General features: G+C 37.1%; 8 protein-coding genes and 1 non-coding gene across 9 annotated transcripts; 5 read left to right on the forward strand and 4 right to left on the reverse strand.

Annotated features, from left to right (window-relative positions):
• Positions 1-1508: 1508 nt before the first annotated feature.
• tmem70 (transmembrane protein 70) lies at positions 1509-3081 on the reverse strand. Its single transcript, XM_057334516.1, has 3 exons — positions 2833-3081; positions 2615-2714; positions 1509-2466 (listed from the first exon to the last, which is right to left on the reverse strand). The coding sequence occupies exons 1-3, from the start codon at positions 3046-3048 to the stop codon at positions 2021-2023; spliced, it is 762 nt and encodes a 253-aa protein (XP_057190499.1). The 5' UTR covers positions 3049-3081; the 3' UTR covers positions 1509-2020.
• Positions 3082-3324: 243 nt separating this feature from the next.
• Positions 3325-7879, forward strand: elocb (elongin C paralog b). The gene is made up of 4 exons (XM_057333391.1): positions 3325-3434; positions 3714-3742; positions 5728-5871; positions 7277-7879. Exons 2-4 carry the CDS (start codon positions 3739-3741, stop codon positions 7465-7467), a joined length of 339 nt encoding a protein of 112 aa, XP_057189374.1. The 5' UTR covers positions 3325-3434; positions 3714-3738; the 3' UTR covers positions 7468-7879.
• A 120-nt stretch (positions 7880-7999) lies between these two features.
• Positions 8000-11480, forward strand: ube2wa (ubiquitin conjugating enzyme E2 Wa). Its single transcript, XM_057333390.1, has 6 exons — positions 8000-8859; positions 9421-9512; positions 9729-9831; positions 10121-10276; positions 10358-10433; positions 10573-11480. Exons 1-6 carry the CDS (start codon positions 8845-8847, stop codon positions 10584-10586), a joined length of 456 nt encoding a protein of 151 aa, XP_057189373.1. The 5' UTR covers positions 8000-8844; the 3' UTR covers positions 10587-11480.
• A 3401-nt stretch (positions 11481-14881) lies between these two features.
• On the reverse strand, positions 14882-16981 carry rdh10b (retinol dehydrogenase 10b). The gene is made up of 6 exons (XM_057333388.1): positions 16477-16981; positions 16141-16376; positions 15923-16021; positions 15692-15837; positions 15459-15590; positions 14882-15361 (listed from the first exon to the last, which is right to left on the reverse strand). Exons 1-6 carry the CDS (start codon positions 16748-16750, stop codon positions 15238-15240), a joined length of 1011 nt encoding a protein of 336 aa, XP_057189371.1. The 5' UTR covers positions 16751-16981; the 3' UTR covers positions 14882-15237.
• A 214-nt stretch (positions 16982-17195) lies between these two features.
• rpl7 (ribosomal protein L7) lies at positions 17196-20222 on the forward strand. The gene is made up of 7 exons (XM_057333389.1): positions 17196-17235; positions 17769-17871; positions 17994-18160; positions 18359-18496; positions 18723-18832; positions 18921-19137; positions 20168-20222. Exons 1-6 carry the CDS (start codon positions 17222-17224, stop codon positions 19127-19129), a joined length of 741 nt encoding a protein of 246 aa, XP_057189372.1. The 5' UTR covers positions 17196-17221; the 3' UTR covers positions 19130-19137; positions 20168-20222.
• LOC130555181 (small nucleolar SNORD12/SNORD106) lies at positions 18200-18289 on the forward strand. Its single transcript, XR_008963094.1, has one exon. It is a non-coding gene; the product is annotated as a small nucleolar SNORD12/SNORD106 (small nucleolar RNA).
• A 111-nt stretch (positions 20223-20333) lies between the features above and the next one.
• On the reverse strand, positions 20334-38122 carry kcnb2a (potassium voltage-gated channel subfamily B member 2a). The gene is made up of 3 exons (XM_057333385.1): positions 37832-38122; positions 35251-35917; positions 20334-24020 (listed from the first exon to the last, which is right to left on the reverse strand). Exons 2-3 carry the CDS (start codon positions 35824-35826, stop codon positions 22110-22112), a joined length of 2487 nt encoding a protein of 828 aa, XP_057189368.1. The 5' UTR covers positions 35827-35917; positions 37832-38122; the 3' UTR covers positions 20334-22109.
• A 7759-nt stretch (positions 38123-45881) lies between these two features.
• trpa1a (transient receptor potential cation channel, subfamily A, member 1a) lies at positions 45882-55451 on the forward strand. The gene is made up of 27 exons (XM_057334755.1): positions 45882-45971; positions 46618-46768; positions 47005-47180; positions 47291-47398; positions 48018-48126; positions 48221-48366; positions 48440-48576; positions 48664-48712; positions 49273-49372; positions 49468-49568; positions 49670-49839; positions 49959-50123; positions 50555-50669; positions 50962-51128; positions 51210-51300; positions 51887-51946; positions 52035-52133; positions 52222-52292; positions 52560-52713; positions 52816-52905; positions 53008-53177; positions 53294-53423; positions 54167-54349; positions 54437-54505; positions 54588-54692; positions 54780-54889; positions 55013-55451. The coding sequence occupies exons 1-27, from the start codon at positions 45882-45884 to the stop codon at positions 55200-55202; spliced, it is 3306 nt and encodes a 1101-aa protein (XP_057190738.1). The 3' UTR covers positions 55203-55451.
• Positions 55452-55569: 118 nt separating this feature from the next.
• dnajb6a (DnaJ heat shock protein family (Hsp40) member B6a) lies at positions 55570-60990 on the reverse strand. Its single transcript, XM_057334756.1, has 10 exons — positions 60856-60990; positions 59896-59985; positions 59626-59735; positions 59076-59132; positions 58828-58938; positions 58560-58703; positions 57813-58014; positions 57629-57699; positions 55937-56068; positions 55570-55856 (listed from the first exon to the last, which is right to left on the reverse strand). Exons 2-10 carry the CDS (start codon positions 59958-59960, stop codon positions 55789-55791), a joined length of 960 nt encoding a protein of 319 aa, XP_057190739.1. The 5' UTR covers positions 59961-59985; positions 60856-60990; the 3' UTR covers positions 55570-55788.
• Positions 60991-70265: the final 9275 nt, after the last annotated feature.

The raw sequence follows: 70265 nt of genomic DNA on the forward strand, positions 1-70265 counted from the left end.
TGGAATAGATGGAGATCTGAGATATTGAGTCGCAGCACACACGAGAGGATCCATACATTGTATTGTGCTTTTTAACAACATAAGCCAAATTTCTGAAAAATATATCTGTAATATCCTCCTCTATGATGCATTTAATAAAAGCACATATTGACTTACCATCATAGCTGTACCAAAGGTTTACACTTTCTGAGGAGCAAAACAATTGTCTTTCAGCTGAAGTTGTAACAATGTGACAAAATAAAACTGTGATGTACAGAGGCTTCATAATTGTTATCCTTTTATGAAACACACCAGTGGAATAATGTTCTGCCTGGAAACTGTAAGACGCACAAATAACCATTTACTAACAACAGCTTTTTTAACATCAATTTTAATGATCGATTACAACAATGTACTGCATTGTATGTGGTAAAGCTTCTCTTCTCTTTTGGATTGAAAGCTGCCACAGGTTTTTCCTCTGCAAATATTTACATGAATGAAGAACAATTGAAAAACAGAAGTTTAGACATAAGATAAGATCATGAATAAAGGAGGGAATTCAATAGGCAAGTGCATTTAAAGAACATTATTTGAACGTTTGTTAGGGTTTAATTTCAGCATACACACTAAATAACAAAACATAAATTGAAGTTAAAGCTTGTCTTACAGCTCTCCCAACTGGCATTCTCACCACCACAACTGTTTTGAAACATCCTCGTGCACATCTGACATTCTCCCTGGAAAGTAAAAGAAAATGTCTTGGCTTGCAATGGATCACATTTACATTTTGCAGATGGCAAATTTATTTGTGTGAGCTTATAAAGCTCATCTTAGGATCAAAAACCTTTTCATACACATTGAAACTAAATAAGTGACTCTGAAACATGTCAGTGTTCTTATCAATAGTTACAAGCACATCATTACAATAAAAGGGTAAAAAATGTAGTATCTCTTTTGATGATGTAATATAACTTGGCATCCTCACAAGTAACATCTGGCTGTGTCCCAACCACAGCTGACCTTTGCAATGAACAGCAGCATGCTATCCAATACAAAGAGAATAATGTATAATGTAAATATATTTAATTAAACAAGTATTACTTAATATCTTTTGCCGGTATCTAATGCATTGTGCCTTAAGGTTTGGGAGCCATTGTTGTTCGGTTACAGACGTTGTTCAAAATATTTTTGTGTTCTGCAGAAGAGGATAATTTTTGGGTGATCTATCCCTGTAATAGAGCCTTTGAACAGACTAATTCTGTATTTCTATAATTCTGTATACCAGTAAATAATCTTATAAAATGACAAATGCTACAATACAAATAAAAAACACTGTTATGTTACTGCATAAAACTAGTGCAAAATATTTGTCTGAAATAACTTTACCAGAAACTATCTATTCAGATTCTTCTTATTATTATATGGATCATACAACAAAATTTCTGGTGCGCTTTTTGTCAACATAAGGATTTAAGTAATAAGTACAATCTAGAGAAAGAAGACTATAGAACAACCACAAGTACAATAATACAAATATAAAGTGGCTAAAGTATACTGTACAGTAGAAATTTGCACATAGATTGGTCTATTTAGGTATATGTAGATATTGCACTTAGTTGTACCTTATAAGTTATTGCACATAAAGACATTGTGTTTTTTATCAGAAAACACTACTGTTTATTATTGTACAACTTCTCGTTTGAAACTTCTTACAGGTCTTTCCCTTGTAAAAAAAACTGAAATTAGACCCGAAACTGCTGGAAAACAGAAGAAAGAATTATGCAGAAAATTCAGCGGGTAGGCTATACACAGAGGGTAAATATGTATATGAATTTATTTACACTTACAAATACACTTACACCATACAGTTTTCAGCATCACAAATGATCTGTATGGCATACCGTGCCTGCCAAAATTCAATATCTTACAAGAGTCCACTGAAATTATTTGAATAGCTTTGAGATTTTCTAGTACCTTTATCAGACAACTTCGCCGTCCAACAAGTATGAACAGAAATCAGCAGTCACAAATCTGACACAAGCTAACTCTCATTTGGTTTGTTTAAGTCATCTAAGTCAAATAAGAAGGGCCGATCATACCCCATGAGGTGGTTGTAGTCATGAGGCATAGCAAAAAGCATTGGGTTAACCAGCATGGAGCATTTCTTGGCATAAAAACTAGTGAACATCCGGCTCACATCAGGAATTTCAACATCACTCTGGTGGAATACAGTCCGTTTCTCCACTAGAAATGCATTGTATGTGATGGCCGTGTACATGTCTGTGTCCTTGTTGTGGTACAGGCGTACTACATAGCCTTTGGTGATCAGATGGAGGAGAACAGGAGTCAGAAATGTGAAGACACCTATAAACCCACAAAAAGCCACTTGCAGTGCTAAACTGTTTACACCAATTCCTGTTTTCAAGAGGAGGTATGGCATCACGCAGAGACTGAACATACTGCTGGAATACGAGAAAAACTTCACACCTAGAAGAAAAGAAGAAATTGATTTAAATTAAAGGTTATTCTTTTGGACTAATGCAAAAAGTTTTAAATAATATCTGATATGGCTATGCCTATGTGTTACATGACATTTGTTTAAAAATACCATATCAAATATATTTGAGTTATCTACCAATTACAGCCTTGCCCAGGTTGCCTGTGTAGATCAATTGTCCATCTTCAGAATGTACTGGTGTGGATGCATACCATCTAACTGCGCAATATGGTTGAATCTATAAGCAAAATAAATCATTAATAGTCGCTTTTTAAAGTAAGAGCATCCTCTATTCCAGTTGCATAGTAGTGTTATTATATTATTTAAGAATATCTAAAGAAAAAGTAGCGTCAAACCTTTTTTGTGGATGCTTTTAAAAACGACCTTTGCATCCCATGCAGTGAATGACACTTGCTCTTCAAAGCTAACGTTACTGCATGCGCGTGGAAATCTTTTTTCGTATTTTCATTACAGTTTGACGTCGGGCGAAAACAGACTTGGATGCTTCTAACGACCTGTTGTTGATTTTTTGATAGACGACGAAGTGCATGTAAAACTCCAACCTGATACATTTTTACTTCAGCCTGACACTCAGTTGAAGACCATGAAACCCGGAAACAATTTGGTCCTGTCTCCACGTGAGGGATGTCGCGAAAAATGTGTAATCTTATGGTTGCCTATAAAAAAATTCGTATTTGCAAGAAACACACATTTTACACACAGTGCTTAAAATAAACTGGAATGCGTTAATTTAACACTTTAATAAAATGTTGACACAATTCCGAGATAATTTACGGGGAACGCTGACTTTTAATTTGTAAGATATGTTACGGAAGAGGATTCGCTGATGAACGATTGTTTCCTGTAGTCGATACTGACAACAGAACAGCAGTTGCTCTCATCTCGTCAGAGACTAAACTGGATAAGAAAAGCCCAAAACACAAAAGACTAGCTCAAGGTGAGTAATAATAGTGTTTGGTTCATTTTGTATATGTGTTTTTGTTCGCAAGAATAGTGTCAGGTGAAACATTTATGGAAGACCGATCTGACGAGAGTGCTTGAGTTAAATAATAGCAGGTAATTTAACGTTAAATCATTTATTTTCATTTTTTGGTAACGTTACTGCATGAGCATTACATAGCTGTTTTCCTCCTGTGTCAAAAGCGAACATAATTTGTCGTTACTAATGTTACATTTTTTTGTGTGTTCACTACTATTTTTTTCTCTTAAATTACAGTGAGAAGCAGGAGAAAGCAGTAAAAATGGGTAAGATTTTTGTGTACCTTGTCATCTAGCAATACTTAACGCACATGAATATGCAGAGTTAAAATAATCTATATTAAATACTAACATTTACAAAATCTATGTTTTGTTAGATGCTGCAGATTATTTGGTCTGTCAAAATGATTTTTTTTGTAATAACATAGTGCTTGTTGAAGTGTGACAGTAATACACAGGTCTTAAAGTTTTCCGGTGTTGTGCCGAATTTGGACACCCCGCCAGATTACGACTCCCCTCATTTATTTTGCTGGGGATTGGCTAATCATAACCCCTCCCCCACACCTAATCCTAACACCTAATGTTAGTGGGGAATGGGGAGTCATAATTTGGCAGGGAGTCTGTTTTCGGCACAATACCGGTGTTGTACCGAAATTCGACTCCCCGTGAGATTATGACTCCCCTACTTCTGATCACTTAGGATGAAAGTGAAAGTGAAGTGAAGTGAAAGTGACCTATTAGTCAGATATGGTGACCCATACCCGAAATGTGACCTCTGCATTTAACCCATCCAGAGAGTAGTGAACACACGCACAGCAAGTGGTGAACACACGTACACCCGGAGCAGTGGGCAGCTATCACTGCAGCGCCCGGGGAGCAAGTAGGGGTAAGGTGCCTTGCTCAAGGCCCTGGGAATCGAACCGGCAACCTTCTGGTCACGAGTCCGACTCTCTAACCATTAGGCCACGACTGCCCCAGTCTGTTTTGTGATTGGTCCCTATCTCTAAATCCCGCCCCCACGCCTAATCCTAACCCTAACCTTCGTAGGGGAAAACAGGGGAGTCGTAATTTCACGGGGAGTCGGATTTTGATACAACACCAGCACCGTGCCGGATCTCCGGCTTGCGGCGTTTGACTGCGGAAAAAAAGATTACATTTAAAAAAGCTTTTTGATATCAGTTTGAGTTCATAAGTTTGCTCACCAATGGTATGAGAGGAACACAGCTATCACTCTTCTGCGCGTTACACACACACGCGCACTGCGATCGAGATATCAAGGATCGATTTCTAAAGCGTCTAAATCATTTTCAAACTTTTTCACAGCTTATTGCACCTAACTCACAGACCATAAACATGGTCGTTTTTGTCTGAAGTGAGCGTAAAAAGTTGAGAAAGAAATCGGATGTCAATACATTAGTGACAGCAGCCTAATATTCCTGCTATTCTGTGTGGTTGATATGAATCAAACAAATGAAAACAGAAGCACTCACTGCTGACTCCGTAATTTTTGTAGCTTTAATAGGAATTTATATTGTTTTCGTTTCACAGTTTGTAGTGCAAAATTTGCCAGTAGGAGTTTAAAAATGGATAATAAATCTGCCTCCACTAATTATTATAAAAAATAAACAAGCTCAAAAAGGTGATCACTTTTGCTTTTTTGAGGGCTCATTTATGCTAACCTGCTTTGACCAACTGTGATCTCATTACTATGTGTTGTGGATGTGACTTGTGCCATATCATCACCATTAATACCTATGGAATTAATGATTAAATTACTATTAGAGCACAAAATAGTTCAGTAGAGTACAAAATTAATCATAGATCTAGTCACTTTATTTTGCTTTCAAAATGCCACCCTCAATAGGACAAAAAATGTGAGTAGGATTTTTATTATGATGAATTCGGTTGAATTTGGTAAGCTATGTTTTTAATATATCATAACTGCAGAAAACTGGTTTGGTTTGTTATAATTATGCCCCCAATTATTTCGAGTCATTCTGTGATCCATACACACATGGCATAGCATCAAAGTTTAAGAAACGTCTGTCTGAGAAGCTCAAAAACGGCATGTTACTAGTTAGTTTCAAGGGAAATAATGTTCAAATAATGTTCTTTTTTGTTTGACAAACCCTGCTTATGTGTCTACTCTCGCAGCCCTGCAAAAAAAAGTTCAGGCTCAGGATTTTTTTTGCTTTAACCCCTGAATACAGTTTCTAAGTGTATAATTAAATGAATGAGAAATGCTTTTCTAGACAGTGAAGAAAAGACATACGGTGGCTGTGAAGGGCCAGATGCCATGTATGTGAAACTGATCTCCTCTGATGGCCATGAGTTTATCGTGAAGAGAGAACATGCTTTGACATCAGGAACAATCAAAGCTATGCTTAGTGGTCCTGGTGAGTATCTGTTACAGAAATTCTGAATAGAAGAAATCACATTTATAAATGCAATGTATTATGCCGTTTTTCCTGTGTTGCGGCTGAAGATACTAAAATAATACTGTAGATTTCTTTATCCAAATCTGGCATTTAGATGTTTTATGCCTGGCTCAGATTACAGGATTCTCTGACAGATTTTACCCTCCTGAGAATCTTTGAAAAAAATTATGTCCATGGCCTCGATCGGGTTGGATGTTCGGTCCAGAGTATTGCGTAATGTGAGGCATTCACAGATCAAATCCTACACTCCCGTTCTGCTCTGAGAAAAATCGGGACGGCCCCAATCATATCAAACAGGTTTTATATGTTGGATTTTCAATCGGGATGATGAAGTCGGTGCTTTCACAACAGCCAATATGAGACAAGACTTCAAGATGATGGAAGTGACTGACAGAACTTTAAAAATGTCAACCGCGACAGTTGCTGCAGTGCGCTGGATAGCGGAGATGAGCTTCAAAGATACATGAGCCAAAGGCATTTGAGTTTGAGCTCTGTCAGAGCTCAGTGACAAACCTGCAGCACAGAAGGTTCAGTTAAGCCTAAAAAAATGTTAAAATTCTTTAAATTTCAACAAAAAATTTACTGAAATTGTTAATATTTTGAATATAACGGTTATTTGAATTTCAGTTTCATTTTTTAAAATTCCTTCAAAATATTGTGATGCGTATCGTGAACCCAGCATCGAGATATGTATCGAATCGTGATCTGAGTGTATCATTACATCCCTACTTCTAGGTGAGAGGATCACGTGGTACGTGCATCCACTGGTACGATAATCTTAATATTCTCCTGTAGTGTGTGATGCACCAAGAGTGTTAAATCTTTTAAGTACGAGCATGTTTAAAGTCGGCTTGAAACGGAAGTAGCAATTCACTTTTTTCCATGTCGTGACATATACGAGCGAAAACCAACTTCTGAAATGAGGAAAAAAAATGTGAACGGGACTTGATTTCATTCATCGAGTACTTATTGCATCGTTGAGAGTTGGATCGTTGCCAACAAAGTGGAGTCAGACTTGTAAGCCAGTTTGCAATCAGTCAGTTGAAGCCCCGCCCTCGCTCCATTCCTCCTGACCAGAAGTGAAGAAAGGTCGTTTTGAGGGGGGGGAGGAGATTAATGGTTTTGATTAAAGATTACGTGCAAATGAATTTGATATATTTTGAATATATACTGCTGAATTTAATTTCATGCTGACTTTAAGATTTAAAAAAAGACAATCTGTCAAGATTCTCCTTATGTGTGTGCTGCTACCAGATTTCTTAATCGGTCAGGATTTTTAAAATCCTGTAGTCTGAGCCCAGATTTAGTGTATTGATTAACTTGTTTTTGGATTTATTAAAGCAAAGTGATCTCTTTCTTTCAGGCCAGTTTGCAGAGAATGAAACAAATGAAGTCAACTTTCGAGAGATACCATCACATGTCCTTTCTAAAGTGTGCATGTATTTTACTTACAAAGTTCGCTATACTAATAGTTCAACAGAAATCCCAGAATTTCCTATTGCCCCAGAGATTGCACTGGAGCTTCTGATGGCTGCAAACTTCTTAGATTGTTGAAAATACAAACAATTACAGTATTTAACTGCAGAATAAATATTAAGAGAAAACAAAATACTATTGTTTTATTGTTTTAAATGTAGGTTCCGCAACAGGAACATTGAACTTAATAACAGGGTTAAGTGCATTACCCACCCTTAGTATCATTTATTATGTTATATTTGCGTATAAATTAAAAAAGATTACATCTGTTTTTTTGTTTGTGTGTTTGTTTATACGTTCAGATTTTTTTGAGCTTTAACCCAGTATTAAATTTTACATTATTTCTAATTAACAAAATATAGGTGCCTGAAAAAATATTCTCCTGTTAACTATTTTCAAGAGTTAATCAAATCAAATTGATATTTAATTTTATTGTTGATCTTTTTGTGTTAACCTTAAATTTAAATAAAGGTTGTTATAATAACAGACAGACGAATTGTCATTGTTCTTTACTGGTTAATTTTGCTTGTGATTTTTTCCTTATTTGTAATTCAATCTGGATAAAAGTTTCTAATAAATTAAGATTTCAGATGCAAAACCCTCTAAATCCAATTCACGAGTTTTCGTTCAAATGACCATTTTTCATCAGGCTCCTACACTTACTTTCAGCAATAGCAGATATTTCAGACCATTCATAGTGTGGTATTTAGCGGGTTTTGAAGCAAAATCATTTGAGTAACGTGTGGAGAGCATTTGACGTTGGTATTTTTTGGAGGGTTATTTCATCTGAATGCAAATGGATTTTAGAGTAGATAAGTGCACTGAAACGTTTTTATAACGGACACATTCTGGGTATACCTGAGAATTATATTACATCGTGTAAAAATTTGCATAATAAGTCCACTTTAACATAAACTCTTAAAAACCAGTCCCCAAATGATAATATCCAACAAAATATAAAATATTTCACATTTTACTGAGCTCTGGTAAGATGCATTGTTTAGCATCTTTTAAGGCTTTTTGAAAGAATCACATTTACTCATAAAGCACATCTCGGGTTTTATAATAAATTGCATGTTTTACTTTATAAATGTACTATATTAGTTTTATATTTGTAAATAAATGATAGTACATGTGATTTGCAGTAGGTTTTTGTTTATATTTTCCCTGAAGTTAACATAGTTTCAGTTTTGGTGGACTACAAAATGCAAATGTGTGCATTGAAAAAAAGATGACTACTAATTTGCAAGTTTTTAACATGTTTTAGCCAAAAGACAAAGCACATTAAAAAAAAGAATTCTCCTGTTTGTCCAAAGGACAGGATAAGTCTGGTCACCTATTGCGGCTGCCCTTAAATGAAGTGTAAACTGTGCGAATGTTGTTGCATTGCGGCTCGCGCAGGGAAGCGGATCAGACGTCACTCGACCAATCGCCTCTCAGCAGAGGCTTTCCGTCATGGCGTCTATGCAGGTGAATATCTCTTAAAACAAAAGCAACTCGTTTAACATCACACTATAGATCAATTTAACATCGATTTATTATGACATCTTCCGGTTTATACCGTGTCTTTGTTTCGATCTGAACACAAAGCGTTAGTTGTTTTATCCGTACGCACATTTGTTTACTCTGCAAGCTAACGTTCAGTCAGTCTGAAAGCCCGACAACTCTGTCCTGTCATCACATACTGCTGTGACAAATAAAGACACGGTATTATTATTATTATTATAAACCTGATCTGTCACTGGAACCACAGGACATTTATCAATGCTGCTCGCTAGTTTCAGTAACGTTATCATTGTAATACATTTGTTTGCCAAGCTCGTTGTTAGCAGTCTGCTATGTGTCTACTTAACGTTACTAGTTTTATACTGCAGTAAGTTACTATTTAAAAACGAGACTTCAGTTTAAGTAATAGGTCAGATTTGTATCGTCATTTCTGATCATAATAAATAACTGGAATGTAGACATTTACTTGACATTGAAGTTTTGTGTTTTACCTTCAGTTACGTTTGAACTTTTTTCACTTCACAGAAAAGATTACAAAAAGAACTGTTGGCGTTGCAAAGTGACCCTCCACCTGGAATGACGCTGAATGAAAACAGCGTGCAGAACACAATCACAGAGTAAGCTGTCAGATGTGTACATGTGTTTCACTACAGCATCCTTTGACAGAGCAGAACAGTCACTTCAGTAGAGACGGGATTAGCTTCATTTTGACATGCTTGGCTGTCTGCATTCCGCAAACCTGTTTGCCTTTTGTATATATTGAATGGTAACAATTTTATTTATCTGTGTAAGCAATGAGTCAGTGATTGTTATCTACTCTTGTTCTTGTTCAGGTGGCTTATAGATATGGAAGGTGCTCCAGGTACTCTTTATGAGGGGGAGAAGTTTCAGCTGCTCTTCAAATTCAGTAGTAGATATCCTTTTGACTCACCTCAGGTAATTTTTAAGATACGTTTGTGATTTCTTTATCTGTTTCTATCAAACCTGTTTTTGATTCAACGCATGATGTATTGACCGTGTTTACTTTTCATGTCAGCATCACAGTTGAAACTGCAATACAGCAAAGCAATTAGATTAAATATGTAATTAAAAAAACATTGTAAAATAAATAATATTTTAGTTACTTGCCAAATCCATTATTAAAATGCTGCGTGCCATCTGCAGAGGTGCATTGTCTCATGTGTTCTGTTCTGCTAGTGATTTCTGTGAATTTACCTGTTTACAGGTAATGTTCACTGGAGAGAATATACCCATCCATCCACATGTCTATAGCAATGGTCACATCTGTTTATCTATATTAACGGAAGATTGGTCACCAGCTTTATCCGTGCAGTCGGTTTGTTTAAGCATTATTAGCATGCTGTCAAGCTGCAAAGAAAAGGTAAAAACTTTTTTACCTATTAGGTTAATGTAATTTGTTTTTATAGTGATGTAATTAACTTTTTTTGTTGTTGTTTTTCAGCGGCGTCCTCCAGATAATTCATTTTATGTAAAGACATGTAATAAAAATCCAAAGAAAACAAAGTGGTGGTATCATGGTGAGTCTTATTAAATTTTATTTTCAGTTTCACATGAGTTGTCTGATGCTTTTTGCAGTAATAGTTATTAGCAATCATAACCTACACAAATATTTTTTGCCCCTCTGATATGCTTATTTGTTTTGATTGTTCTATACAGATGATACATGCTAGTATCCAAGTGCATCATTGTGTTACAGTATATGAACAGACTTTTGGATCATGGATTAGAATTGAACCAGCAGACTGTGGCTATTTGTGTGTGGATTGGGCATGCTGACTGGAAAAGATGCATAAAAACTGCAGGAATGTAACCCACCCAGCAAGCATATTTTGATGGATGAAAGATGTGGAGCTCTTTATTTTTTTTTCTTCAAATTTTGTAATGTTTGATTCATGTTGTATTATTTCTTTATAAGCCTTTAAGGGTTTTCATTGTTTGTGCAATAATAACTTGAGCTTGGGTTTAAAATAAAAGGAAGGACGGTGCAAATCAGACATCTAACTGCTGTAATGGATCCATCAGCAAAAGCAGAGACACAAGTCGACCTTTGTCTTGCCTGGTAATGCACTGTGAACTTTAAACAGGGCAACATTTTTAATTAATATTGTAACATAAAACCATAGTTTCTTTTATGAAATAAGCCATTTTTAGTTGAATATTGTTGTTGGGTGTGGTGTACAGTACAGTATAGGACTATTTTGATAAATGCACAATTTACTGATATGTACAGATTTGATGCGGGGTGATATTATATGATTGTAAATGTAATTTAGAATTACATAAAAATGCTTTATGGGATAAGATTTAAGCACTGGTTTTATAGACAGACAACTTTTGCGTAGTTAAAACAAAGATAAATTTTAGACATTATCACTTGACCTTTTATGTAAAGCTCTATCTAGCTATATTAAAATTGACCGTTTGATTTAATGGTTATATGTGTTGTGCTGGGAGTGTTTCTTTTAAAAAGACAACTTTTCCCTGCATCTAGTTTAAAAACCATTATGTTCGTGTTCATGATTTTGATAACTTTATTTAACTTTATTTAAAAGAAATGTCCCTATTAAAGTAATATATTTTGAGATGCTGTCATGTGTTTTAATTATTTTGCTTGAATTATGTGTACAGAGTGACTTCAAACCATTTCATGTAAATAATAATGTTATATTCCAAAATATGCACATTTTAAGGGTCTGCACAATGTGTTAGGTTAACCCTGGTATTATGGTGGTATGACCCAACCACAGACTTTAATAGTGAAGTGTTTCTGCAGACGACACACCATTACTGCTAGTTTGTGATTATCTTATGATCTGTCCACTAGAGGGAGGTACAGTAATGTCATTTAAGTGCATATATTACATACAGGCAGTGTTTGGATTAAATCATGTTTTATGGGGGTATGATATAAGTTATGCATAACTATATATCACGTTTTAAAGGGTTTGCATAGAAGACAGGTTTTTGTGTTGATCAAGAATGAAAAATATATACTTTTTCAGTCCAAACAATGTTATAAGAGAGACAAGTTATTCTTCTTTTAAATGACTTGCAGTCATTTGACATGACAAAGCAGCAGACCCAAAATGGCAACTAAAATAAGCAGTTAAATTACAATTGAGGACAAATATCAAACACTTTGATTTTTAAATATAGGCCCACATGACTAAAAATAGACTTATTCATTTAAATATTTAGTTTACCTAAATACCTACTATATCTTATTAGCTCAAATTTCAGATTTATCATTATTATTTCTAAAATCAATTTATCTGAGGGACCCTAACGTCTATTTTTATCTCTTAGAGGGGGTTCCTAAATTCCGGAGCCCAGTCCCCCCATGTTTCTGGTACATTTTGAGTCATCTCAATCTCAAGTGGCCCAATATAACAATTTAGGCAAAGCAGGTAAAGGTACTAAAATAAGGCTAAAACTTTATAAGATAAGATCAAGTTCTGTAGTGCACATTAGCACTTTTTATAAAATGTATAACTGACATGCTAGACAAGTATTAAGATGACTAAGTAAACAATTAAATGGTATACTCATAGCAAAATTACATTGTTGACATTTCTAATGTTTCATTTAATGTGATTTTGCTCTGGTTTGGAACAGACTGCCAGATGCCTGTGAGTTCTCATTGAATCATCTGTGAAAAGTGAGTTTGATAGTAAGCCTTTACAAAAAAAGTAGTCTGGAATGTTTGAGAAATGTTTACACAGTCTGACTAATAATACATTCATTGGAATTTTCTTTTCCATCAGACTGAATATGAATGCTTAAGGATCGTCCTCATTGGGTATCTCCCCTTCAGAAATGTGTCTGTGACATCATTACTATCATAGTGTAATGGCATCATCCAAATGAGTGTAGTGGGACTATAATTTCCGGATAAAAGAAATGTGATAATCTATGTGTCAGTGATCTTCCTTATCTCTTGTATTTGGACTGTTGTCTGAAACATTTTCAAGACAGGCAGCCAAGTCTATTGCTTTTGGGGAGCCCCACAGAGGAAATGTACGTCTTTCCATGCGTCATTGTAATGAGTTACAGACCAACCATGCTTATGCTATAGCTCGGATATAATCTGAAACTCACTTGTTTTTCATTTAATAAAGCAATCATTTGCATATTTGGAGGTACAGAAAAGTGAATTTAAAAGCTAATTTTCTGTGTTGATGTTTCCAAATTCTTGCTGTAAAAAATGAATTATTCATGTTAAATAAGGTCAATCCCACTTAATGTGATATATAGTAAGTGAAAGCAGAAGCAAACTGACAATTTATAAACGTCCTAATTTAGTAAAGGTAAAATAGGAATTATGTCAACCAAATGACAACCAATTGTCTGTCAAACGTAAAACCTGGCACCAAAACAAAAATTCTTAGTAAAACAAAATAATCTTCTGTTGCATAATGTATACTGACACGTCACAAACAAATGAGCTGCTGCTCATGGACCAAACATTCTTTCACGCTGTTTTCTCTAATGAGGCATGTGCTTGCATACTTTTTGAGTTTGTAGGCTACATGAAGTACTTTATTGTTCTTTTCTGTTTAGCCTGAAATGCTCTATATGCGTGGCCTGACATCTTCTGTTGGCTTTTGTTCACACATCCGACAGCTTTTGGTCTAGAGTTGTTTAGGCTGTGCCAGTTTTCATTCTTTTTTAAAAACAATTTAGATAGTAACAACCACAACTTTGTAAGTATTTTAACATAACATCAATGATTTAAACTCGTAAAACAAAGTGGAAGAAAAATTATGTTATGGAAAACTACTCTTTTTTATTGTTGTCCACTTCCAGTCAGCATTCTAATAATCAACAGCCTTATTTGCTATATTTACCCATTGCTATAGATACCCATGGTCTAAAGCCATTTTCCACTTTGCGTATATATTTGCACGCATGCACTTTAAATGTGTTCATTTCTTATTTGACTATCACTTTTACAGTACTAATGCGATTCTCATGTTCCCTCGGAGCAGAAACAAGTGTGTGATTTTATAATCAATCTGATGGCATTTGAATGCGATTCCCCATTTTCATTGATAGGATTGTCTGACATTTCAGACTATGATGATTTCCACATGGAATCTTAAAGAGATTACCCAAAAATAAATGTTCTGTCATTATCATTTATTTAGGCTATACCTGATGTTGTCATTAATAATCTACACTGTAAAACTTTGCTGTTGAATTGCAGCAGGTTTGCCAGTAACTTACTGTAGATTGAATTACTTTCCTATTAGTTTTCAATTTGAGTTAAATTTAAATTAAAACACTTTAACTTTTGAGATTCAAAATGAGCAAGAGACTGACATTCTTCCTAAGCATTTTCGTCTTGTTTTTTTAGTAAAATCTTGAACTTGAAACTTCTAAAATTAGGATACATTTACATAACAAGAAAAGTGACCTTTGATATTTTAGTCTTGTTTCATGAAAGAAAATATAAGAAATATGTAAGTTTGTTTAAAACAAAATTGTAAATTAAATCTACAGTAAGTTACTGACAAAACTCCAGCAAAGTTTTACAGTATGTTTTATGACTCCTGTGGAACACAAAAGATGTCCATACAGTGGAAGTCAATAGGGGGCAATATTGTCTGCTTTTCAAATATCTAAAATCGCTTTATAAAATATCTTCCTTATATCTTTATTTGTGTGTGTGTGTGCAGATATATACATTAAAAAAATGCTGGATTATTTTCAACCCAGCATTTGGTCAAAAAATGCACAAACCCAACCATTGCGTTGTAAATTAACATGTGCTGGGTTGTTTTAACCCACTGCTGGGTCAAACATCAATTTTATGGGTTAATTTAATCCAACGGCTGGGTTTGACCCTTTTTGTGCCAGCATTTTTTAGAGTGTGCCTATACTCTATGCTCGCAGTAATCTCTACAATCATCTTTTAGTTCTGACATTAACAGAGGTTATCAGATAAAAAATATATTGTAAATAATTCATTTGAAAAGACTATTTATTTAACAATTTAAGCAATTGTGGTAGTTTCTTTTGACAGTCATTTGGACCAGGCAACCAAGAAATACTCAGTACACACAGTGCATATCTTAGTGTTAAAAGGAGGATAAACCTCTAAAGTGACATGGTCATTGAATGTTGACAGAAAAAAACAATATATGACAAAATATGAATGCATATAAATAGGTGATTGGCCTTTTTTATGCAATCTTAAAGTAACATGCTGAACTTGCAAAGTTGCCAGCTAAATGTTGTTTGGAAAAACTTAGCGTACAGCTTTCACCGTTCCAATGGAACTACAAAGAATTTAGCATCGTTGCTTAAAGTTGCCACCAGTTAGATCCCAGTCTTTGATTCATTGTTGTTTGTGAACTCCTTTCGTTGAGCCAGGAAGGGGTACATACATTTATCAGCACCGATAAATCTATACATGCATACAGTGGCATCAAATGGCAAAACTCTGTAAAATAGAAATAAAAAAAACTTTAAATATATAGCAATAAATACATTATTTACAGAAATACCTTAAGATATTGTTCATAGCATATTATGCATACGTTTTCATGAAGGTGACCATGTACGTGACACGTGGCGTGCAGATCATTGGTTGGTCTGTTAGTATGGCTCTCATGGCTTGTTGTACACAGTACTCTGGCTTTAGTGGTGGAAAAAAGGGAGCCATTTCTTTCCTGTTTTAATCAACAAGACACCAGTTGAAAAACACAAAAATAGAGAATTCACATGCTTTACAAAGAGATCATTTCATACATTAGTTATCGAGACCACAAACCTAATTTTACAGCCTTTGAACATATCAGTGTCCACCAAAAACGGACAGACAAGAGTCATCTTAATTCCATCCTTATCAGCTGCTTTCAGTTCATGACTCAAAGATTCATGGAAGCCTATGGCACCAAACTTGCTTGCACAATAATCCTACAATAAAGGGGAGAAGATGTCAGTTCTAATATACAAAACGTCGCAGTTCAGAAATACAAGGACCATAAAAAGCTAAACTTACCTCCACACCAGCAGTGGTAAACAAACCCAGTGAGCTGGCGACAGTTACAATGTGCCCATGATTCAACTCCAGCATTGCAGGAAGAAAAGCCTTGGTAGTCTGTGAACATAAAGACAACGATCAAAACGGAACTCTTCTTCTTAAGCATGGACGTAAAAAAGCAGAACGTGAAAAAAAAACTTGGGAATGGAGCCGATTAAAGCAGGTTATATACTGACCCAGAAGTGAGCATGGCAGTTGACCATCATGGTTCTTTCGATGAGCTCGTCTGGGCACTCGAGAAGATGATGTCCTGAGACAACTCCAGCATTATTGATCAACATGTCGATATTACCCACATCTCTGCGCACCTTCTCTGCTGTAGAATATACACTCTCACGTCTACTTACGTCGCAAACATACGCATACACTTTTGGCTGAAACAGGGGCAACTCTTGGACAACGCCTGAAGAGCCTGTAAGAAGAAAACATGTTTAACGTAAGAACATATTAAGAAAAAAAAACTTTATGCGATACTAAAATATATATATATATTGCATTCAAACGGAGTTTACCTTCGGAGGGGCTCAACTTTTGGTAGATTTCACGCACCATCTCGGCCGTTTCTTCGTTACCCTGCCTGTTGATGTCCCAAAGCACGAGAGTCGCTCGTCTCCGAGCAAACTCCAGTGCAAACAGCCGCCCGAGACCACTTCCAGCACCGGTGATAACACACACCTGGCCCCGCACACTTTTCTCGCGCGGACGAACAAACCATTTAGCGCCAGCCAACACAAATGACCACATTATTTTAAAAGTGACCACAAACAATTCGGTGACGATATTCATAGCTATTCGTGGCGCTTTCCCGCTTGCCAAACTAAACTATTCAAACTGATTTTCGGTGCCTTAAGAAGAAAAGCACGCACTCAAAAACCCTCCTCGGACACTAAACACACGCTGGATCCCTTGGCTTCCACAACAAAATTAAATCGGTCCATACTGAGCTCTTTAAATATGATCGTACACACTTCATAACTTCCCCCCCATGTGGGTCCGCCAGCGTTGCAAAACACTAGTGGCGTTAGCGTCATGTCTAGCTCGTTTGTTTTCATCCTTTGTTTCAATCAACATATTTTTAATGTATAAAATATACTGCACAATTTTATGTTGCCAAAGAGCGAATAAAATAACTTTTAATTACAAAAAAATGTTTTAAAGGCAAAAGAACTAGACACCTAACGTTAACCGGAAGTACGATGGACCCAACTCATAAGACGCCACTGCGCATGCGTACAAGCCTCTTTTACTGTAGGGATAATGGCGGGTGAAAAGTAAGTTGGATTCCGTGCTGTTTGAATCTTAATCCATCGGTTAAAATATCGCTCGTTCGGTGTTGTTAACAGTCTTGATGAGCAGAGAGTATGTGTTTACGTATTATGAAATGGATAGTGGGACCAATCGAGTGAATGATGAATCAATAAATTTGACGTGAATGTTGGGTTGTATCGACATAAGAACGTGTAAAGAACAGTTCATGTAACAGAATGAAGATGTGTCCAGACATTTACTTTTGTGCGTAAATACGAGACACGGTCGCAAGATAATCATTTTGTTGCGCCCAGGTTTTTTTAATGGTCATTAGTAAAGTGTTAGCGGGTTGTGGTAATGCCATGATGGTGCTACGCTAGCATGGTGCAGTGTTTAGTTCCAGTGTGATTTTATTAACCATAGCTGTAATATAAGATCATGCTAGCAAATATATAGGTTGTACTTATTTAATGTTACATGGTTGTCATAACAGCCTGGTCTGTAGGCATAGCTCGAATAGTATGAAAGTGACATGTGCTTCTATGTGATTTCTCAGAGAAAAGGTGGTTCCCTCAGTCCCTGAAAGCCTCTTGAAGAGGCGAAAGCGCTTCGCTGCCATCAAGGCTGTGCGTCTGAAGATGCAGCAGGCTGAGAAGAAGGTTGGTGGTTTATTTGCTTTGTTTGTTTTACCCCTAAATGGATGTCATTGCATGTCTCGCATGCCAGTTGCAACATTTTGAAGCGTCAATATAATGAGTTCCATCTCCTCTCTCATCCATAGGACCGCAAAGTCACCAGGAAGCTCATCTTCAAGCGAGCTGAAGCTTACCACAGGGAATACAGGCAGATGTACAGGCGTGAGATCCGCATGGCCAGAATGGCTCGCAAGGCCGGCAACTACTATGTCCCAGCTGAGCCTAAACTTGCTTTTGTCATAAGGATCAGAGGGTAAATCTTTTTTTTTTAATAGGGTTAGAGATGTCTTGTCATGTGGTTAATGATGTTGCTCTTTTTTCCCCATCATATCGACCATGGTGATTTATTTTGAAAATAAGCCAAATCCTCTGAAACCACAACCAAGCATTAATGAAAAGTAGTTTGAACTGTCATTTAAGAGTTTTGATGAGGTACCTTTTCTGTCATCAGCATCAATGGTGTCAGCCCCAAAGTCCGCAAGGTGCTTCAGCTGCTTCGTCTCCGCCAGATCTTCAATGGTGTCTTCATCAAACTGAACAAGGCCTCCATCAACATGCTGCGAATTGCAGAACCCTACATTGCTTGGGGGTATGTAAAGCAGTTGTACGTTTTGTAAACGCATGGGACCCATGGTCTTGGTAAACCTTTGCCTAGGAAATTTTAAGTTTGTGTCTTATCTTATAGCTTGGCATTAAAAATTAAAATCAGTGAATTGCTTTTATTGTGAGCGATCTTTATGAAATATCAAAAATTTTATTGATATAGTCAAATTAATTGGTTTTACTTTGCCTGACCGGGTCCATTTGTCTTACAGCTACCCCAACCTTAAATCTGTGCGTGAGCTTGCCTACAAGCGTGGATTTGGCAAGATCAACAAGCAGCGCATTGGACTTACAGATAACTCCCTTATCGAGAAGTCCCTTGGTAGGCACTTATTCCACAAAGTTCAAATACTGATTTAACCAAAATTGTGTTCACTAGGATTCAAGCAAATTCATTTATATCTCTCCAGGTCGGTATGGCATCATCTGCATTGAGGATCTCATCCACGAGATCTACACTGTTGGAAAGAACTTCAAGGCCGCCAACAACTTCCTCTGGCCATTCAAACTGTCCTCGCCCCGTGGAGGCATGAAGAAGAAGACCACCCACTTTGTAGAGGGAGGTGATGCAGGCAACAGGGAGGACCAGATCAACAGACTTATCAGGAGGATGAACTAAAAGTTATGGTGAGCACCTGACCCAGGGTAGGGCGTAGTTCACCCAAAAATAAAAATGATTTATTTTACTCACCTTCGAGTTGTTCCAAATCTGTATAAATATATTTGTTCTGATGAACACAGAGAAAGATATTTGGAAGAATGCTTATAGCCAAACAGTTCTTGGACCCCAATGTCTACTATAGTAGGAAACATTACTTTAGTTTTTTTTCTGTTGAACACAAAAGATATTTTGAAGAATGTAGGAAACCAAACCGTTCTGGGGCACTTTTGACTACCATTGTAATTTTTCCTACTATGGTAGTCAATGGTGACCAAGAGCTGTTTTGTTACAAGTATTCTTCCAAATATGTTTCTGTGTTCAACCAAACAACTAGATTTATACTGGTTTGGAACAACTAGAGTAACAAATATTTGCATGCTCAAACTCCAATCTGACCGGGGCTTAATTCATGACAGAATTTTCATTGTTAGGTGAACTATCCATTTATCTTGTGCCTGCATGTTGAAATTGGAATGTGTCTGATTTCACTTTGGGACTATGTGGTCTGAATTATTTTAGTGATGTAGAATAATATTTGCATTAGTTATCATACGTCAAGTCTTATGATATCAGCATAATGTGATTTTGTGAGGTTTGTAAACGTTGAAACATTTTTACTTTTTTTTTTTTTTTAAACGTTTTTACTCCCTTTGACTTAAATGAGGTCTAGAGTTGCATCTCAGAACCGTTAACGTTACGTGTGACTTGGTTGTCGTGTTGTTCATGGTTTTGCTGGTTAACAGCATGTCAGGAGACATTGAGGATGTTTAAGGTTTTTTATTTCATCTGAAATTAATATCTAGGCATCAACAATTCTCAAAGTATTGGACTTCACGAGTCTCAAGCTAATTGAATGTAGAACAAAATGTGTAATTTTTCCTTACGGTTGAAGAAAGAGTGCATACTTAACTCGGTTTGTGTTCTGTGAGTGAGAAAATGAGTTAAATGAAAATTACAACTATTTAACAGATGTCGTATCTTTTTTTGTCTCTACAGGTATTGGGAACGTTTCTGCTGTTGGTCTGCGAAAAAATAAAGTAATTTACACAAACACAGTTTTTGAGATGTGTTTCTTTGAACTTGGCATCCCTTTATTGAATTGTACACAAGCTGGTCAGCTTTCATGGCATTTGACAATGCCACTTACTTACTATTACGTTAGTCCCTGCTAATATGATGCATTGTGAAGCATTTCTACTGTAAGAGATGCAACAGCTGTTTAAAGGCCCCCTTCTTAACTAATGGTCTCTTTAAGGTTGAAGGGCTGCTGAACCTTTCACCTAAAGAATGCGCTCATAGTGTCCTGTACAAACATTTCTTTTATGGTCCTCCTAGGTATCTGGAACAATGCCGAAGACTATTTCAAAGTAAACGATGTACAATTATAAACATCTAATGTCACATGCTGATGTACAAACTAGAAACTGAACTTAATGAGATACACAAGATTGAATGCAGACATAATGGAGACATTTGTGTACATTGATGTATTTCTGATGAGTCTGCTTGTGCAAGTAGATGGGATGGTTGTGTGCTGTTATGCATTTTCCCACATTGTTGTTCCTTTGCAAATGTGGTGTGATGTCTGCAAAAGATCATCTAAATATTCAGGAAAACTGGCATTTGGGCTATCAAGATTGCATAAAAAACCTGAGAACTTAATTGTATTTGCATATCTTTCTCTATAAAAGTAGAATTTTCTGTAAATAATTATTTCAATAAAATACCTTAAAGCCTTCTCATAAATGACTGTTTATGAAAAGGCACGGATTTGAGTACTTAAAGCAGGTCGGTTGCTCCTGCCTAACACGTCTTCAAAATCAATGTACGATTGACACCACACAAACGGGTGGTTGTGTTTCTACACTAAATGGATTTAGCCAGTTAAATATACAGTTGATAAACATGGTACATTTCACTGTGAAGCGCTAAAAGCTCGATTTCCAGCTGTTGACATCCATTGACCTTTTTGGTACAAGAGCTGCGCCATTGCACATTACGAAAGGAATCCTGTAATAACATTCATTAAATGTACAATATTTCCATCAAGTCCAGCTGATGTATCATAAAGTGCCACTTCCTTCATCCAACAGAGGGCGCAGTTGATTTACAATGGCTATCGGGTACTGTATTTCCCTCAGCTTATTCTGAAATAAAGGCAACATAAAAACATCAACAAAAATCTTTCCATACAGTTTCACAAATTTACTGATGTGGGGTGTTGTCCACAGCAGTAAACATGCTAAACATTTTATACAAAGAATTGATGTAGTCATTTACAACTAAAACTGATGCAATTGGAAACACTTGTGTAACAGTGAAACCAGCATGCATTTACAGTTATTAAAATAATATAGTTCTTTGTTGTATTTTTTCTTCTATTACTTGTCATTTGTAATAGAAGCAGAATTTCATCCACATTTGCATGTGAATGACATGTATTGTAAATTACCACTGAGGCATAGCACTCAGCCAGAAATCATCAAATGAAGGCATGTTTTGGTCGAGACAAATTCTGACTGCCAATTTACAGAACCATCAAATAAATCCAACACATTACAGCCTTTTAAAAATGTCCATGTGCTTACTACATCTCAATAGGCTGTAAATGCTACAATGTGAACAATTTTTATTATCAGTTATCTGGATGAGTTTATGCTTCAAAAGCTAAGACACAGCTAACTAATCTTTCACATTAGGGGTCATGCTGTTACAAAATAATAATGTTGTTATTATTATTCGAGTACTGTGTGTATTGTTCATTCACGTCCACCTTCTGAATGAATGTCACTAAGCTCTCAAAGTCAGGAGCAGACCTCTTTCAAGATCATAAAGTCAATCTCTGCAAAAAAAGCAGTCCCATTAATAATTAATATTGAGACAGAAGAAAATCTTCACTACTTCAGTTTGCCCCTTTCCGTCCACATACATCAGTACATCACATGCTAGTTTCACATGGCGGTGGCCGTCCGCCGTCCCCCGATGACTTGAGAATATCAGGGGAAAGGAGGTGGTTGTCCACCTTTTGTCCACTTTGAATACTGTCTTCCGCTTCAACGGCACCAACCGTGGGTGAAGCGCAGTTTCCTGTGCTTTTAGGAGAAGTGGGAGTAACAGCTGCTCTATCAACATGGTTTCTCCCTCTTTGGCTTCCAGAAGAGGACAGGTTGTAACCTGGAGAGCTTGTCGCCGAGCCCCCTTCAAAGCCTTTCCCCGGCGACCTCGGGCTGTGCCGAGGAGAACCTGCCAGCAGCGATGTGTCGCACGCTGGTTGCTTGGGTGTCAGAGTCGCTGTGTCATCGGTCATGACTAAATTCAAGTTGGAAGCGCCCTCGTCTGGAGATTCAGTAAAGTTCACTTTGAGTCCCTTTGCTTTTACTCTCGGAGGGCTCCTCACAGTTTCACCGCTGGGATCGAAGCTTTGGTTCTCCTCGCCCTGTGATGTGGTCTCGGGCTTGCACTGGACGAACTCATATAGGCCCTCCTTGATGATTGTGGGCTGCTTTGCTTTCTTTGCCGATGGGCTGCTTTGCGGCCACCTGTCCAGAGAGCTAATCTGGCTTAGGTCGAGCGGAGGAGGCGCACGTGGATGTCTCACCTGTGTTCCTGCAATATTGGGCAGCAGTGCGCTTTTTTCGACTTCGCTGATATCAGTGGCGCAGCTGGTGAAACTGTCGACACTGGAGATGCTTCTGATGTCTTTCAGAATAGGGTCACTCTGAACCACCTTCATCTCCATCCTTTCTTCTTTACCAACGCTGCCCCCTTTAGAAGCCGAAGGGCCACCGCAGCTTACAGGTGCAGGAGTCGTCATCTGGTTATACATTTGTTCGAGGGATTTCGCGTTCAGGCGTTGAGGGCTTGGACGCTGTTTGAATCCTCCATCTGGAGAACCAAGCTGGCCTATTTCTTGATATTTCGCTTCACACGGCTTGGAACTCAAGTCGGAGTTTGAGCTCTTTAAATAGTTCCACCTGCTGGGAGAAACGTGATTGTCTGAGCCTTTCTCCTCGTTCTTTTCTATCACAACATCTATTAGCTCCATGTTGCGAGCAAAGGCATCTTTCAGGTTCATGGACACGATGCTTCCGTTCCTCTTGGCCCTCTCAAGCGCCTCTCTGCGTTTGATAGCCTTCTCCTGTCTCTTTTGTTCTTTGTAGAACTCTGAGAAATTATTCACAATAATAGGGATAGGGAGAGCGATCACTAGCACGCCAGCAATACAACAGAGACCACCCACTATTTTGCCCAGGAGCGTTTGGGGATAGATATCCCCATAACCCACAGTTGTCATGGTTATCGTTGCCCACCAGAACGAAGCGGGAATACTGGTGAATTTTGTAGCATCTTCATCTTTCTCAGCAAAGAATACCAGACTCGAGAAGATCATGATCCCCATTGCTAAAAACAATATCAACAGCCCGAGTTCATTATAGCTTCTTTTGAGGGTGAACCCAAGAGACTGAAGTCCCGTAGAGTGCCTCGCAAGTTTCAGAATTCTTAAAATTCTCATAATTCTGAAGATCTGAACGACCCTGCGCACGTTCTGGAACTGGAGGACGCTCTTGTTGGATTCAGTTAGGAATATTGTCACATAATAGGGAAGAATAGCCAATAGATCGATGACGTTCAGAGGCCCTTTGAAGAACTTCCACTTGTTGGGGGAAGACAAAAACCGAAGCAGATACTCCATAGTGAACCAGGCAATGCAAATGGCTTCCACATGGGCAAGGTTTGGATTGTCATTAGACTGTCCGAATTCATCAATCACTTGTAATTCAGGCAGGGTATTGAGTGACAGTGCAATGGTTGAAAGAACAATAAACAGAATTGATATTATGGCCAGAACCTGCAAAAAAAAGAGAGGAGAGGGGTTAGTCATGAAATGCTAAACGTACATACAACAACAGCAATGTCAGTCGATATCAATTGAAAGGGCCTTAATTCGAAACCAGATCAGAAATTCTATGCACAGATGAGATCAGTATTTCCAGTGAATAAAATTTCATTTTTGTGCTGATTTGCTCAGCAGGTGGAAAAGGAAAACATGTAGCCTCTAGCGCACTAAAATCCCCCAGGGTTTGTTCTGTGAAAGTGTAAAAATAGCCCTCTCTGATATTTGAAGTGTAACACATATTCAGAAGTTAAAACTAAAAAAGTCCGATATTTCCTGGAATCTGGGCTGCAGAGTAAAGACCTCCTCCATCCCAGCCCTGGAATTAAACAAAAGGCACATGCTTAACAAAAGTTTACAGACATAAATAAGAGGAAAGGAAATGAGCATGCCCTTATTAGGATCATGTGATCTGTATCACCTGTTGTCTAATTGTCCTGCATCACATTAATTCAAACATGACCTTGCAGTTATTGATCCATTATTCGGTTACAATATGGAATAGGTGTCCGGTGAGGATATCAAGATAATCAAATAATCCTAATCTGACTCTGTTACATACTGTATATCCGGATATCATAAAATAATACTTCATGTTTAAAGCATTACAAGTGGAGTAACATTCAAACACTAAACAAACTTTATAAAAACATGTTCAATACAAATGTTTGGGAAAACATGGCTTGTTATTGATGAGGACCTTGTAAATTAAGTCAAATGCACATTTCCAAGATGTTGTCCAAGAGAATATTGACTCGAGTCGACCATGAGGAGCACATTCCATTTTATAAATGTGTTTTTAATCAAGGAAAAAGCCAGCTTCTTTCAACTGCCTTTAGCAGTTTATCCATTCATTTTTCTAGACATCCTCTTTATCTCTCTATATAGAGAAAAAAACTGTGGTATGTGTTTTGTACTATCATAACTCCAACCACCATATTCCAATTGCATCACTCATATACTTTCATTTCTTGTATTTTTATGCTTCAAAAAGTGTGTCTGAGAAAAGTGAGTTTCATCATTTACTCACCCTCTTGTAATTTCACACCTATATGACTTCCTTCACAAATGAACATAAAAAAAGAACAATTTGTTGAAGAATGAAGAAAACCAAAACACATTGGCCCCCATTGACATCATTGTGAGAACACAAAACCACCGAGACATTTCTTGAAAAGTATTTTTTGTGTGTTCCAGAGGAACGAGTCAAATACACGTTTAAACGATATGAGGGTGAATAAATGATGACAGAATTTTTATTTTTGAGTGAACAATCCCTTTAAAGGGACAGTTCTCCCAAAAAATCTTTCATCATTTACTCACTCTCAAGTTGTTTCAAATCTGTTTACACTTCTTTGTTCTGATGAACACGAAAGAAGATATTTGGAAGAATCCTCGTAATGAAACAGTTCTTGGTCACCATTGACTACCATAGTAGTGAAAATTACAATGGTAGTCAAAAGTGTCCCAGAACTGTTGCTTTAAATATCTTCTTTTGTGTTCAACCGAACAAATAAATTTACAAAGCAATTTTTCCTACTATGGTAGTTAATGGTGGCCAAGAACTGTTTGGTTATAAGCATTCTTCCAAATATCTTTCTCTGTGTTCATCAGAACAAAGATATGTATAAAAAAATTTAAACAACTCGAGGGTGATAAATAAAGACCATTTTTTATTTTTGGGTGAACTGTCCCTTTAAAAGTGGATTAATTGAGATCTACTGGAGAATAATACTGCTGACCTTCACAAAGCTCTTCCATTATGAAAAGTGCAAACAACCTTATGAAAAAGTGTTTTAATAATATACATTCAGCATTTTTATCATAATACACCTGAACTGTTTTCACTCCAAGCTGTTATACGTACATCTGAATTGTTAGCTTGCTTTAAAAGTAAATGATCTATAACGTGGAATGGATGCTGTCACCGATTTCACACAATCACAACTGTGACACAATTTGGCAACTCACTGTCCTTTAATGTAGTGATTTATATATTACAATGTTTAAGGAAGACTAAAGAGATTACACGTTGATTCTTTCCTTGTGGGGGGAGGGGAAAGACTGACTAACTGCCCCTAACCTTTCCATATCCTTGCTATACATAGAAACTCAATCCTATTACAATTATCCCGAAATGTCCTGCCACACAGACGGAAATGTGAACATTCTTATCAGGGCCCATACAGTTCTCCAATTTCAACAATAACACCAAAAGAGTAAAATGGATGAATATCCCAAGGTCTTTGTGGGAAGAACACATGGACCGACAATGGAGAAAGCAGCCAGTTTTGAAAGGAAAGCCTACCAAATGGCAAAACTCTCTTGGATGTTCTTTTGCTCTGGCCAACGGAGAGGAATTATAGGAAAATGATCTAACCAACAATAGCCTCACTTTGCTTATCACGCCAATATCATTTGAATAGTAAAACAGAGTCTGACATTGTTGTTGTCAGAGTGCTATGGGTCACTGAGAACACATCTACAAGGTAAAAAAATCAATGCGCTAAAATGACCTAAGTAAGTTTAATTGCTGCCTTCAATTTTTAGGTAAAATCAAAGTGTTGCCTAAAGCACAACCTGCAGTAATATGTTCTATCCAACTTTAAGGTTTTTCCCCCACTGTGAATATAATCACTGATTAAGAAAATAGTGCATTATAGTGTGTACGTAGGCCATTCATTGGTCAAGCAAGCCAAGTCAAATGTGACAAACAAATGTGTTGGTCAATAGACAGGCACAACGGAAAGCATAAACGCAAGTTCTTGGCATTGTGCAATGGGTAGGAAGCATAAGGAAAGCGATTCTGAATCGCAGGGATCATTCTTGCCAGGTAAGAAAAACATCTGGATGTGACAAAGAGATCCAGCATCCAGTCAGTGGTCGACCTATCCACAAAGCTGAGCATGAAAATGAATTTTTTTTATCACTTTTTGGGGAGAGGGTTCCTGAGGTAACTCCAAAGAACCGTTTTCTGTTAATGCTACATATACAGCCAAGTCGACAACAGTTTTTTGCTATGTTCATGCAATTACCTTATTACTTTAACGTTTTTTATAAACTTAACCATAATATTTCAGCCCTTCCCTCTACTATGGAAAACATAAATGATTCAGTCCCACAAAATCAGTTCAATGTTTTGACTTGCAAGTCTGAAGGACATGAATTCCCAGCCCAACGTGCGGCTATGGCGAGCTCATTAATCACTCGAGGAGAAACATTTGAAGGTATGTCACACAGGCCTCTGCTGACACAGCCAGTAGAGATATGTTCTCAGCGCAAGAGAGACGGGAACGATAAGTACCGAAGGAGAAAGACAGGAGGATTAGCTAACTGTCCTCATCTGTGGATCTGTACAAACGTGATTACATGGCAGTGATCTCAACACTGGGAGATTTCTGGCATTAGACCAGAGCTTGTGCGTACAGAAGCACCAAGAAAATCCTTCGCGTCACCTAACCCTATTTTAAACGGAGAGGAAGGGTACTGTCTCGCTGATGTCACCAAGACATTTGTTTACATTTCTTGAGTGTTTGTGATACATCATTTTAGACCATTTTTTAAAATAAATATTAAAACCATGCTATCTGAAATTCAGTATTTTGAGTTTCATTTTCAAATTTACATTTTTGCTTGAGGTTGGTGGTAAAACGGTGATGTGGGGGAGGGTAGAAAGATTGAGGCTGGTTTTAGATCTCTCCTTCAGCATGGGGTGGAGCTGCTCTTGGCTTCAGTCCTAGGGACATCTGGCTTTTAGACAATGACAACAAGAGTTATTGTCTTGGCACCCGACTGATCTGAGGATCTGAAAATAATCATAAAAAAATGTATATGTGGAAGAACTGTTTCCAGAAGGCAATCTGGCCGAACATGAGGATTTGGCTTTTAATCTGCCCAGTGAGGTGGATTTACCTGTACTGCATAAAGTAGAAGGTTCAAGTGGGAGTCAATGACAAGAACAACCACTGAAACATTTTTTATGAGAACTAAGAACTGATGAATAATGAGTAAACGCTGTTTCATGCACAAAGCCAGCACCACGGACAGCTCCTTCAATCGGAACAGATCTTCCCAACTGCAATGCCTCCTGGGCAGGAATGAAGGTGTTAAATCCATCTCCTTTTATCTGCAAACCTTTCTGTGGTGCTCAGATGACTCAGTAATGTGTTCTTTAGAAAACAATTACAACAGGCCAAGCTTTCAGCTCCACTCAGAGAGTGAAGGGTGTTGTGCTTTGCACAAACAATATTAGCATCTATTGCCAGACTGGCCCTTTTCCTGTGTTTTCTCCTTTAGTAAAGCTACCTTGCTGACATGAAACTAACTGCAGTTATTAAAGTATATTATATCGTTTTAAAGGTTCAGAATTTCAGAATGAATAAAAAGGAGTGCTTTGAGGTGCTATCATTTAGTGCTGTGAATTTGCAATAACTTAGGAACATTAAAGGTCCAGCCAGTGTATGAAATTTAGCGGCATCTAGTGGTGAGGTTGTGAATTGCAACCAACGGCTCACTCCACCCCTCCTTTTTGAAGCACTACGGTGGCTGACACAGGACTAAGATGCTGTCACATTTTCGCTTTTTTACAGAAGGAGATAACGTATTTATGAAACGTGCTCTGTAGAGCAGTTTGTCCGTTTAGGGCTAGAAACAACATAGCGAATACCATGTAAGGGGACCTGCGGTGTATGTAGATAGAAATAGCTCATTCTAAGGTAATAAAAACAAAATGCTTCATTATGTAAGGTCTTTATACACCTCTGAAGACAAAGTTATGTCGATTTTATTGCATTTCTGTCAATAGATCCTCCAGATAAATGACACACAGCACCTTGTTGTTATAACTGCAAAAGAAGACAAAACTCTGCATGGAAACCTAAGAATGTCATGATCAATATCGAAGGGTTATTTATATAATGGCGACAGGAGATCTGTTCGCATGTTTGTGTTTTTTATAGGACAGGTTTATGGGGCTCTAACCTCCCACATTTGTCAAGAGGTTTTTGCTGAGTAAGGGATATACTATCCAGTTCCTATATTATGGCAATACACAATGGAATATCTATGAGCATTGAAAGAGAATGGAGGTTCCAACCAGCATGAAACAAGCTGCGGCGAGATGTTGAGATGACTCTTTGGTGCCTGACAGTGTCTTTGCATGTGCGGGGGAGGGAGGAAGCGGGGTCTTGATTATAGTTATTAGTCAACAATGTAGCCCTGATGACTGGTTGTTGATTTACAGGCGAACCCTCAGGCTACCACTTACAGCCGCATCCTCATATGCAAAATATTCAGCCTCACAAGTGGGGCAGGCGGGCAGCCTCTACTTAAACACAGTGCACAGCCTGTTATTCTGTCTGTCCAACTGGCACTGACTATTTTTAACACACAATCTAAGAAATCTGCCCTCTTGCAAGACCCACCAAATCTGCCAGACATTTGTCCTTGTAAAAGCATTTTACAGAACCGAAATCACAGCTGGGTTCAAGGTGAGGTTGAGTTCAGAGGATAAAGCTCTAAGTCTTATCCTGCAAGACTGGCAGTGCTCCTGCCCATGGCAAGGCTTTAGCTATTGTGGGTTGGGTAGGTAAAGCAAATAGCATGTATTTTGCTGTCATGGTGTGTGAATAGCACACGGATTACTTAAGAAAGTGCAACATTTGCCCAACAGTAGGAAACCTGACCTTTTACAAAGCCTAGCTTCCTGCTTCCAGTACTGCTGATATCTTGATCATAAAAACAATACAATATATGAACTTTTTTTTTTAATTTACGAGACACAAGCTAATCCAAATCAGGAACGATAATACCAGAAAAATGATATCCCAGTAATCGATCATTGTAGACCCTAAAGGGACCAAACGCAAGACAGAGTAAAATCTTTTTAAGTGCTTTGTATAGAGCTTTTAGTGCATATTAATATCTTTACTACTTTATTAAAATGTCCTTGTTCAAAAGTGGCTGCAGGAAACATTTTTTTGCATAATGCTCTTCCAACAATAAGTAACAATATGATCTTTTGTAGTAACTTCTAACTTTTACTTAAGCATAAATTGAAAACAATATTCGTGAATTGTCAAAAAATAAAATGCACGTCTTTTCACGACATTTTCCCAAAAACTGTAAAGGAAGCTTTCAGACACCTCATGAGTATCACAAAACTAAAGAAATGCCTAATTTATACTTTTATATACAGTAAGAAAAGCTGAGAAAGCAAGATTAAAAAAGTATCAGAGACATGAATTAACTGTCAGTCATGTTATGCGAGTAAATGTGTTTAAACTCAATTAAGCTTCAATCTATAACTCTATAACTTATGTCTATAACAGATTTCAACTAAGTGCAATATAAGATTGAACTCTAGCTATTTGGTTTGTTCATTACTTAGATTAAAGTTAAATCCCTTTAGGTTTCTCAGGCTTAAGATAATTGTGTGACATTGAGGGGGACAAAATCTTCTCTGAGTCGGCAAAGAGGCCATACGACTTGATCCAATGTCCAACGCCCACACTGGGCCTATGTACAGCAATTTGCTCCCTTTGTGTCACAGGCTAAGCCCTTCATTTTCAATGCACTGGATTACATAACATAACAATTACTATCAATTCAGAGATGCCTCTTCTCATCCGAGTACATGTCAACTTTAAATCTCGTTGTTTTAACCGACGTTTGCATGCTTGTATGGATATCTGAAATTTCAAATGCTTGACCTTTTCATAAAAAAATAAAATGAAAATTTTGAATATATAAAAAAAACTTGGTGTTTAAACCTCTCTTTTATAATCTGAGGTGCGCCACTATTTTGGAATGTCTATTGTAATGTTTCTCAACACCATTACATTGTCTTTGAAATACAATCATATACAGTTTTTGGAAAGTATATATAGTCAAATAGCATATTAAAGACCACACATCACATTACGCACATGACTCTTCAGAAAATAGTGCTGGCTAGTCCATAATCTTAAGAGGAGATCAATTTACCAACCGCACTCTGAAAGTGCATTGAGAAATAACGGCTGTATTGAAGTGCGCGAAGGATGAATTATTCTAAAATGATTAATGCAGTCTCACTGTAGTTAATAAGATCTAACAGACTCTTAAAGGAGCACTGAATGTAACCTTTACACTCGCTGCATCTGTTGACCTCTACGGCTCTTAAAGTGATGGCTGAGAGGGGAGCCAGGATTCACTCTTACCAAATAATGTCACAGGTATCTCCTTCCACAGGCAGACCTAGTGTCTCAGCCAAAATCCAAAGCCTCTTTATTCAGTAACAGATCCTACGCAAAGAAAGAGCTTTTCCTCTCTTCTGCCCCTCCGTCATCACTGGGATCTGTTAAGAGAGCATCCGCTCCATCCGCGGAGCTGAGAGTATCATGTCATGAGAAATTACTGTAAATTCACATAAATTATTCACACCTCAGACGCACCAGGAGAACAGCAGGCTCATCAAAACAATCTTCATACTACATCTGATATCTCCACATCATGCATGAGTATTACGAGTATGATGTATTTTTTATATTAAATTGAGTTTTTGGAATGTGATTCAAGGAATGATTCACTTCCTCTGTGAGCCACATGGAGAAAAGTAAAAGGAAGCATTAGGTGATGTTTCATTGAAAAGATGTTTCATTGAATTGTCATTAGCAAAAATAAAAATCGTGTGATTAAGATTCGGAGTAAATTATAGAAGGAATTGTTCCGTTTTCTGTTCAGGTCCGGTTATGAAATCAACACACTATTTAGAGATCTTCATCTATACATCCTAATATAATATGTAAATGCAAAAGTCCCACACTTTACACTTCTGTGCTACAGTATCTCTTCACATTTTTTACTGTTGACTCAGAACGTCGATACATAGATAACAACACATAGATAGGTCTTTTCAATTTCATGGCCAAGAATCACAGTAATTTGACTATAAAGTAGCTCGGCCTGATCATGTTTGGGGTGGTAAAGATCTCTTCAGTTTAAACAAGAAGGAAAGTAAGGAAAAGCTCACATGCACTAGAAACCACACTCACTTCATACTCAGCCAAATCAAATCACTGAGATGTCAAAAAATGTTTTGCTGCAAGACAGGAAATTGGCTTGTTTGAAAGGATTATATTCATCCTTACAGGCATGCTCGTCTCTGTATTCCGAAACAGCAAAAACTGTTTGGAAAATTGTCAAATTGAACATACCTACCACTCAATATAAAGTTATATGGTGGAAAATGTATCCACCGATAAATTAAATGCTATGGCAAACACGTGACCATATTACATAGTCATAAGCCAGACAAGCTAGAGTCCTCAGCGGTCTATTTGTAGAAACAGACTAGGTAAATCACCAAAGGAGATTAAGACTCCATTGCCTCACAGCGATGGCTATACTGGGTACTGTTAGTTTTATCTTTTCAACCACCTAGAAACTGTCCAGAGGAAAATATATTACCACTTGGACCGTATTGCAAAATGAACAATAACGGCTTATTTTCCAACACCTGAAATGTCAAACACATTTCAGTTTTACTCAAAGACATACTACTGAAAAAGCATTTCTAGTGTAACAAAGTATAGAAAACTATTATTGACTTCATATGACTATGCATTGGGGAATACCTCCTCAGTAGTCTGCAGTCATGATCCTGTCCATGTCTCAGATAACCAAGCCACCAAACCCACAGAAGGAAAGGTCAAGGTCAAGGTTAGGAGTCATGCAACTGGACCCCTGTAATGTAAAGGGGCTTTGTCTGTTCTCCCTCAAAATCAATCTAAACAAACATTACATTATTACCAAAATTGAGTTACTGTGTAATTTATTATGCTTCTTTATATGAAGAGTTCATTTGCAAAAACAGATAAAAATGTTCAAAAATCATGTTTTTTATTGGGCATTTAAATTATTATCATTCAATCTGCAGTTGGGTTGTTTAAGTAATTAAGTAATAATAACAACAACAAAGAAATACAGCTAACGAACACAATAAAATATGATAACATAATTATGATGTTCTTTGAAAAAAAATGTTTTATCTGTTTTTGCAAATAAACTTTTTATATCTGCCATACTGCCTAACTGTTGCATTTGTGCCAGATTGTTTTGCATTATCTTATCCTCTCAACATACTCCTCCAAGGAATAAAGTAGCGATATGATCAACTGAATTTCGGTCAATATAAAGCTGTTCCTGAGCTGAAGCCTGACATTATAGGTGTATGCTGAAAGTAAATATGTTTGTTTGTTTGTGCTGACTCATTCAAACCATTGACTGGCAACAAATCATCCTCTCTGAAATCACAACGTGCTACTCCACCTGCCCAGTCAGTCACACCCCCAACAATAATGCTAAAGTAAATCTGTCACACACAATGAATCAGAGAGAAATTCTCACATTTATCCCCTTGTGTGTTTCATGGAGGAAAGCAAGCCTTACATCTTTCAGACAACACGAGGGTGAGTTAATGACAACACAATTTTCATTTTCTGGGGTGAACTATTCCTTAAATGTTTGTGTCTGGTGAATAAATGTAAACAATGCACATGATCAATTCACAGAGTTCAGTATGTTAGTTTTCATAATTGCAATGCTTTTATATTGAGAGGCTCAGATTATTTTGGTAGGCTAACCCGGAAGTAAGTGCCGCGCTGGTTCCCTCGACCGAAAGCCATTTTCCCACAGACTTCTGGAAGATCGCAAAAAAATAAGCTCTGTGATTAACAAAGGTTTATGATGTTTACACGTTTTGTCTATCAAGATAATCTTTACAAATTAACACAACATTTGTTACTTTTGAAGCCGAAAAACAATCGGCAGAAGTGAAAAGCTAACACGATGCTATAAACAGACTACACTTAAGGTCGCTCGATATCAACGTCAACATCACCAAGCCGCCGACAACTCTTTCAAACTTTATTAAAAAGGTGTTCCCTGGTAAGTAATTACTCCGTGAATGAATCCGCATCTACGTTTTAAGAGATTTGTGCCATGTATTTGTGAGCTCTATATGCACGATGACGTCTAACATCCCCGCCAAAGGAAGTAGTCGCTTTTAGCATCTTGTTAGCAACCGCCGTTTTTAAGACACAATAAGGCTTTAAAAAATCACAAGCTGGTTATAATTGGTGTGTTTTATGTCATAGAATAAAACATGAAAATATTTTGAGGTTTTGTTTACCACAGACCTTATTTCGGGCGATTTACCAAAAATCCATTAAAAACACCCATAGACTTTGGGGCGATGGAACCGGAAGTCCTAAAACGCTAACTCGCTTCTGGGTTTTGCTTACAAAAAAGTCATCTCTGAGCCTACCTATTAACAGGATTCTAATGGCTGTTGTTAATTATATTTTTCCACTTTATTTATTCAAGATCCTTTACATTTCCTCCTCAGAAAGCTTCTTTTCTCAAGAGCCAAAGGGTAGGAAAAAGTCCTGTACATTAAAGCATTTCACTAATGGCTCTTCTGACTACTTTCTCTGTCTGAATTCTGGGAAGTTGCCGATCTGTGCCATTGGGACTGGGCACTGAGTGAACCAAAGGCCTCCGAGCAGCTGTGAAAAAGCTTTTACATTTTCTCAACAACCTCCCACCTAGGCATTCAACTAATGTGTAAGACAACACGATTCCTCAAAAACATCCCTAAATGAGAGTACTGATGTATAATAATCTCTTTATAGGTAAAATGATCACCATGCTGTTATTTTATAAATTAGTACTTAGTTAATTGAAATGTAAACAGTGTAGGTGAAAAGAAATGTTGCATATGCATATCGATCTTCCATACAGCATCTCACCACAATCGCAAAATAAAAAGACCAAACATATTTGATGGAATTGGCAGAATAGTTTCAAATGAGATGCCAAGACCCTACATCTTCTGTCTAGTGTAGCCATGCAGTGAGCTGTGTACTAATAAATAAAAATGCTTCTTCTTTTGTGGCAGAAACCCTGGGCTAATATGTCAGTCACGACAGCAAAGGAAGTGCATATGGATTGTGTTATATTTATAAATTCATCTCTGGGTTTTAGATTTCATTATATTGCTGCTATCCTCATAATTTTACTGTAAACATTGCCCTTCATAACTTGTTGTAGGAGGCTCAGAATCAAGTAAAAATGTGTTGGCATTATCCTTGTGGGATAAATTATTGTGCATATAATTGTGCGTTGTGCCATGTGTTTGGCCTACCTTGGCGGCCATAGAAGAACTTGGTTTCTCCAGCAAATCCCAGAGCTTCTGTCTTTTGTCTGCACAACATCCCGTGTCCACCTGATCTCCATCCTTCTCTCTGAGAGTTTCAGCCTCCCTCCTCAGTTCTTCATTCATCTGCTCCTTCTTCTGATGGTACCGTGCCTGGCAGCATGACTCCAGATAGATCTCATCAATGCCCCAGTAGTCAAGCTCTTGACCAAAAGACAGAGCGCACATCTCTTCCATCATGTGCAGCTTGCCCGTCCGGTAAAAGTTTAAAATGGAGGAAAAAGCACCCGGGTGCCTATCAAAGAAATACTCATTGTCGTTCAGACTGTAGTCATCACAGATCTCCATTAAGGTTTCATGGGTGTTGCAGTCTCTAAGTTTCCCAAGACGGGTTCGTGGCAGTCGGTCCAGTGTTCTCCACAGAACCTCATGGACCAGCCCACCCACGTTGATCCGGACTCTTCTTGATCTGGCTTTTGTCCGAATGATGTCGATGGGTTCTGGCGGGAGTGAGCCCTGTGGCCTCGAGACCTTCTGAGCCCCGAAGCTTGCCCTCTCAGCCATAATTTTGCTACTTAAATGTAATGCTAATTAAGATGCCAACAAATGGGTACTAGGATGAATCCACCTCAGACAAGTCCCTTCATGGTGGCACCTGAAAGTAAATAACATGTAACTCATAACATGTAACTGAGAGCGATTCCAATAGTATTTTAAACAGCTTACAGAAAAAAACAATAAAAAAATTCAGTTTTTGAGATCCAAGTGAGACCATACTTAAAAATTTAATAAACACATTTAGAAATCAAGCTTAAGACATTTCTTGGCCGCACGTGCCTGGCACGAGTTAAATTCCGGTCTGTGTTTGATTATAATATAACAATTTATTTTATATTTAATTCATATTAATATTCATTTATGCTATATTTTATTGTATATGAATTGTATTAGATTAAAACTACTCAACAGTTATTGATTCTTTGCAGGAAGTTAAAGCCCCACTGCTATGCTTTGGAACGCGCAGCATTATTTGATATGTTGATGTAATTTCAACTGAAAAATGCACAGAGCGGGAGACATATCGAGTGACCCCGCCCACTTTTCAAATAAACAATAGTGTTTCGTTTACGGCACACAGTCACCCTGGCAAAGCTGCATTTAACAGCGTGATAGCCACAGTGGTGTAAAAGTATATTGAAAAGAATCATAGGATCAGTGATACCAGTGATGTGTCATTTGAAGTTTTTATTTACTTTGGTGAGTGCCAGACACAGTCAGTTTTAAACGCTTACATCTTCTAAATGGGAATAAATTATTTTGTCAGCTCGTAGGAGCATATCAGTTTATTGACGTCCTAAAGGCTAACTTATTTTTAATAAAAGAAAAAAAACTTTCATTTTGATTTCACTGGGGCTTTAAGCTTGAACCACATAACATTTGTTTATTTTGTTGCCGCTTTAAAGATCTTATTATGCTAAAAAACCGAATGTAGGCTACCAATAAAAAAGAACACAGTTTTAAGAGAAGGGGTTATTTGGACGTTGTTATGTGGGACCCTTTAAAATATAGGCTACTGATTTTTCAAATCATGATGTATCTAAAAATTAACAGTGATATCCAATCGAATGACCATTAGGCCTACAATGTGCCTCTTACGGAGCGTTTAAATGTCAAGCAGGCTATCCCTTTGGCTCTGAGGACAGACGATAATGCGATTGAGTATTTAAGAATGTCTTGATGATAAATCCCGGCAGGACTATTTAGCGGGCTTCTATTTCCTGCTCTTAAAAGACTTCGGAACAGCCGGCTATTTAAAACTTCCAACCAGAGAGAAAACTATATAGGCCAGCATTTCATAATGGTGCAGCACTACAATGATTCAAAAATGATGATTGTCCCGTCGTGAGGTTTCAACGCTTTAACACTGTCACATCCAATTTATCCGCAGCTTTACGCGTTATCCCCACAAGGTTAAGTTGCTGCGTCCTTATATTGCAATTTAGACATAAATTCTCATAATCATTAAAAAAATCAACTGAAATAGGTTCTCCCAAGTTAGACGTGAGATAGTGATAAACAACCCCCCCCCCAGACGTGAAACAGGAACGTCAGCGCCGATTGTTGTAGGCTATGGGCTACAGCTGACAAAAATGGATGAGAACTGATCATTCTCGTTGTTATTGTTTGACTCCATTAGCAGCGCCAAAGGTCATGGGCGCTAACCCCTCAGACTTCACACTTCTACAAAAATAATAGCTTGAATGCACTTTGGGTTAAAAGTTACCTCATACGTGTGAATGCATTTCTAAAATGATTTCCTCGTGACGTTCAATTTATTTAGGTAAAACCGTAACTAATCCTAATCCTTGACCAGTCTTTCGCGCGCACCTGTTTCGCGGCATCCGATGCAAGTCTGAAGTGCTGGAGTGCTTTTTGGGCACGCGTGCGCGTGAAGTTTTCTGAACCTCAAAAAATCATCTTACAAACAAATGTCCACATCCGGATCGCACAGTTTTCACATCGTTCAAAAAAGAAACAGCCTTTTAATCAAACAAAAACATAATCTTACCTTCCCGCCGTTCTTCTTTCTCCTCGCCCAAAATAACAAGTAGCCTATATTAGCCCTAAACTTCCCCCTCCATCCGATCAGGGGAGAGAGGCATCAGTAGCCCTGTTGAAAGGGCAGTCGCTCTTCTTCATGTTCGTAGAGGGTAAATCTCATAAACTGCTCGCGCAAATTAAGAAGAATAAAAGGAAACTATTGATTATCCTCGCCACGGTGCCATGATACCGTGTTATAAATCAGATGCTGTGTCACACAGAGCTCAGCGGAGCACGCGGAGCATCGACTGAGCGGGAGTGCTCTGCATCACAGCCCGGAGGTGAAGCCTAATTGGATTGAGCTGTACATCACCAAGGATAGCAGCAGCATCAGATCCCTCCGTCCCATACAAGAATCAGTGTCAGTGATCTCTAGCTCTATCATATCCAGTTCACACATGACACAATGGAACACCCACATATATTTGGAACATGTAGAGCACAACTTTTATTTAATTTTCCTGATATGAATTTGCGCATGCAGTGTTATCAGACTTGATGATTTAGACACACGATTGTTAGAGAGTTGGTTTTTGTATCAGCAAGTGAGCATGTTCTCTGATAAGGCACGTCCGAATAAAATCATAAATTATAATGAAATCTTTAGACTTTTCACACCACCTCAAAATTTTTGGATAAACACACTTTCGAATTTCACAGTCAGGTCTTCTGATATGTAAGCAAAGGCACACTATTATGCAATGTTCTTGGGCTAGGCCATTCATTTGAATGATAAAGCAACATTACACACAGACAAAGTGCTGTGATTCTGTTGACCACTAGAGGGAGATATGCTCGTTTCATCCTCTTATATCTTCTCATCGTCCTGTCAGCGTTTTCCTATTCAACCTGTCTTTAATTGATTGGGACAATTGTTCCTTTGGAATCCAGTGCGCAAGGCATGTACACCTTGCTGTCAACAGATAACGTTGTCTTTCTCCCCTGCTGTCTTTCTCTCTATGCTTATGGACCTAAAAGTCACAATAGCGCCAAACTCATTAAATATAGAGAGGATATGGTTTTTAAAAGCAAACCAGACACAGCCAAGTAAAGGTCAAGTGCAAAGCTTTGAGGAGTCATGTTCAGAGACTCATTAACTCCCCTCCCTCAATTTAAGTGATAATTTCCTACGATTGACATATGATTTCAATCTATAATATGATTTAATTTCTCTTTGTAGTTTAGAAATGAAATTATCGATAATTTCTGTAAGAATATGTACCGCACACCAAAGAAATGGAGAAAAAAATCCTATTCATCACCAGACATTATGAAAATGGATCGAAGTTTATGAAAGTACTGGCATGGAAATTAAAAAAACAACAAACAGATCAAACAATATATAAAATCAAGGACCCTACAACCAATATTATCCAAACTAAACAAGAAAATATACAAGACGTTTTTGAAAAGTTCTATAAGAAACTATACTCAAAAATGCCTGAAGACAAAAGCCAGGAAATCGATTGTTTTTTAGATACCTTACAATGACCCACCCTTACTGATGAACAAAATAAAACTTTGATAGCTGAGGTAACAGAAGATGAGGAGAAAGAGGCCATTAGTAGATTAAAATCTAATAAATCCCTGGGACCGGATGGATTCCCTGGGGAATGGTATAAAATATTCCAAAAAGAACTGACACCTATTTTAGTCCATGCCTTTAACTGGGTTTTAAAAATTCTGTAACCACCCTATCTTGGAAAGAGGCCGTAATATCCATCATACCAAAAGAAGGTAAAGACAAATTAGAATGTGGATCGTACAGACCCTTATCGATCCTCAATGTTGACTGTAGATTATTTTGTCAGGAAACGGGGGTAGGTGAGACACAAGGATACAGAGGACAGAGGACCCAGGCGCAGACAGCGGGTAAGGGGTTAACAAGACATTTTAATAAAGGATAAAACAAAAACCCACGAGGTGGTAACATAATAAAACAAGGGAATATCACAACATGACAAGACAGGACTAAGACTAACTACACTGAAACCAGACTGAAGATAACATTAACAAGGACTACAATTAACTAAACTAGACTTGACACGGAACAGGAACTCACCATACAAATAACAATGAACCAGCACAGGACAGAAAACACAAGGGCATTATAAAGGTGATAAATCAAGAGGGGAACAGGTGAAGGGCATGAAACAATGAACGAGCAATAACGAGGAGACGAGAGGGCGGGAACAGAGACGAGACCGGAGAGGGTGTATGGAAGGCCATAAGGGACAAAATTACCCCTCTCAACATGAAACATGGGGTTCCGTCATGGAACCACGACATATTTACATCAATTATGTCCAGAAGAATGGAGGAGTTCCTTCCTGTTTTAATAAATCAAGATCAAGCAGGTTTTATTTGTCACAAGATCACATCAGACGTACATTGCATGTTATGAACCATATCAGAAGAAATAAAATAAAAGCAATGATTTTAAGTTTAGATGCTGAAAAAGCCTTCGATTCAGTTAGTTGGATCTATCTCTATAAAGTTTTAAATCATTTTGGCTTTCATGAAAATATAATAAAAACCATACAAGCCCTTTACAATACACCTTTAGCTAAAGTAAAGATTCATGGCTACTTATCAAAATCATTTGAATTGGAAAGAGGTACGAGGCAAGGTTGCCCATGGTCCCCTCAGCTATTTCCACTCTATTTGGAGCCCTTAGCCCAATGCATAAGACAAGATAAGATCATTCAAGGTATTACTATAAAAGGAATGGAACACAAAATATCCTGCTACGCAGAAGATATACTGATCTACCTCAGAGATCCTACTAAGTCTCTGCCTCAACTTATGAAGCAGCTTCAGAACTCCGCTCCTCTCTCTGGATATAAGTTAAATACGGATAAGACTGAAATAATTAAATAGAACTATAACCCCCTATAAATATTATAAATACACACATGTTGAAATGGCATACAAAAACATTTAAGTACTTAGGGATCCACTTAACGAAAGACATACAAATGGAAAAAAAAAAGAAACATTTTGGCCAACTAACCACAAGAATTAGAGATGATTTAAATAGATGGAATTTAATTCCCTTTTTTAGTTTTAGTTCAAGAATTGAAACAATCAAAATGAATGTACTCCCGAAATCCCTATATCTCTTCCAATGTTTACCTGTAGAAATAATGGGAAAACAATTTATAGAATGGGATAAAATGCTCTCATGCTTTATCTGAGGAAAAGAGCCTAGAGTTCGATTTAAAACATTACAACTAGTCTCCCTTCATTAAAGGATTATTATATTGCAGCACAAATTAAGACAGTAGTAAACTGGTGTGACCCAAAGTATCAGGCTCCATGGAAGGAAATGGAAAGGTTTATCATAAAAAAGATCCCTATACAAGCAGTATTAGCCGATAATAAATGAGCAACATACGCTAAACAACCCGTGGTCAAAGCTCACTTGAAATGTATGGATAGCGTTCATAAAAGAATATAACCTATCAGAACACAGTGCGGTTTTGAAATGGCCTGCTTATGACTCAGATTTCATCCCTAATCGGTTTGATAAAATGTTTAGATTGTGGGCAGAAAAGGGAATTTCATCATTTTGCACAATCACTAAGAAAGATGAAATATTAACGTTTCAATCATTGAAGGACACATTCTTATTAGAAAACCAAGATTTCTCCAGATACCTCCAGATTCAAAGTTATTATGATCAAAAAATAAAAGGAAAACAAAGAAGACCCAAAACCATTGATAAATTTGCTCAGAAGAGCTTACACATCAGGTGTTAGATATAAGATAGTCTCTGATATATACAAAAGCTTAATGAACATGAAAGCACACTCCACAAATTATATCAAAGAAAAATGGATGACTGAAAGTAAAATTACCATCACAGATGAAGAATGGCCAATTATTTGGACATTTCAGTGGAAATCGACTAGCTCACTAAATTGGAAAGAATATTGCTGGAAAAACATCGTTAGATATTTTCTAACCCCGATACAAACAGCCAAATATAGCAAAAACGTCCCAAAGTGTTGGAGAAACTGTGGATGCGATTATGCGTACCACTATCACATCTTTTGGGAATGTCTGTGTATTCCTAGGGACTGCAGATGAAAAGAAGTTATTGTTACAAATTCTGGCATATTTACATGGTGTATTCTTATACAACAATGTTCATGAATATGCATGGTCCCTATTAAATAAATCAATAAATAAAAAAACAATTCAAGAATATTGGAAGGAGATACAGGAAACCCTTGAACATATTTTTAGAAGGGACATACCCCTAGAAAGCAAAATATTCTATTTCGGATGTATATGTCCTGACAGAGTATCGGTGGATAAATACCTGATGGGTGCTCTCTTAGCAGCTGGTAAGAAGTCAATTACACGCAAATGGTTAAAACAAGAGAGACCAACAATAAATAATTGGATTGATGTGACAATGGAAATTTATATAATGGAAAAGGTCACCTTTTATGTTAACCTAAAAAAAGACTTGTTTCTGGAAAAATGGAGGAAATGGGTAGAGTTTGTATCTGAAAGAAGACCTGACTTTGTCCTTATACACGGATAGGAGATGTGTGATGTAAAGAAGACTATATATAAGCATGTAGATATGTTTATAGGTAGGTTTATATGTTTTGTATATTTACACATGTGCCCTTACCTATTTATCCTGAACGGATTTAACTAGGCTACACGTTTCTCTCCTGGAAGTTTACTGTCTACCTTGTTGTTTTGTTTTTTATTTATGCCTATTCATTTTTCCCCCTGGTTTAAAAAGGTTAATAATTTCATAATAAGTTCAGAGTATACTTTAAATATAAAACAGTATGTATATTGCCGCCTGTACTGTAAAGACATTCAGACACTGTATGCAATACTATTTATTTGATGTCAAAGCTCATGCAAGTGTACTCTCTTGAATAAAACAATAAAGATAAAATAAAAAAAGAATATGTACCTCAATTAGAAGAGTATTGTGTTAGCTATATGCACAGGTCATGGGTTTGAGCCCAGCAAACACACACACTAACATGTATCTTAAACAGCATGCTTTAAGTTGTTTGGGATAAAAACACCTTGCAAAAATGTAAAACATATGTTTTTGTCCCTGAAATTATGTGTTAAAATTATTTACGGAGTGACTTTTCTCTGGAAATAATGAATATTTTTAATATGCTGTGTCTCACACTACAGCATTGTTAGAGACTCGAAACCATTTCATGGTTTCTAAATTGTATCACTGATGTCACTGGAACCAAACGGTCACCATCTGTCTGGTCTGGGTTGTCTCCATCATTCCCAGTTCTGACTAGCACACTCTTAAACTGTACATCAAACCAAAATAAAAAGGATGCAAGAACAACATAATGTCCTGATTCAGGGGAAGCAGAGAGACAGTCCTGTTGTTTTTGTAGCAGTGAAACCCCCTGGGGTGGTGTGGTTTTACCCAAAGCTATCAGACCACTGAGACTGAAAGAAAATCAGAGATTAATGAGAGTAACTCAAAACCACCCAGTCTCTGAAGAGTGCCTGTTATTGGTTAGTGCAAGATGAGTCAGCACTTAGTACACACCATTAAACAAAAATATGCGGTATTTAAAGTTCTATAAATACAGTTTACGCATATAAACTATATCATACATAATGTACATGTATGTGCAGTTCTTTCATATTTTTCTTAATCGTTACTTTTGTTTTATTTATAAAAAATTAAAATGCATCGTTTTTTGTAACTAGAAGCAAAACTAAATACTTAAATGCTTTGCAATGTAGGGCGTCAGTCATGCCATTATAAATTAATTTATCAAAGTCACCCACATCAGCTATTGAGTGATGGTACACGAGAGGCTTGTTTTCCCATAGCACTGTCTAATTTTCTTCTCATCCTCATCCATATTAAATTTGCTAGTGTGGGAAACCCAGGGAACATACATACTGATGTATTCTTAATGCATTGTAAGTTGCTTTGAATAAAAGTGACTATAACTGGATTATGGCAAATGCATTCCTATAAATGTAAATAAAACAGTTATTCATTAGGGCCCACGTCTGATAATTTCATGATGTTTGGTCCTTAAAGGGATAGTTCACCCCAAAATAAAAATGTTTTCATCATTTACTCAAATTTTGCTGCTCTGCTGAGCACAACATAAGATATTTAGAAGAATGTTTGTAATCAAATCGGTCGGGCACTATTGACTATTATAGTAAGAAAGAAATCTACTGTGGTAGTCAACTGGAACTGTGTAGTTTCCCACATTCTTTAAAATATCTTCTTTTGTGTTCAACAGAACAAAGACATTTATACATGTTTGAAACAACTTGAGGGTGAGTAAATGATGACAGAATTTTCATTTTTTGATGAACTATCCTTTTAAATTTCAGGTACTCCCAGAAACCAACAGATCTTAATTTTGTTTTAGATCCTATTTTTATCATTGATCCAATGTGCCTATTAGATTCCAAAGTTGATCTAGCTCTGTGAAGATGTAACCTGATGAACCTTAGTGTATGTCTACATTGATTTTACATGTTTATTTTGGTTGTCCAATCTAGGTCCTGGTTTGATGAGACCTAGGGCCGGTTGCATAACCTGCTTAGACTAGTCTTAGAAGTTAGTGATCACATTTTTTTCTTCAAGACTGGTCATAACTTCTTTAAATCAGTAAAAATGTAGATCGGGCTAATTGAAATGTGAAAAGAAAGACTGATTAGTCCTAACTAAGTGCTAGTCAGTGAGACTAATTGCTAAGATGCAGTCTTAACTTAGCGGTCAAGTTTATGCAACTGGGCCCTAAAGTGCAAGTCCTGTTTGATTTTATATGCACCATTAGTACATCAGATTGAAAACAATAACATCAACCTACAGCATCTTGTTCCTTATCACTCATCAACAAATGTTTTAAACAAAGATCTATAAAATATATATAAATATATAAAACTCTTTACAGTGGCCTTATTATTATCATGAGCACAATAAAGCAACTAAACTGTATTTGAATATGGACTTTGGGCAATTATGAAGAGGAAATTGCATGCAATCCTTCTGTTGCTACAGAGGTGACTGCAATGTTAATTATGCTTCTAATTTATATTGTCCTTGACCGATCACTTGACCGAAAAACAATATACTGCTTGGTTATTAAAGCAAACATCAAAGGCTCATAATTAAATTAGCTACGTTATGAGCTTCTTGTTGAAAAAAACTCAACTTTAGCTCTACAAATTGAACATTTAGTTACCTTTATTAAAAAGAGCAATAAATATAAGTCAAATGCTGCATAACATTTCAGAATATCATCATTTTGTATGCAATCACTTCAATTATGTGTGCTTTTGAGTGGAATGACTCGTAAATAAAATTGGGGGTTTGTGTTGAATACTGGCCTCTGTAGTAGCCACAGGAAATGATCTTAGACCCCAAATGGACCACTCTGGTAATAATATGTTACCTTTTAACTGCAGTATCCTACACAGTAATGCTCTGGTTATCAAATTAACTGAAAGGAAAAACCGTAAAGTAAATAAAATATAATTAGAGTAAATTATACAAAATCACAATTGTATAATTTCATACATAAAACATTGTAAAATGACAGCTAGAATTCGATTCTCAGCATCTATATGTTTGTGTTTTTTTGGTTTCTGAGTTGACGGTAAGTGTCATTAGATGGAGGGGAGCCAGCTAGTTTCATCATTAGCAATAGTAAATCTTATGTTTATGGCCTTCCCCCCTCGTCTCTCTTTCTTGAGTGAAACAATGTAATCTGATACCAAGACACATCTCTCCACACTATAAAAACCCATTCGCTAATAGCAAAAAAGCCACACATCAAGCCAATATAGAGGAGATCGCAAATGGGTGAGAATGGGCCAAAAATCTGATTTTATTTCCTTTTTTAATGTGATTTGATCTGTTTCTTTAAAAAACTATTATCGTTTTTACAAATGTTTAGTGGTATTTAAGAAACATGTAATAATAAGCTATGGTTTTTGTTTTCATATTTGCAGGATGACTAAAAAGTGCAGAAATGACCCACGTCAACAAGACTTCCAGGCAGTCCTATGACAGTGTTATGGATGGGGATGACAGCAGCCAGATACACACAGATGTGTTTGAGGTATTCCTCAAATCTACATTCATTCCAAACTTGCACATTGCACATATCATCTGGAAACTGTACATTGTAAGAAACAATAGGTTAAACCTGTAAATAACACATCTGTAAGAAATTACATGTTGTTTTTTGTCTATATTTTTTCACTTTTTGTATATAGTGCATTATTGTTTTATTGAATCCTCATTTTTTCTATCTTGATGTATATTTGCACTATATTTGCACCATGTGTACACTTTCTTCTGCACTAAGCTCCTGTCGCCAAGTCAATTTCCTTGTGTGTGTAAACATACTTGGTAATAAAGCTCCTTCTGATTCTGATTCTGATTCTGATTCTTCTGATTATTCAATCTATTCAATCGAAAAAAAAATCTAAATTCAACGATTGTGTCAGTCAATGTGATGGATTTGAATTGTGTTCGGTTCACCTATGTCTTATGGTTTATTAATATTGTGGTTTACACACCGCTAAAATGGCTGCCAGTAAGATACAGTTTTTCTTGTTTTTCTTGAAAATTTGCAGTCGTTTATGCCTATATTTCGAATCTGTTGAAAAACTGTCAAATTCTGGTTTTTTGTTTACAGTGTAACAGTATGTGCAACTGGTTCAATAATCCTCATGGCTGTATTGAACTCTTTCAAAATTTAGTGGGCTATGCAAGGAAACACAGACGCCCTGGAGAAGCACTCTAGGTACCTGGATATACGCGATCACAACGGTGCCAGCCCACTGCACTATGCTGCATCCAAGGGACATTTTTGCACCATTAGATTTATTGTGATGATCACCGGACAACAAGGTGACAGCACCACACGTTTTACCTTGAAATACTGATTTGTCAATTATCAGATCAACTAAAAGAAATGCAGAATGCGAATTTGTTGGGTTAGAACTAGCAAACATCTCCTCAATCAATTCAATCTGTATCTATGATTCCAATGATGCATGACACCAAACAAGCAAACAAGTAAACAAAGAAAAAGAGATAGTTAGTTTTACGCATCATGAGAGAGAGTGAAATGTTTGTACCTGCAGAGCTGAATGGCAGGGATGAGGAGGGGAATACTCCTCTGCACTGGGCTGTACAGAGAGATCAGCCACGGAGTTGCTCTACTCTGCTGAGTCTGGGAGCTGATCCTAACATCCTCAACAACAGCCACCAGTCACCGCTGCATCAGGCTGTCAGCCTAGGAAATAATTTCCTGGTAGAGGTGAGTCCTTCGTTCTTTTCTCCAACTTTCCATAGTTTTGTTTTTCAATTTGAGATACATTATACTTGCCTTCCCTGTAAAGATATAAAAATTATTTTGTGTTGACACAGCAACTTGTCTCACATAAACTAACTGATGTGAATCTGGAAGGGGACTTGGGAAACACGCCTCTTATTTTAGCGGCTTGCTTGAATAATCATGAGGCTCTGGAGATTTTGGTAAGCTGAAAAACTAAACCTGAAGATAAACATTAACAATCATGGCACATATTTAATAAATCAAACAGGAACGTTTTAGTTTTTATTTAAATATGGCATAGTTGGTATAAGATAATAGATAACTCTCTACAATAAGGTTGCATTTGTTAACTACGACAAACTCACAATGAATAATATTTCTACATCATTTATTTATCTTTAATTCATTTGTTGTTCATTTGAACATTTACTAATACATTTTTAAATCAAAAGTTATACCTCTTAACATTAGTTAATGCAAAACGAACTACCATAAATACACACTGAATAATTGTATTTGTATATATACTGTAATAAAATTTGAATATAAAAATTAGTAAATGCTGTAAAAATAGGTTGCTCAGTTCTTAGCTCATGTATTACCATCCACACTGTAAGAAAAAATGGTTAAGAAATGTACCCAAGCTGTCACCAGGGCGGTGCCCTTTAAAAAGGTCCTAATATGTAGAATTTATGTAGTACAGATGTGCTACCACTTCTGATGTAGACATTTTGCTGACATTGAATTAATGCAATAATTAACCTTATTGTAAATAAAAAAATAATTATAACTGAAAATGTATTTAACTCTCTACTCCAGTTCACACATGGGGCAAAATTGTGTCGTCAGAACAAACTTGGACATTTTCCTATTCATGCTGCTGCATTTTCTGGAGCGAAGAAATCCATGGAGGTAATTCTGAAGAAAGGTGAGATATCGTGTCACTTATTCTACTGTGCATTTTCAACCTTAAAGCAAGTGTGATCTAATCTGCCTTGTATTTGTATTTCTTTTTTGTACAGGGGAAGAAGTCGGTTTATCTATTGACACCCATATAAACTATGTGGATAAAACTTGCTGTAGTCCACTTCACCTGGCTGTACGTGGAGGAAACCTTGACGTAATTAAACTCTGCATCGCATACGGAGCAAAAATCGATCAGCAGCAGGTAAGAAAAGATCCTGTCATAACAGCGATGCTTAGTTCCACACTTCCATTGTCACACATTTTTCCTTTAACAGTGCGACAGGTCCACCGCTCTTCATTTTGCATGTAGTCAGGGTGCCATCGAGGCTGTTAAAGTCATGCTGTCAGCTTACCATAAAGTGTGTGACCTTATCAACATCACTGACGGGGCCAGTCAGACACCTCTACATAAGTACATCAGCTTTACATTTGCAGATTTGCTTCTGTCAACGAAAACGAACAAACCAGAATATCTCACCTTTTTCTTTTTCATTCACAGAGCGGCGCTTTTTGATCATTTTGATCTCTCCGAGTATCTCATTTCACAGGTATAACTGACAGTGTTGGGTGTAACTAGTTACTAAGTAATTAGTTACTGTAATTTAATTACTTTTCCCTTGAAAAAGTAAAGTAAGGGATTACTCTTGTTTTTCTGTAATTTAATTACAGTTACTTCTGATGTAATTAAAGTAAATACTTTGTGAAATATGTGTGTGTGCAGAAGAGGAATTTACATCAAAATTCAAAGTCTAACTTCAAAATCCGTGCTTTAATGTATAATTCTCACATTTGTAATTAATAATAATACTTTATGTAGTTTTATATTATTTATTTGAATGAATTAAAAGAGCCGTTTCATGTCTATCCTTGAATCACTTAACTCATCAAGGTTGATGTAGGATATAGAAAGTAATTAGTAATAAGTAATTAAATACTTTTTGAAGAGAGTAACTTGTACAGTAATCTAATTACATTATCGAATGTGTAATTAGTAACTAGTAATTAATTACTTTTTCAGAGTAACTTACCCAACACTGATAACTGATATGCTGTTTTTATAAACTTGATATCATGACAGACATTGTAAACCCAGGCATTGTTCTTCCAGGGTGCTGATATTGACTTTGTTGACTGCAAAGGCCATTCACCGCTCCTTCTGGCAACAAGTTGTGGAGCGTGGAGAACTGTTAATCTGCTCCTTTCTCATGGTGACTTGCTTGAATAAATGTCAATCAATTCCAATAAAAATGACTTTTTTAATAGACAACTTATTAAATAGTGTTAAATTCTGTTTGCTTTTTAGGGGCTGACATGAAGACAAAAGACAAATCCGGATGCAATTTCTTGCATCTCGCCATTCTGCAGCCCAGGGGTCTAAAAAACCTGCCCACAGAGGTACTGCAGGTAAACTAGTACAGTGCTTTTAGTCTTAAAATCAAGCACTGCTGCCATCTGCTGTAAGGGCAGAGTAAACAGACTCAAGTTGGTTTTTGGTTTCTCTACAGCAGGAGAGTGTGAGAGAGCTGCTGAATGATGAGGATTTAGAGGGCTGCACTCCTCTTCATTATGCCTGCAGACTGGGAATACCAGAGTGTGTGAAAAATATTCTGGGATTAGAAGTCTCACTCAACCAAAAGTGCAAACAGAAGAAATCTGCCCTTCATTTTGCTGCCGAGTAAGTAGTTTAATATTGACAGACAATACCATGAGGATTCAGAAATGACGAAAAGACTCAAACTCTACAACTACCTAAAATACTTATAGTCACGTGCATCGGTGTTTATTTTTGTGGAGATATGGAAGGATCAACACATGCCACAGGCTTGTAGAGATGATGACAGACACGAGACTGTTGAACGAAGGGGATGAGAAGGGACTAACCCCGCTGCACCTGGCCTCTCGCGGCGGTCACGTTAAAGTGGTTGAGCTGCTCCTCCGCAAGGGGGCGTTGTTTCACAGGTAATTCGCACACTTCATGAACTCTTGTCAGGCATCATTGCAAGTACAACTGGTCCTGTAAAGTTCAACTATATGCCATCTACACTTTCGTGCAATGTAGATGAACATTTATTTACAATTTTATCAGGGTTGCTTAAAGCGCTGGTAAAAACACGTAGGCCTACACTTTCACTCATTTACAAAGGGGGGTAAAAATCATTAGAATTTATATCTTAACATAAAATAACCGGTAAGAAATATTTGTCTGTGGAAAAAGTCAGGAGGACCATGCATGGTGTCCATTGCACAAAATTATTGTTGGTTTTATGCCAATAGACTACTCAAACGATGACCCTGCTATTCACACAACATAACAGTTCATTGTCAAACTGCATCAAGTAACCAAATATGAAATGCATATTTTATTTCTGTCCTTTATACCGTATGTGTAGTGACTACAGAGGATGGTCGTGTCTGCATCATGCTGCATCTGAAGGATACACTCAGACCATGGACACGTTACTGGCATCTAACATTAAGCTTCTGGATAAAACGGATGGAGATGGGGTAAAACCGTTTGCATAATTTGCTCGAGCATTTGTGTGAGTCAATCATAAACCAGTTCAGCTAGTGAATTGGTTATTACAGTACAGTGGAATACAAAAGTCTAAGGCAACTAGTGAAAATGCATTTAGAATTAAATTGTTGCACATGAATTGTAATATATCTGCATGTCCCGTTTTCTACTTTAATGCCAACATGCATCCCTAAGCATTTTTTAAAAGAGACATTTCATGGTTTCAACCAGTATTGATATATATAATATCTATGTTGCTCTGGATATTGATTATTTTATCAGAGCACAGCTTTACATCTAGCTGCTCGGGCAGGTCATGTGGCAGCAGTAAGACTGCTGTTATACAGAGAAGCCAAGATTACCCTGAACAAGTGCGATTCATCTTTCTTACACGAGGCTGTACACAACGGGATGACGGAGGTCACTGATGCTGTGATTGAGAGTGATAGGTCAGCTTAACCTTTTTTCAGACTTTGAATGTTTGACGTGTTTTCCGGTGTCTTCGTTTATTTCATCTTTGTTTAACACAGGTGTGAAGAGGCTATGACAACGTATAAACCAAACTCGGGAAAACGCTGCATTGTTATGGACATGATCGAGTTTCTTCCAGAATCCTTTAAAGTGAGAATTTCTACTGTTTCTTTTGCCTGTAAATTAAATCGACGCGTTAATACCAGTGTTTGGTAAGTTACTCTGAAAAAGTAATGAATTACTAGTTACTAATTACATATTCAATAGTGTAATTAGATTACTGTACAAATTACTCTCTCCAAAAAGTATTTGGTTACTTATTACTAATTACTTTCTATTTCCTATATGCACCTTGATTAGTTAAGTGATTCAAGGATAGGCATGAAACGGCTTATTTAATTCATTCAAATAAATAACATTAAACTACATAAAGTACTCTTATTAACTGACCAAAGTATTACAAATGTGAGAATTATACATTACAGCAGGGATTTTAAAGTTAGACTTTGAATTTTGATGTCAATTCCACCATTGCACACGCATATTACACAAAGTATTTAGTGTAATTACATCAGAAGTAACTGTAATTAAATTACAGAAAAAATAAGAGTAATCCCTTACTTTACTTTTCCAAGGGGAAAGTAATTAAATTACAGTAACTAATTACTTAGTAACTAGTTACACCCAACACTGGTTAATACTCTAACTGACAGAGCGTTGCATTTATTTTCCTCAGCATCTTCTAGACACTTGCATAAAGGAATCAGAGGAAGATGTAAACTCCTGTAATTACTTTGTAAGTTTCCTCTGCCACAATAACTGCAACGGTTTCTGTGTTTAATTGTCCTGTAAACTTCTGCACCCTTTTGCTCATTTATAAACAGATCGAGTACAATTTCCGGTGGCTTCAGTATCCACTGCAAGAGCTTAAAAAAGCAAGTGGGGAAAGAGACATCACCTACAAGCCTCTTCATGCACTAAATGTTGGCACTTTTTAATAGACATTGAAGATATTTTAAAACGGTTTCCATTTTGAGTTGTGAATTGTTTTGAGACTCTTGTCTTCCACAGGCTATGGTACATTTTAATCGGATTAGCTTGTTGACCCATCCAGTCTGCAAGAAATATTTGGAAATGAAATGGTAAGTTTACATTTACATTGTACATTTAGTCATTTAGCAGACGCTTTTATCCAAAGCGACTTACAGATGAGGGAAACAATGGAAGCAATTGGAACAACATAAGGACAACAAAAAGCATAAGTGCAATAAAAGAAATTGCACTTTTTTTTGGAAAGAGTAGAAAAGAGATAGAAGTCTGAACTTCTTTATATAGAAGTTTTTTATCTAGTGAAATTTCAACGAGACTGAATTTAACATTCAGAGCTAAACAGATGTGTTGTTCAATAGGAATACTTATGGCATCAAGGCACATCTTCTGAATATGACCGTGTACGCGCTGGGGGTGTTTCCTTTAACATACCTCATTGTAAACCTGAAGCCCACCCTGAGCACTGCCAACAATGTGACAACAGTCAACATGGTCTGCACATCCTTATACAAGGTATCATGATCATATGTGGTTAAGCCCGTATGAAAATTCAGAGAAAAATAAAGTATTGCATGTCGTAGAAGAAAAAAATCGGATTTGCTTTGATTCACACAGCAATCCTATTTAATCACAACATGCATGTTCCTGATTCTCGCTATGAATCTGTATGCAGTTGGGAAAGAGATCCTGCAAATGTCTCAACAGGTTTGTTAACTCCACACTTTAACATTGCCGCCATTTTTGTAATAAATAAATAAGAAACGATTTGCCAAGTAATTATTTGACACCGTTTCTTGCCTCTGGAAGCGGATGAATTATTTGCGAGATTTGTCTAACTACATGGACTGGGCCGCTGCCATCTGTGCCCTGCTGTTTGTGGTGCCCCTCCTGCTGAATGTGAAGAGCTCCTGGCACTGGCAGGCTGGAGCACTGGCCGCTCTGACCTCCTGGATCAATCTTCTCCTCTATGTCCAACGGTATTGGACTATTATTATATCTACAAAAACATTTCATCCTATTTTTTAAGAACAGTACATTTTTAAGGACTCCTAATCTGCGAGATTTAAAAAATGATCTCGTCTTTCTACTGCAGGTTTGAACGAATTGGTATATACGTGGTAATGTTTCGAGAGATCTCCCGCACACTGCTGAGCATTATTGTGCTGTTCTTTTACTTGATACTGGCATTTGCTTTGTCCTTCTACGCCTTGATGATCGAGCAGGTGAGTGTTCAAAAACAATGCTTAAACAGAGATAGTTCATCACAAAATAGAAAAATAATTTATTATATGTGATAATTTATTCACCCATTCAAAACACTTTTTGTTCTTCTGTGAAGCACAAAAGAAGATATTTTGAGAAATGACGTAGTGGTTTTGCATCCATACAATGGAAGTCAATGGGGGCTTATGTTGTGCGGTTACCAATGTTCTTCAAAATATCTTCTTTTGTGTTCTGCAGAAGAAAGATAGATGTTTGGAATGACATGAGGGAGAGTAAATGATGAAAGATTTTTTATACTATTCCCTTAATAAACAAATATATACATCATGTAATATATAATCATGTACTGTATATTAAAAATATGTTTTGTAATTTAATAGTGACTTAAAAGGACAGTTCACCCTAAATTGAAAATTCTGTCATGAATTATTCACCCACAAGTTGTTCCAAGCCTGTGTAAATTTCTTTTTTTCGGCTGAACACAAAGAAAGATATTTGTAAGAATGTTAGCAACTGATATTTCTAGGACATCATTTTCTACCATAGAAGAAAAATGATTGTATAGTTTTTTGTTCTCTTAAACACAGAATAAGTTCCCCAGAGATCTCAGTTGCTAACATTCTTCCAAATATCTTTCTAGAGGGTGAGTAATTCATGACCAATTTTTCTTTTTCGGGTGGACTGTCCCTTTAAAAAACAGTAAGGTTCAAGCCACGTCTTAAAATGGGGGTTTATTTTACAGCAACACTTTGGCAGGATGTTCCTTTCACTGATGCAGACCTTTGTCATGATGGTAGGAGAAATCAACTACCAAGACAATTTCCTAAAACCTTTCCTGCAGGGAACCCTTCCGTTCCCCAACTTGACACTGGCGATGTTTGTTTGGTTTGTCTTACTCGTACCTATTCTTCTCATGAACCTTCTGGTAAGTCCTACAGAAAAATGGGTCCGGTTTAGATGTTAAGCACACTTTATCAGTAACACGACTCACGTATACAGTTGTTTATTTTAGATCGGATTGGCTGTTGGTGACATAGCAGAGATTCAGACGAATGCTTGCCTGAAGCGTATTGCAATGCAGGTACTTCCACACGAAAATCATTATACTGTGTCCCGGTGAATTTCTAAGAAACAGTGACGTGCTGAGCGCTCTCGCTCCACAGATAGAACTTCACACGAATCTGGAGGAAAGGCTTCCCTATTGGTTTATGAAGAGGGTGGACCAGATCTCCCTTAAAGAATTTCCAAACAGATGCTTCAGAGGAAAGGTCAGCCAACTCGATTCCCATTTTAAAGTGCAAGCCGACTCTTAATGACTGATGTGTGGTAAAATAAATGATTGTGCTTTTAAACAGAAAAGGTGGGGGTTTTTTGGGAATGAAGTGAAGAGGGTCCGGACCCGTCTCAGTCCCAGTACCCCTCAGTGCACTCCGTTAAAACGGGAGCTGACCAAACAGAAATACAGGTAACACAGAAGTGTATAACTCTCCGTTTGCCTTAACTGACGTTTATTTCCATCTTGAGTTCCCCAACTGAAGCACCAGCATTAATCCCAGATAATCTCCGACCAAATGTTGTTTTTCATCAGGCTGAAGGAGATGTCAGACGTTATGGAAAAGCAACACAACCTACTGAAGCTCATAGTGCAGAAGATGGAGATCAGCTCGGAGGCTGAAGATCACGATGGTCCTCCGGTCTTTCAGGAGCTGAAGGAGAAACTTCTCACTAGGAGCAAATGGGGGCCGCTGCTCAGGGCAGTGACTGCCAGAAAGAAATGAACTTGGCATTTCCTTGACATCCTGGCAAGGTGGTCAAAGTCGTCGAGTTTTGAAGATGTCACGTGGAACGTTTCATTTATATGACATACAGCATTTACACATGGAACTGTGACGATGTGGCTAATATTGCTCAGTATTAACTTGCTTCTGTAAAACAAAGGTCAAGAGAAATACTGTCACCTTGTCTTATATGTATACCTTGTCTGCAAGTTTGTGTTAGGTTATGTGTTATTCTCTTAAATGTTACCAAAGACATGGTTTGGTCATTTTGCTCGAGACCGAAGACCCGCTTCATTACCGAATGAAGTGTTTCTGTGTTAATAAAATTGTTGAAATCATGTAAAATCACAAACGTTCATCGCACATGTGTATTAAAACTGTTCATTGCCTTTCTTAAATGTAGGCAAGGTTCAGTTTTTCAGAACAGTGATAATTTATTTGTTATAATAATCAATAATAAGCGGCAGAAACACATCTAAAACTAACCCTACATCTAAAAGAAAACAATGCTAGAATGTTCGTTTAACCTTAACTCAGAATGTACCCCGCTACAGCGCAGTTTATCAGTTCAGATGCAGAGACAATCTTAGGATTCTTTAGTCTTTTTGGTCTCTCCTTGTACTGTCATTCGCTTCCTCTTGACTCCAGTTTGCTCTGTTGGGATACACAACTTGTAAATATCACAAGAGTCAAGGTTCATTCTTCTCACACAAGATAGAAAACTATCGTCTGACCTTTGCCTGTGGATTTATTTTGTTCCTCTCTCTGAGCGGACTGTCTCGAGGGCTGTGAGGAGGTGGAGGAAGCATTGGGGAGCTCCTTCTTCTGTCTGTGATCCTCCAACATGCCTAAATCCTGGGCTCTTCCTAGAGAAAGGGGTGTGGTTTAGTAAGAAGGGGGAAGAGCACCTGCCTTTTTCAGGTCAATGCTACAACTTCTATTACCAGTCAGTTTCTCCCGAAAGGTCTGCATTACGCATACGTTACCTCTGACATCCAGAGATAAGCATTTAGAGAGCACAAACAAAATTAAAAGCTTGTTAGTTTAGAGCCATGCATTTAGGTAGTTCTGCAGCCAGATATACTTGGCCTTTGAGTTGAAAAGCATCAGAGACATTAAAAGGGAATAGAGAAGAAAATGTCATTCTACGTAAAGATAATCGACACTTTAATGGTGTATTAAGTTGCACTTTAAAATGCAGTTGATGAATAATGTTAATAAACACAGTTGTCATATAATGCTTAAAAGTTGATACCTCATTTTTGTGAACTAATCATCACAGAATGTACGTTAATAGATCATTAATGAAAGTTCCCATGAATGAATCCTCACCTATTTTCAGATATGTCGTTACATTTAAAGTGTAAATGCACTAAATATAAAGCCAAAGAAAATGGTTAAAATAATGCCTGTATTTAGAGTGTAACTGAGCAGAGATGTCAGATTACTTTACACCACAGATTTTGGAACTAAACATAGCCATTTGTTTTCCTACACAGCTACAAAAATAAAACGCATGATCCCAGCATGTTTTCAAAATCAATACAATTACCTGCAGTGTTCTAAAAGAGTACGAGCATTGTTAGTTTGAGCAACCAAGCGGCAACACGCTTCCCAATGATTGGATTTGGAAAACCAAACATCACTCTTCGTCAAAGCAAAACTACACAGACTGCAGAGCTGCCACATCCCCAAAAAGGATGAAATTCATTTATTTAGGTTCAAATTCTTTTACAAAGTACACAAAGTTGCGTGAGATGTTCATATATCAGTCATAGGATTAACTCTGATTCTCATCAGGTTATTTAGTAAAGATGTTACAACTATAAACAACATTTGTTTTCATGACATGCAACAATGAGGAACAATACAATTGAATTGATAATAATAATAATAATAATAAAAAAAATTCATATCAGTACAATGGATCTAGCACTGTACCAGCATTTACACAAGTAATATTTAACAAACGCATCAGACAAGTTGCCATTAGGTTTGAACAGTAAGTTACGTATTCCACTTGCACACTCAGTTAGGTAACTCATGCGCAATTCTCAGTTCACTTTTACCTTTCAGCCAAAGCGCTATTGAAAAGGCATGTGCATTCATGAGGATACTGCAACACAACAACGTGCTTGCGGAAAGAAAAAGTAATCTCACATTATGGTCCCAAACACAAGTAAATTAAAACGTACCCTGCCCAAAATACTGACAGTCCCGTTTATAAATACAATAACAAAACTTGTTTCGAAATAATGACCTAAAAATAATAAGAGGGAAATCTCCAAACAAATCAACAAACAAGAAGGAAAACGAAATGTACAGACCTCTGAACGACAGTACTAACATTGTTTGTTGAGCTAAAGTTTGTGCTGAAAGGGCTCCATTATCTTACTTGTGTTCCAATCGCAGGAGCTGTTCCTTACCATTTATGGTTAGAGACTTTAACTGGCCATCTTCTTCCACTTCTACCCGTTCCTGTCCATTCTCAATGATTCTACAGACACAAACAAATAGCGCGTCTATGAAATACGGATGGGAATTGTGTGTTGTTTTACGCTGCTTTTGTAACTTAAGACTATGAACTTTGAGCTGTGGAAAGGTGCTTACCTTTTTGTAGTGACTTTTCTGCCGTTGATGAATTTAGTGGAAGACGAGACTGAGCGGAAGCTACCCATCCCTCCACCTCCACCTCCGCCTCCGCTTACTACGCTTACGCCTCCGCCCCCGCCTACTACGCCTCCACCACTGAACGAGGATGAGGAAAAGGAGGTAAAGCCACCTCCTCCCATAGGCCCAAAGGGTGTGAAACCTGCAGTAAGAAAGGATCAAATATAGAACGTTTCATTAGATGCACATGCCCGGCTCGAGGTTAACTTCCAGTCTGTGTTTGTTGATCGGCCTAGCTAGTGGCTAATAATTTAATTTGTATTAATATTAATTTAATTCATATTTTATTGTATATTAATGTATTGAATTAAATTTTAATTAAATGAAGTTAAAAATTACATTTAAATACTACTCAACAGTTATTGATTCTTTGTGGATGTCTGCTGGAAGTTAAGTTTGGGTTTGGTTATGTTTTTGCCGCTTTATTTATTAATCATTTTCACTTTTTTAATTTAGTCATTGTATCCACAGGGAATACATTTTCATTGGTGAACATAACATCAGCGCAAAATGCTATAAAAATATGTTTAATATCCCTAAAGGACTTTGACAGACGAATGACTGAGCTATTTCTTTGAAAACACAGCTATGGCAGCAATGACTTTTAAAAAGAAAATATGCTTAGGAAAATAATAAAAATGTAAAAATCTTCATTTCACATTATCTATAAACGAGCAAGCAGCTGACCTGCATCAAAAGATGAAAACCCTCCTCCAAAAGGAGGGAATCCACCAAAGCCTCCGAAAAAGGACCCTCCTGTCCGGCTCCGGCTCATGCCCCGCTGGTGCCTCCGACCACCGACAAAAAAGTCATTGCCAAATGGATCTCCCCCTAAAATTCCAAAAGAAAGTGAGATGACTACAAAATGTTTGCATATTTGATTGAACCATAAACGAAAGACTTACAAATGACACCGATTATGAAATTACAGAAATTCTAACACACAAACACTAACCAAAGAAGTCTGCAAATGGATCTCGTCCACCGAAAAATTCCCTGAAGACATCATCAGGATTGCGGAAGGTGAATCCAAAGTGGTCACCGTTGTAGTGTACTCCCCCACCTCCTGTTCAAATGTAATATGTTCAAATTTAGCGTCCAATGACATGACACTGCTGCTTTGTGATCATCACATTCACAACTGACAATATACAATGTGATCAAACACAGTTTTATTCAAATTCATGGTCGCATTTTGATTACCTCCGCCTCCTGATAAACCATCTTTACCATATCGATCGTACATGTCCCTCTTGTTTGCTGAAAGAATGTAGGACAAACATTAAGCAACTTCAAGTGTTTTGTAGATTTAAGGTCAAACAGAAAACCCTCAGACTCAATACAGCCAGAAATACCCTTTCATGTCTTGTCTTTTTGTTTCAAATGTTTCTTTATACAAACCCCAGCCACCCATAATCAAAATAAACTGAATCACACCTGAAAAGCCCCAGGCATACTAACTCTTCACAGTGTGTGGCGCTGTAGATAATGAGGCATTGCATTATTCATTTTAAAGGTTTACAGAAATACCACCAACCATATAAATCCCTAGATTTAACTTCTAAACACAACTCCTCCTTTGAAAGGAGTGTTTTAAAAGTGCACAGTCTGCATAGGGCTGATAAGTCTGATAGATGTATAATGACACAGAGAATGTTATAGATAGCGTGTACGCCATTAGACACACGTAAATGGCGAAAAAAGAAACATGATGATAAAGTTGCAGACACAGCTTGAGACTAACATGACTCACCATCTGAAAGGACTTCATACGCCTCTGAAAGTTCTTTAAATTTTTGTTCTGCCTCTTCCTTGTTATCTGGGTTTTTATCTGGATGCCACCTTAGAGCTAGTCTCCTGTAACTATACAGAAACAGCAACCATAGTATGACGCAGTGAGAAATAGGTAAGGCTGGAACAACCTTTATCACAACTGAAACCTTTTTTAGTGTTTGTAGATTGTGTAACGTGATTTAAAGCACCGTCATAATCTACAGTATGTGAAACCACAAATGAAACTTACGATTTTTTGATGTCATCCGGAGATGCGTTTTTCGGCACTCCTAGAATCTGGTAATACTCCACCATGACTTCAGAGGGACAACTTTAATGGCTGGCAACCAAAAGGAGGGAAAAAAAGCAAAACTTTAAAACTAGTGCATCTTCTCTAGAGAGAGATACTTTTAACTAATTAATACACACGTGAGGAAGGAGAATCTGACTCTGAATAACAATAACAACATATCTGAGTGTGTAACAGGAAAATCTGGTGTTCTGAGCCTATGCAAATAATAGTGAAGGACCCTGTAGCCCATAAAACTGCTCCTGAGGGCAGGTCACATTTCCCCACTGCAGAGCCTGATACTACCAGGCTGTTTTCATTTCAGATCCAAGACAGTCCATGGTCGGATCAGCACTCATTCATTCGTGTGTGCCAAACCCATTTAAGGTACTAAAAACATAGATGGCTTTACTTGCTCACAGAAACATTTCAGGTAGTGTTGTCAGTGCCAGTCTTGTCAAATACGCAAGTGCAAGATTGTGGATGTGGCATACACGTAATAAGCGTGTGTGAGAACGACTCAACTTTCATTTTATTCCCATTAATACAACCATTTAATTTAACATAACGCACATAAATGCATTAAAATACGCATAAATGGAGAGAGTAAATACATTGTTGTAAAAATGCCGATCGCTTATTGGTTACCATGGTGAAATGAATTGCACACGCCAAAAATATTACTTTTAACAATTCACACTTTCAAATAAATTACGCACAGAGCAATTTTAGCACAATCTTTTTTTAAACTAAAAGCAACTTATTTCTATTTCGACCTGGCAACCTTGTCATCATCAAGATGATGCGCTAACGCTAGTCCGCTAGCAAAAAGGCTATCAGCTGGCCAGCTGGGAATATTGTTATCTCACAAAACAAACCTCGCACGTCCATCTGGGCAACACACTGACCGTCTTATATTACCTTGTTTGTTAACTGCCAGGAGCAGTCGTGATGTCTTTCGTCGACGAATCCTAGGCTGTAGGACGATGTGTGGAGCTGATGTGACCAGCAACGAAACGTCCGGAAATAACACGAATCTTCTGTTTTTGCGAGATTTAACGTCACATCCTGTTTAAGGTATTTGACGCATTCGCGCCTTCGGCTCGAACTAATCGGGTCAAATAAATCATTCAGCAGATTACACACCTCATAGTTTGACAACCGCTTTATTGGGTCGTAAATAGTCAGCTCACGGCGTTTTTGGCTATCGTGAAAAGTAATGGTGGTTACATTATTGTGGCACACACATTACGACCAAATACAGTCCGGAGAGGGGAACTTCACACGCTTTTAAATATACAGAACTACAAACGACAGCTTCTGCTTTAGTCGTTAATTTACTCATTTACCTATCCCTTGATTTATAAAATGAACCATGAATTTATTATAGTGAAAGTGTGGTAATATGGTTTAGGCGAATTTGTATCACGATAGCTGTACTACAAATATCACAAATAAGCTAAAACTACTGTAGTGAGACCATGGCACATTTTTCTACAATTACTAGAATTAAACTATATGTTTATATCATCATGTAGTAAAACCACGGTTCATGTTCAAAAGGGTCTATTCGCGACATACTGGCGCCCCCTTCTGGCTGATTGTTTTTCAGTACACAGTGTATCAGCCAACAGATTTTTTTGTTTAATTGGCAGGAGCTTAAATGTGTTTCCCAGTTGATTTGTTTAACTTTAATATATGTATATATATATTTTTATTTACTCTGTTCAGTTTAACACACAAGTAACATGGGGGGTACTTCTGACAGAAAAAGCCCCTTCACTGACACGCATCTGTTTCCCATTAAGCTAAGCTTGTTAGCAGTTTAACAGGCAGCAAGTGCCTTTTCTAGACCCATCATTTATAGAGTCCAGATTTTGAAATACAAATAACAAGTGGGAAGCTTCTCTTGGCACTAAACCTGTTATGAAGTGCCAGGATACTATCAGTATTTACTGCTGGTATTAATCATTCCATAAAATTGTATTATACTGTAACTGTAATATAATTTATATTATTTATTTACATTTTGCATCAATACCTTAGAAAACAAATCATCTAGTTGATCATATAACATCTTGAATTTGTTTTATATTTTAATGCTGATATTTAGGCAATATAGGCTTGGGGGCCATTCTGGGGGTGCAGCAGAGGAAGCTTAACTCCAGTCTCTTTTATGTGCATGCTCTGTTTTTGGTTCTCGTAGCTGTTTCTGCAACTGACCATTCATCTGTAAATGAATGAGGTGGCGAAAGAGGAAGGCTGCTTCATGTTAGCTACACATCCAGGTTTTAGGGGTAGGCTACTAAAGCTGTCCTGCTGTTCTGGATCTCGATTTCCTATTCCATATCGTGTTTAACAATGTTAACAAAGTGTGTAACAATGTTTTTTTTTTAGCTTGCTTTTAACTTCTTTTTTCAAACCCACAGCAGACCGATTTCACCTGTTATCATGTTTATACGCTTTGAATTTTTGGAAAAGTTCAATTTTATTGTCTTTTATTTGGCACACTATTTTATCCAACGTGACTTTTTCAGTATGTGTTCCCTGGAGATCGAGTCCATGACTTTTGCACTCCTATAATGCTCTGCCAGTTGTGATGCAGGAGCATGTATATTTGTCTCTGTATATAATTTACGCATTTGCCCTATAGACAATTTTGTCGTTTAACCTGTTGAGACAATTCTACAAGAAAGCCTTAGTCTCTCCTTTTCCCTCCTCTCATTTGTCCCTCAGGATGATTATGGTTATTGAATAATGGTTAATGAGAAGGCAGAATCAGGTTGGGCAATTGATCACGCTCTCTACGCTATAAATAGACGTGCTTTCATCAGAGGTTGAAGAGATTCTGCAACTCATCACTGTGATGTTTCATCACCAGAGATGAGGCAGATCAGTCAAGTAGGCTATAATAAATACTGCATATGGCTTGAGAGAGATTCGTTGAAAATAGCATTACACATACATTCATTGCTGCTAGGGGAGTAAAGTCTATTTAATCTTAAGTGTTTATTGCACGGTAGAGGTTTAAGGCCGGTTTCATTGGCTTTAAAGTCATTTGCACCTTAACACCTGCACTACTTCGCCTCACCACTTGAGGGCTTCACAAGACTTCGCAGACGGCTGTAAATCAGAGCGCACCTATGGCTGGCTGGTCAGGGTGGACAGTTGGCTATGCCCAAATGGAGACTGTTTCGTTGACTTTTAAAATCATTTTCAATAGTCACTAAAGCATATATATGAAGACATATAAAAGCCACCGATAACAATAAGTTTAATAGCTCTGTTTTTATAGACGATTTCATCGGATGCACGCTCTTGGCCTGAAGTTAACTTCCGGTCTGTGTTTGTAAATCGATCTAGCTAGCGGCTAATAATAACTATTTATATATTATTTGATTATATTAAATGATTATTCTATTTATTGTATATATTTTTAAAGAAACAATTTGTTGGATAGATCGTGTAACTTTGTCACATTTAAGTGAACTGGTAACCCAAAATAAACTGGCTAGACATTTAACTTGCCAGCCAATGTAATTTACTTGTTAATTTTGCGTCATCGAGTGTGATCAGAAAATACAGCTTCAGATCTGCACAAATTTATTACATTTATTTTTCCACATAAAATTGCTTTCTGAATGATTCAGTTTGGCCTAATTCGTGAAATTACGCTCAGGCTGAGGAGTTGAGATGTAGGGGGATTTATTAGATATGAGTGTCTTTCTACTAATAGACATCCTCAGATATACAGTATGCGCGAATTAACTGTGCAATCACATTAACATGATGAGATTCACATCTCTAACTGTTCCAGTCAAGATCAGCTGCGCTCTGAGAGATGAGCTTGAATTACTGTTCTTTCTACTCCAGTGAGGAAAGTTCATTAGTTCATTTAAACACGTTCATAAAAACTCTGCATCTATATCATTACTATTCCATATACCACATATTAAACATTTTTTTGCTTATTTAATTATATAGTGTTTATATCAATGACCTCTGTGCACAGTGTGAGACGATATTGAGACAAAGGCTGCAGCTGCGACTAAATGAAATGGATTAATCAACTATACAGGAGATCTTGTGGTGTTCCACAGGAATCCCCTTTTATCTTCACCTGACATGTCACTACAAGCATGATCCTTCCAGAGGGCTTACAAGAGAGCAGCAGACACAACTCACTCTTCTCTTCACTATAGCTGTTGGTAACATAATGATCTCTGTAGTGATTTCAATGGGAATCTGTTAAAGTGCTGACAAGTGCTAGAAAAGTCCCACTTTGTTTCACATGTGTGTAAACATGTAAATAACAGAGATGGTTGAAATTTACGATGCCTGTAAAATCATCAAAGAGTGCAAACAGTTTCTGTAGATAATTAGGGATCCTGTCATTTTCATTGTATCCTCATTCTGGACTTTGGGCTGCTCGCTTTAGCTTTTGGGAAGAGGTGCGTTATTGATGGCTCTGTCTCACTGTGTGTTGCCTTTGCTTAGGGAAAGATACAGAGGCACTTAGGAAATTGCACTAGATGCAAAAACTTCATTCCACCAAACCTTTTAGTGATGTCATTAATTAAACTGCATTGTGAATATGGAGCGTGTTTGGCAGGAGACTGTGACAGGCATCGGCTGCTGGACTGACTGCTTCAAACTGAGGCATTTAACACACACAAATGCTCAGAGTGATGTCATCCAAGAATCGCACTGCTGAGACTATTGGGAGTAGTTTTTAGTCACCCATGAATTACAAATATACTGTTATTTTGAAGTAATAAAACATACATTGGAAATGCAAGTTGGGTTTACAATATTATAAAAAAATTCAATTTAAACATGTTTTGTTTTTCCCAGGTGTGTAAAATAACAATTTCAAAATGATAATAATAGACCATCACCAGAGAAAAAATTCCAGCGTCATGGATATGACACTTTTAGTCAAGATTAGATATTTTTATTGCCAATATGTTAAATCATCTGTTTGTATGTTTACTAAACCCCTGATAGTAGAGTCCAGACATCCGAAAAAAATGATGCTTTATGGATGTGACAAAATTAATAAAGCATGTTTTTGAGAGACAACATACTTTGTAGGATTTGTGTGAATTAAAATGCACAAACTAATACACAACAAAGGAAGAAGGAACAACTCTCATACGTAGACCACAAAATAGTTTTTTTTTTCATGTGCCCATTTATGAGGAATATGTACGGATGTGTCAATTCACTTACCAGACTATGGAGAAGTCAACTCAACTTTTATTTACATATATAGCGCTTTTTACAATTTTCATTGTTACAAAGCAGCTGTACATGAAAACATGTTAACTATAAGCAATACATGAAATAACATACATGCACTGACACACACACTAACGCACACAAAAACACACACACTGTACATGCACATGAACACACAGAGAGACAGAGATAAAAGAAGAGAAACACAGGTCATATATTATGTAGACTATAAATTCCTATGGGGTGGTAATAATTTACATTATTATATATTAAGTACAAGATTCTAAAACTGATGTCAGCAGCCCCCCGGCGAGCAAAACGAGTGCAGAAAGTGTGCAAACAGTGGCGAGGAACCCAAAACTTAGAAAAAAAACCTCGGGAGAACCCAGGCCCAGCCAGGGGAACCAGTTCTCCTACTGCTGCATCTCTACAAGCTAGACAGTGCTTGCACAACTAGGCTAAATAAACAAACAAACAAAAATAAATAAAAGATGTAGATGATAGATTTAATATTATCTTAATATTTTAATAGGACTACGCTATAAAACACAAAACATGCTTTAAAACCTTTAAGAGATACTTCACATGGGTACTTAAACCATCAAATATTGACATCTGACCTATCAAAATGGTGAAAACCTGTAGTAAAACAAAAGTAGATTTTTTTATCTTAAGGTTGACATTTACACGGAATTGCCTGTATAAACAGTGTTTATGGTAACACTACAACAAGGTGCTATTAGTAAATGCATTAGCGAACAATGAACAATTGAGTTTTTCAGCATTTATACATCCCAATGTAAGCATATCAATACAGTTATTCATGTTAGTTCATCAACTAATGTTAACAGTGACAACGTTTGATTTTAATAATGTATTAGTAAATGCTGAAATGAACATGAATTAATAATAATAAATGCTGTAGAAGTATTATTCATTGTTAGTTCATGTTAGCTAATGCATTAATTGTTAACAAAAGAAGTGGGGCAATTCCAGCATTAAGGTTGTGACATTTCCAATCACAATATAAATTCTCAATTTATTACCAATATGTTGAATCTGTTTTTATTTTACTAAACCCCAGACATAAAAGAATATCCATGCATCTATGCATGAGTTTTTTTTTTTTCATTTTAGAAGAGAAACAACATACGCTGGATTTCTGTGAATTGTACAAACAAGAAGCAACAACACCCAACAAAAGGAGGAGGAATGGCTTGTAGATCACAAAATAGTTATTTTCATGTGCCCATTAAGTAGCTGACTATGGAATAGTATGCATTAAAAAGAAAAAAAAGTGCTTTAAAAACTTTAAAAGCGAATTTAAATGGTATTTTAACCATCAAATATTGACATTTGACCTATCCTTTGGTAGGTTGACATTTGCATGGAATTGCCCAGTTCAAGTTATTTCTCAGGTGTTGAATCCTCTTTGAGGATGCTTTTATTTTTCACACATACACACAAAAAAATCTGTATCACTGTCAATCAGAGTTACGTGGGAAAGGTGATTTCGCCGTAGCCTCAGGTGTCACTAAAGGTAATGGTTTGTTAACTCCCATATAGCAAGTACCTGTTGGAGGTGTGCTGTTCTCCATCAACATTGACTTGTTTCTCTATATCATCAGTGTGACAGCAGAACTGACACCCTCATAAAAGCAGTGAGCTTGTGAATTGGCACGGCTGAGCTTGGGAGAGCTCACTTCTGTACCTTCAATCCACTCTCGCCCTCCCCTTTCTCTCTGACCTTTCTTCAGTCTCTGAATGCCTCATTTGATCTGACCGATGTTTGTTTATGGTCTACGCAAATACAAATTGAGTTTTCCCCCCTCCTTTTCACCAGAGATGTGAAAGAGCAGGAAAAGGATGTGCTCTGTTTGGTTTGCTTGGTGCCCCATTCATTTGTAAATGGCTGTGGATTGGAGAGGCTTGTCCAGGAGCTGTGACAGTTCAGTGAAAGGACTATCCACAAAGAAGAGATCCAACTAATAAGCAACTTCAGAAGGGGACTAATTGCACGAGGAATGCATTTGGCCAGACGAGGTGTGAGGAGGTTTGTGTGTGTTCATGTGTGCTTAAATTCGACTCCATCCATCAAGCTGCCTTGTGGGGAAAAAAAGGGGAAAATGGATAACCAACACAACCTCAAGGGAATTCGTGACTATTTTACGAGGTGGCTAATTCGAATGAATTAGTATGATCTTATTTGTATGTTTTAATGCGATTTGCTTTTGTGCCAGAAATGTTTAGGGGCGGGATTAGGGGAGGGGGTTCAGTATTGTTTTTTATAATCGTTCCTTTTTGTACGATTCACATTGTACAAATCCATACAAATTAGCATCATAAAATAGTTAAAAATTCCCGTGAGTTCAGGCTTCAGTGTTAGAATTTTGAGAGGTTTAACACCTGTTTAACACCTGTTATGTTAATGCAAAAACAGTTGATTATTATTATATGTTTAAATAACAGCAAAGGCCAAGCATACTGTGCATCAATGTTTTATTTCTGAATTAGTTATTATAGTTTTGTTTTTATTTTTATTGTAGTTTTATTGATTTTTAGCTTTTTTTGTTTTCCATGTTAATTTAAGTTTTATGCATATTTGTTATATGCCTTAGTCATTTATCTATTTATTTTTTATGTTGCTATATAACATTCATTTATTTTTATTTTTGTTTTTGTTTATTACTGTAATTTTAGTGCCGGTTTATTTTTAAGGCAACATTTAAAATGTTTTTCCCAAAAATGTTTGGCCAATAGTTTATTTGATTTCAATAAACAAGTATTTTCAAAGTTTTACATTCAACTATAATAACTTTGTTCTGAATGCAGACCAGCTGCACCAGCGATAACTGCTTCTAATTTCTATTCATCTCATCTGATGCCATCCGAATCACAGAGACATTCTCAAGTCAAGAAAGCAGAAGCAAAATCGACGGGGCCGCTGTATGTATCGTACAAGCCTCCACACAAGAAACCGTCTAGTCGTCTGTTTGACATTTTTTTGTCGGTTTGTCAAGAGATTTCAGAACAAGAAGAAAAAGCACAGGCTGGCAGGATGACAATAGGCCTGATAAAAGTGTGGAGTGGAGATGCAGCTGTTCAAATAACAAGCATGTTGCATCTAGGCTGCGATGAGTCATATAAGCCCCTTATGGGATATCAACAGGTTCTGCCTCCCAGGATTTGCCCGCTGCAGTTGAATAGATGAAAAAAGGTCCAAATACCTTAAACAGTTTCGTAAAGCCTCTGTGAAAAGCCTACTTGAGAGAGGAGAGGGTGGTCGGCCGTGTTTTAAGTGTGATGGGAAAGATCCACAAGCCTTCACCGTCCGTTCATACATGTGAATTAACTTGTCAAAGGATAAACAGAGAGATATCATTGGTGACAGAAAGCCTACCGAGAAAGGAATTCTGTTATAAACGAACACAGCGATGTCCTAACTGTTTTTCTGACAGCGATACGTCTCATAAAATGATAAACAACAGAAAGGTTTTGGTTTTAAAGGATTATACTTCCAAGGTGGAGCTGACACTGTAGATGTCAAAACAAATTAGAAGCTCTTAAATGGGATGTCACATGCGTTTGGTCTTCTTCAAGAAGATATGAGCTTGAACTACATATAGATTATTATTAAAAAGGTGCAACACATGTATTACAAACTCATTTAAGCCTAAGGAAACTATGTTCATTTTTTGCTCGTAAGGTTGTAACCAGTGTTGGGTAAGTTACTCTGAAAAAGTAATGAATTACTAGTTACTAATTACATATTCAATAGTGTAATTTGATTACTGTACAAATTACTCTCTCCAAAAAGTATTTAGTTACTTATTACTAATTACTTTCTATATCCTACATCAACCTTGATTAGTTAAGTGATTCAAAGATAGACATGAAACGGCTTATTTAATTCATTCAAATAAATAACATTAAACTGCACAAAGTAGTATTATTAACTGACCAAAGCAAGGATTTTCAAGTTAGACTTTGAATTTTGATGTCATCAGAAGTAACTGTAATTAAATTACAGAAAAAATAAGAGTAATGCCTTACTTTACCTTTTCAAGGGGAAGGTAATTAAATTACAGTAACTAATTACTTAGTAACTAGTTACACCCAACACTGGTTGTAACACACAAACTGTTTTAAACAGCTACAGAGAAACAAAAGCCCTTCAACTAATGACATGCAAATGTCTCAAACATCCCAAACGCATGGATAAAGCTTAGAGCACGGCCGGTTCAAATCCCCTACAGACTCCAATAAACATCCTTGGCTGGTAAAACAATTCAATCAACAACTGAAACATTTGTAACTCATTAGAGGAGAAAGTTTCTATGGGAACTGATTGAACTTTTGACTGAATAGGAGTGCTAGACGAGTTTGTTTGAATCCGGCTGGGTGACCCTCTGTTTGCTGTGCAGCTTTACATTCCCACAATCCTTCCCATGCGCCATCCTCCACTTTGATACAGTGGCATAGCAACCAAGAGGACTGGCATTTTAGTGACACAAGAAAAGCCAATACTAGCTGTTAGAATCGGCTATAGTGAATAAAAGCATTCAATTTCTTTGAAATTGTAAGCATTTTGTTTTAAACAATTTGTCAACTTTATTGAGATTCTTGCATTTGTCATTTCTCTAATCTCACATCTCTGAAACCATTAATAGTTGCGAGTTAAATTTCTATTGATTTTCGCCCCGTGCATAAAATACTGTGGTCATAAATGTTTTATTTGCTATTAATAGTTGTTTCGAAATCTATTAACACTCATTCTCAAGAGGTTAACTTGTCGTAAAAGCCAGATCGATGCCTTCTTGTCTAGCGCGAGGCCAAGGTAGCATTAAAACAGGACTGACTGTTTCTTTGTCATAAATCATCTTTACAACTGCCCATGACCTGGTTTGATGACAAATAGTTATTGGCATGACAGAAAAAAATGATATTGTCAAATGTTTATTATTTATGATGGCATTCCCAGTGGCAATTCAGCTGGTGTTGGATGCATTTAGGTCTCACTGCAGACACATTGTGACTACCTGCACCTGCTCTTGCTAAGATATTATTGTCGAAAAGATATCGCAAAAATG

The sequence above is a fragment of the Triplophysa rosa genome, linkage group LG5 (genome assembly GCF_024868665.1).
Source record: "Triplophysa rosa linkage group LG5, Trosa_1v2, whole genome shotgun sequence".
In the NCBI taxonomy this organism is placed as follows: domain Eukaryota; kingdom Metazoa; phylum Chordata; class Actinopteri; order Cypriniformes; family Nemacheilidae; genus Triplophysa; species Triplophysa rosa.

Bases quoted from the DNA above. Each gene is read 5' to 3' on its own strand.
- tmem70 (XM_057334516.1), bottom strand. From the start codon at position 3,048: ATGTATCAGGTTGGAGTTTTACATGCACTTCGTCGTCTATCAAAAAAT. The intron at 2,715-2,832 runs GTTTGACGCTAC...TTTTGCTTATAG, and splicing joins TAAAAGCATCCACAAAAAAG to ATTCAACCATATTGCGCAGT. The intron at 2,467-2,614 runs GTAGATAACTCA...CTTTTCTTCTAG, and splicing joins CCTGGGCAAGGCTGTAATTG to GTGTGAAGTTTTTCTCGTAT.
- elocb (XM_057333391.1), top strand. The intron at 5,872-7,276 runs GTGAGTATCTGT...TCTTTCTTTCAG, and splicing joins AGCTATGCTTAGTGGTCCTG to GCCAGTTTGCAGAGAATGAA.
- ube2wa (XM_057333390.1), top strand. The intron at 9,513-9,728 runs GTAAGCTGTCAG...GTTCTTGTTCAG, and splicing joins GTGCAGAACACAATCACAGA to GTGGCTTATAGATATGGAAG. The intron at 10,277-10,357 runs GTAAAAACTTTT...GTTGTTTTTCAG, and splicing joins TGTCAAGCTGCAAAGAAAAG to CGGCGTCCTCCAGATAATTC.
- rdh10b (XM_057333388.1), bottom strand. From the start codon at position 16,750: ATGAATATCGTCACCGAATTGTTTGTGGTCACTTTTAAAATAATGTGG. The intron at 16,022-16,140 runs GTCAGTATATAA...TTATGTTCACAG, and splicing joins ACTGCCATGCTCACTTCTGG to ACTACCAAGGCTTTTCTTCC. The intron at 15,838-15,922 runs GTAAGTTTAGCT...CCTTTATTGTAG, and splicing joins TTACCACTGCTGGTGTGGAG to GATTATTGTGCAAGCAAGTT.
- rpl7 (XM_057333389.1), top strand. The intron at 17,872-17,993 runs GTTGGTGGTTTA...TCTCATCCATAG, and splicing joins TGCAGCAGGCTGAGAAGAAG to GACCGCAAAGTCACCAGGAA. The intron at 18,161-18,358 runs GTAAATCTTTTT...TTCTGTCATCAG, and splicing joins TTTGTCATAAGGATCAGAGG to CATCAATGGTGTCAGCCCCA.
- kcnb2a (XM_057333385.1), bottom strand. From the start codon at position 35,826: ATGGCTGAGAGGGCAAGCTTCGGGGCTCAGAAGGTCTCGAGGCCACAG. The intron at 24,021-35,250 runs GTAGGCCAAACA...TTTTTTTTGCAG, and splicing joins GTTCTTCTATGGCCGCCAAG to GTTCTGGCCATAATATCAAT.
- trpa1a (XM_057334755.1), top strand. From the start codon at position 45,882: ATGACCCACGTCAACAAGACTTCCAGGCAGTCCTATGACAGTGTTATG. The intron at 50,124-50,554 runs GTAATTCGCACA...CCGTATGTGTAG, and splicing joins AAGGGGGCGTTGTTTCACAG to TGACTACAGAGGATGGTCGT. The intron at 50,670-50,961 runs GTAAAACCGTTT...TTATTTTATCAG, and splicing joins ATAAAACGGATGGAGATGGG to AGCACAGCTTTACATCTAGC.
- dnajb6a (XM_057334756.1), bottom strand. From the start codon at position 59,960: ATGGTGGAGTATTACCAGATTCTAGGAGTGCCGAAAAACGCATCTCCG. The intron at 59,133-59,625 runs GTGAGTCATGTT...ACATTCTTTCAG, and splicing joins GTATGAAGTCCTTTCAGATG to CAAACAAGAGGGACATGTAC. The intron at 57,700-57,812 runs GTAAGCACCTTT...TTGTGTCTGTAG, and splicing joins AGAAAAGTCACTACAAAAAG to AATCATTGAGAATGGACAGG.